The following is a 72,089-nucleotide window of genomic DNA, read 5'->3' as shown; positions in this document are numbered from 1 at the left end:
CTCTGATGGAAGCTCCCTGGTGGTGGCAGACACCTCTTTTCCCACCACAGCTACAGGTACAGCAGCCATCCCTGTACCAGCACCGCCCTCCCAGCAGCTCCTCAGCAAGTTGCCCATGCCCGCTCACCCAGGAGGGTGGGCATCTGTGAGAAAGTAGCCTCTTTCTAGCCTTGTTACCCCCACTTTTGGCCTGTTTGTGAGTGTATGTCAGGGTGTTTTCACTGTCTCACTGGGATCCTGCTAGCCAGGGCCCAGTGCTCATAGTGAAAACCCTATGTTTTCAGTATGTTTGTTATGTGTCACTGGGACCCTGCTAGTCAGGACCCCAGTGCTCATAAGTTTGTGGCCTATATGTATGTGTTCCCTGTGTGGTGCCTAACTGTCTCACTGAGGGTCTGCTAACCAGAACATCAGTGGTTATGCTCTCTCATTTCTTTCAAATTGTCACTAACAGGCTAGTGACCAATTTTACCAATTTACATTGGCTTACTGGAACACCCTTATAATTCCCTAGTATATGGTACTGAGGTACCCAGGGTATTGGGGTTCCAAGAGATCCCTATGGGCTGCAGCATTTCTTTTGCCACCCATAGGGAGCTCTGACAATTCTTACACAGGCCTGCCACTGCAGCCTGAGTGAAATAACGCACACGTTATTTCACAGCCATTTTACACTGCACTTAAGTAACTTATAAGTCACCTATATGTCTAACCTTTACCTGGTAAAGGTTAGGTGCTAAGTTACTTAGTGTGAGGGCACCCTGGCACTAGCCAAGGTGCCCCCACATTGTTCAGGGCCAATTCCCCGGACTTTGTGAGTGCGGGGACACCATTACACGCGTGCACTACATATAGGTCACTACCTATATGTAGCTTCACAATGGTAACTCCGAATATGGCCATGTAACATGTCTATGATCATGGAATTGCCCCCTCTATACCATCCTGGCATAGTTGGCACAATCCCACGATCCCAGTGGTCTGTAGCACAGACCCTGGTACTGCCAAACTGCCTTTCCCGGGGTTTCACTGCAGCTGCTGCTGCTGCCAACCCCTCAGACAGGCATCTGCCCTCCTGGGGTCCAGCCAGGCCTGTCCCAGGATGGCAGAACAAAGGACTTCCTCTGAGAGAGGGTGTTACACCCTCTCCCTTTGGAAAATGGTGTGAAGGCAGGGGAGGAGTAGCCTCCCCAGCCTCTGGAAATGCTTTCATGGGCACATTTGGTGCCCATTTCTGCATAAGCCAGTCTACACCGGTTCAGGGACCCCTTAGCCCTGCTCTGGCGCGAAACTGGACAAAGGAAAGGGGAGTGACCACTCCCCTGACCTGTACCTCCCCTGGGAGGTGCCCAGAGCTCCTCCAGTGTGCTCCAGACCTCTGCCATCTTGGAAACAGAGGTGCTGCTGGCACACTGGACTGCTCTGAGTGGCCAGTGCCATCAGGTGACGTCAGAGACTCCTCCTGATAGGCTCCTTCAGGTGTTGCTAGCCTATCCTCTCTCCTAGGTAGCCAAACCCTCTTTTCTGGCTATTTAGGGTCTCTGTCTCTTGGGATTCCTTAGATAACGAATGCAAGAGCTCATCCGAGTTCCTCTGCATCTCTCTCTTCACCTTCTGCCAAGGAATCGACTGCTGACCGCGCTGGAAGCCTGCAAAACTGCAACATAGTAGCAAAGACGACTACTGCAACTCTGTAACGCTGATCCTGCCGCCTTCTCGACTGTTTTCCTGGTGGTGCATGCTGTGGGGGTAGTCTGCCTCCTCTCTGCACTAGAAGCTCCGAAGAAATCTCCCGTGGGTCGACGGAATCTTCCCCCTGCAACCGCAGGCACCAAAGAACTGCATCACCGGTCCCCTGGGTCTCCTCTCAGCACGACGAGCGAGGTCCCTTGAATCCAGCAACTCTGTCCAAGTGACTCCCACAGTCCAGTGACTCTTCAGTCCAAGTTTGGTGGAGGTAAGTCCTTGCCTCCCCACGCCAGACTGCATTGCTGGGAACCGCGACTTTTGCAGCTACTCCGGCCTCCGTGCACTTCCTGCAGAAATCCTTTGTGCACAGTCCAGCCTGGGTTCACGGCACTCTAACCTGCATTGCACGACCTCCTAAGTTGTTCTCCGGCGACGTGGGACTCCTTTCTGCGACTTCGGGTGAGCACCGTTTCACACATCCTTGTAGTGCCTGTTTCTGGCACTTCTCCAGGTGCTACCTGCTGCTGAGAGGGCTTCTTGTCTTGCTCGATGTCCCCTCTGTCTCCTGACGCGATTTGCGACATCCTGGTCTCTCCTGGGCCACAGCAGCATCCAAAAACTCTTACTGCACGATTTGCAGCTAGCAAGTCTTGTTGGTGGTCTTTCGGCGGGAAAACACTTCTGCACAACTCTCCACGGTGTGAGGGATCCGTCCTCCAAAGGGGAAGTCTCTAGACCTTGTCGTTCCTGCAGAAACCTAAGCTTCTTCTGTCCAGTAGAAGCTTCTTTGCACCCACAGCTGGCATTTCCTGGGCATCTGCCCATCTTCAACTTGCTTGTGACTTTTGGACTTGGTCCCCTTGTTCCACATGTACCCTCGACTGGAAATCCATCGTTGTTGCATTGCTGGTTTGTGTCTTTCCAGCAGAATTCCCCTATCACGACTTCTATGTCCTTTGGGGAACTTTAGTGCACTTTGCACTCACTTTTTAGGGTCTTGGGGTGGGCTATTTTTCTAACCCTTACTATTTTCTAATAGTCCCAGCGACCTTCTACAAGGTCACATAGGTTTGGGGTCCATTCGTGGTTCGCATTCCACTTTTGGAGTATATGGTTTGTGTTGCCCCTATCCCTATGTGTTCCCATTGCATCCTATTGTAACTATACATTGTTTGCACTGTTTTCTAAGACTATACTGCATATTTTTGGTATTGTGTACATATATCTTGTGTATATTTCCTATCCTCTCACTGAGGGTACACTCTAAGATACTTTGGCATATTGTCATAAAAATAAAGTACCTTTATTTTTAGTATAACTGTGTATTGTGTTTTCTTATGATATTGTGCATATGACACTAAGTGGTACTGTAGGAGCTTCACTCGTCTCCTAGTTCAGCCTAAGCTGCTCTGCTAAGCTACCATTATCTATCAGCCTATGCTGCTAGACACCCTATACACTAATAAGGGATAACTGGGCCTGGTGCAAGGTGCAAGTACCCCTTGGTACTCACTACAAGCCAGTCCAGCCTCCTACAGCATCTCCTTCGCCCCAGGCACCTCAGGCCCTGCCCCAGTTAGCCCTGCTTCCCTGGGTGAGGAGGCTATTGACCTCCTGAGATCCATCTCTGTATGGCAGTCAACCATTGTGAATCCTCTCCCACTGTGTCTGTCACTCCCCCTCCCAGGGTACACAAATGCAAGCACTCAGACACCCAACAGCCATACACCTCACAACAGCATCCAGCCCATGCATCTGAACCCAAACACAGCAGACAGACACCTCCTACAACCACTCCCTCTTCCTCCACTCCCAAACCTTCTCCCTCTCCCCACCCCAATATCCTTATAAAACGTTTCCTCTCCATCATTGACCTCTTCTCTACCCCTTCCATCCTGTCCTTCATGTCTGGCCAGGGTGGCAAATACCCAGGCAAGCACCTCAGCCATCCAGTAGCACGGGCCAGTAGTCTCCACACCCACTTGTGGTAGGAAAGGATCGAGGCCACCAGGCAGCCTGAAGAAAAGGGTGCCTGCCCCAGCTGCAGGACAGAAGACCAAGGAGCCAGTCCCAGCTGCTGCCAGGAAGGCCAAAGAGTCAGCTCCAGCTGCTGCCAGGAAGTACAAGGAGCCAGCCCCAGCTGCTGGCAGGAAGGGCAAGGAGCCTGCCCGAGCTTCAGCCAGGAAGGGCAAGGAGCCTGGCCCAGCTGCTGCCAGGAAGGGCAAGGAGCCAGCATCAGCAGGCATGAAGGACAAGGGGCCCGGTGCAGGAACTTAGATGGAACCCCCACCACTAACCATGGTTGTGCAGCTGTCTGAGGCTGCAGGGGATGGGCAGGAGCTTACCCCCCCCACCACCACCACCAGCAGCTGCAGCAGCACCACCACCACCAACGGGCAGCCATCCAAGGCTGCAGGGGATGGGCTGGAGCTTCCCCCTACCACCACCAGCAGCATCAGCACCACCACCACAAGTGTGCAGCCGTCCGAGGCTGCAGTGGATGGCCTGGAGCCTCCCCCCACCAGCAGCAGCACCACCACCACCAGTGGGCATCCATCCGAGGCTGCAGGGGATTGGCTGGAGTCTCCCCCCACCAGCAGCAGCACCACCACCACCAGTGGACAGCCGTCTAAGGCTGCAGAGGATGGGCTGAAGCCTCCCCCCACCAGCAGCAGCACCACCAGTGGGCAGCCGCCTTAGGCTGTAGGGGATGGGCTGGAGCTTCCTCCCACCAGCGGCTGCAGCAGCACCACCACCACCACTGAGCAGCCGTCATCGCCGGAGGACGGAATGTAGGTCTGCCTCCATGGGCTGCTGTGCGGCTTGCCCCCTGCATATCCAGTGGGTAAGACACCCACAAACCCCAGCCTCTCCAGGATCAAGAGCACAGGGCACGATGACCCCTCCAGAACCAGTGGGTAAGACACCCACCAACCCCGGACCCCCCAGGATCAGGAGCACAGGGCACGATGCCCCCTCCAGAACCAGTGGGGAAGACACCCACCAACCCCTGCCTCCCCAGGATCAGGAGCACAGGGCACGATGCCCCCTCCAGAACCAGTGGGGAAGACACCCACCAACCCCAGCATCTCCAGGATCAGAAGCACAGGGCACGATAACCCCTCCAGAACTAGTGGGGATGAAACCCACCAACCCCAGCCTTCTCAGGATCAAGAGCACAGGGCACGATGCCCCCTCCAGAACCAAAGGGGAAGACACCCACCAACCCCAGCCTCCCCAGGATCAAGAGCACAGGACACAATGCCCCGTCCAGAACCAGTGGGGAAGACACCCACCAACCCCAGCCTCCCCAGGATCAGAAGCACAGGGCACAATGCCCCCTTCAGAACCAGTGGGTAAGACACCCACCAACCCCAGCCTCCCCAGGATCAAGAGCACAGGGCACAATGCCCCCTCCAGAACCAGTGGGTAAGACACCCACCAACCCCAGCCTCCCCAGGATCAGAAGCAGAGTGCATGATGCCCCCTCCAGAACCACTGGGGAAGACACCCACCTGAGAGACTGTGGACTTGCACTCTTTAGGACAGACCACAGGGAATGTTGCCCCCTCCAGAGCATGTGGTGAAGTCACCCACTTGAGAGACTGTGGCCTTGCACTCCCCAGGACCAAGCACAGGGCATGTTGCCCCCTCCAGAGCATGTGGGCAAGTCACCCACTTGTGAGACTGTGGTCTTGCACTCCCCAGGACAAAGCACAGGGCATGTAGTCCCCTCCAGAGCCAGTGGGCAAGTCACCCACTTGAGAGACTGTTGCCTTGCACTCTTTAGGACAGAGCACAGGGCATGTTGCCCCCTCCAGAGCATGTGGGAAAGTCACCCACTTGAGAGGCGGTGGCAATGCACTCCCCAGGACCAAGCACAGGGCATATTTCCCCCTCCAGAAACAGTGGTGTTGTTCCATCTAACCGCTGAGGTGCCCCCCCATTCCCCGTCCCCCTGAGATGCCTGCCTATTTTCCAACTGATGCCCCTGCAGTGTTCTCTCTGTGTTGGTGCAGGTGACAAGTGGGGCTTTGGACTTTGGCCTGTGGTCCTGTGGCCCACACACAATTAGAACTGGGCAGTGTCCCTTGAACTGTACATATGTATATATCAGTACAATGCATTTTCGTATTTCTACTGTGTTGTTATTATTACACTCACTTTTGCACATTCCTGTTGTCCTTGCATTATTCCTCAGGAGTTCGGGGTAAATATGTTTCATTATTGTATCTGTATGTGTGTATGCTGTTGGGGGTGGAGGTGTGTGTCAGCAGTACAGCACTATAGACCATTGAAAGCAATATGGAGGGGTTAGGATCATGCTCAGGGACAACGGAGAGCAGACAGGAAATAGACAAGTGCAGCATGCTGACCATACTGGAGACAGTAGAGACAGTTGCAGCATAATGGACCATGAAGAGCAGGAGGGAGGGGATAGGCACCCAACAATTGACCAGACAAGTCAGGAGGAAGAGGATAGGAGCCTGCACATGGAAGACAGAGGGAAGGGGGCAGGGCAGGAGCATCTAGCTGACCATGGAGGGCAGGCGGGATGAGTACTGGAAACACAGAACATCATGCAGGGCACAGGTGAGACTGTAATGGCACACACACAGACAATGGAGCGAAGCTGGGAGGGGGTCATGGGCAGCAAGCTGAACACATACGGCAGGTGCGAGGGGCTGTGGCAACTCAGAAGACCATGCATGGCAAGTGGTAGGATTAGTGGCAGCACAATCACTATGGTGGGCAAGAGGGAGGGGACAGGGTAATGCACAAAGGACCATGGAGGACAGAAGGGAGAGGTACAGGGTGGACACAGACAAGAGAGGGCAGGGGAAGGGCCTTTACAACAGACCATACAGGGCAGGCAGGAGGAGTAGCTGCATCACAACAGAGCATGGAAGGCAGAAAGGAGTGGCATCAAAATTGACCATGGAGGACAGGAGGGAGGGGATGGTGCATGGCACTCGAACAGGCATGATGGAGGTGGCAGGGACAGGCAGTAGACATCTAACCTTCCTGGGCAGGTGGGAGGGGCAGTGGCAGCTCAGCAGAACACTCAGAGTAGATAGGAGGGGCAGTGGCAGGTCCATGGAAAATGGTGGGCAAAAATGGAGGGAGTAGGGGCATGCCCAAAGGCATCGGAGGGCAGGGGGATTTAGGTAGGGGCAGCAAGCTAAGCACAGAGGCTAAGCAGGATGGCAAGGATTGGGCATGGAATTGGGCAATTGCGGGCAGAAGGATTGAGCAGAAACTTCCAGCTAAATGGAGGGAAGTGACAGCACACCGAACCATTCAGTGCAGGATGGAGTGGGCTGGTGTATGGACTCGGACAAGAGGGGATAGGCGCGGAGGTGGATGGGGCAGCAAGCTAACTGTTCAGGGCATGTGGGAAGGGCAGTGGTAGAGCAACAGCCGGACAGGGCTGTTATGAGGGAGCAGGACAATGGGTGTCAAGGAGGAGGGGTGGTAGGAGCCGCACTCTTGGGTGGGGGGTAGCACAATGATAGGGTTGCCCGTTTGTCCAACCCCCTCCATGATGCATTGCGATGGGCACCTTACTTACCGTTAACAAAACTCAAGAAATTCACTGAATAAAACAAAGGTTACAGGGGCATTATAGTTCCGATTTTACACACACAAAACCACAGAAATTCAGCTGTTAGAGTTATTTCAAGTAACTATATCTCGTACCCTAAGGTAGCTATAACTCGCACCCTCGCCATGCACGGCTAATTGCCTAAGATATTACATCATTCATGACATCATTGATAATATCACAGTAACATCTGCAGTAAAATTATTAAAATGCATTTATATAAGTATATATGTATGTGCAGACATATATATATATATATATATATATATATATATATATATATATATATATATATATATGTGTGTGTGTGTGTATGTGTCTATATGTGTATACATAAATATAATGTTATGTTCAATATTAACATTAAAACTAATTATGAAAATATATTTGAATATTTATGTTAGTTACATTTTTAATTGAATTTTGAATTGCTATGTAGATACATTTATTTTTTATGTAAATATATTTAATATTCATAATTTTTATAATTATCTTTTTATTTAGGTAGCATTTTAACCTTATTAATCATATGTTATTTTTTTTATTAAGATGTTTTTGAATATTATGGAGTGAAGTAATTGTTATACAAAATATTTCGTTTTTTAATGATTTTAAAAAAACGATTTTGATAAATAATATTGTATTTAGCATGTATCAATAACTATTGATGGGGATGTACTTAATTTTGTTATAAAAAGTCATTATTTGCTGGAATGATTTATGTAACCTGATGAAATCCAAAACATTCCCTAGTCTGGCTAAGATTGGAGTGGGAATAATTAATTTAACTCCTGTAATGCCCAACTCCTTCCCAGTGTTACTTTGACTGGACTGGGAATAGTACATCTAATCCTTCCGAAGTCCGACACTTTCTCTACTGCTGCCTAGACTGAAAAGGGAATGTTAAATATAGCTCCTCCTGTGTCAGCCACTTTTCCAACTGTAGTTTAGATTGGAGCCGGAATAATAAATCCAAACCCTCGGATTTCCAACACTATCACTACTGTTGTATACATTGGAGTGGGAACAGAAAACTTTACACTCACCTAGCTCCCCAAAGTCCAACTCTTGTGCCACTGTTGCTTATATTGGGGTGGGAAAAGAAAACTGAATTTGGGGAATGTGCAAGAATTTTCATATTTTAGTTTAAATTGTATTTAAATTAATTATTGTTGTTAATGATTTTATTGTTTTTTTAAATATAGATATCTATTACATGTTTCATAGTATATATTACAGTCATGTATAAAGCACATTTGACATGTTAGTCATAACGAGACATTTCTGTTATATGTAATTTTGTGGTGTCTGCTGCTGCACACCAGTTAGTTTTTTTCTGCTGGAGCCAGTATTTTCTTTACATTTACGCTTTTAATTAAGAACATTAACAAGAACCTCCCTCCTTCCCCACCAGATCAGCCGTTGGTACCACACGTGTCCAAGCACATTATATTTCCTTAACAATCAAAGAAAACAGTATAATGTTAACAACAGAGAGTCGAGTCAGCGGTGGACTGAATATTAAGTGCATCATCAGTAATCAAGTAGAGGCCCCGCCATACATATCCAGACATTAGAGGTGCATCAATCAGTGGAGTCCGTAGCTGACATACAAACATCACCCATTATCCTGTTCAAGGTTTCAGCAGTCAGTGCTACCAAAATTTAATCCCATACAGTCATGGTTATAGCATCTCCCGTCACCCTCTACTACACCTTAAGTGCCAACACCTCTGCTGAACTCCATTTTTCACATCTTTACGACATTTTGTAAAGTTTGGGGCAACCCTAGCCTTCCATCCCATTGCTATGCTCCTTTCAGCTATAAACGTGCCCATGTTTTTAAATAAACAGAGTTGCTTAGTTCCCTTCATTCCACTCATGTGGCCACATAAACACATCTCCAGGTTGGGTTCTAATCTCCTGTCTATCACCTCCTGCAAAACAATGAGCACCTCGCACCAGTAGCATCTAATATCGGCACACTCCCACACCATATGTAAAATGTCTGCAGGTGTGAACCCATATCTATGAGAAGTTAGGTATGTCTGATGTAGGTAATAACACTGAGTAAACGTAAGCCTCTAGTTCCTATATACTGTCCCAGTCTATTCAAGAATCTGTTCCCGGTCTCTATCTGCTCGTTCTTTATTAAGTTTGTATTCCTATCTAGCTATCAGCATGGAGGTGCGCGGCGCCACAGCACTTACATTAAAGGCACTGCCTGTCTACGCATTTCTCTTGTCAGAATTCTTGTTAGTGTCTCAGATCTTGGGGTGCCACATCTTTCTCTCCCCACTTTAGTAGTGCCATCTGCCTCAGCACATTGTATGCCATAAACATCACTGTATCAGTTCTGGTCAAGTTTTTTCAAGTATGTTTGCCAGCAGTATGTAGCAGTTTCAGAGCTGTGGTACAGCACCGATTGGTGTCAAACCCCAAGTAATGTATTTTTAATAGTGTTCTCATACAGGACGTTTCTCGCACCGCTTCCAAAGCAGTGCCTATCAATTTCATATGCCAGGACAACTGCTCTGCCAGTTGAGATGCCTTGAAATGTGGTTCCTCAATCCACCCCTATTCATCAGACTCATTACTTTCTCTATTGAAAACCGTATTGTAGAGGTGCCCCATATCAACCCCGACAACAACCCATGGATGTATTTAGAGAATGTACATCTATTTATTATAAGCAGGGCCATAAAGTGATTCTAAACCTCAACAGTATCAGCATTTTAGAAATTGCCACTCTTCCCACCGCTGATGGGGCAACTTGTTTCAGAAAAGAGACATCTGTTTAATTTACACAGCATTTTTCTCTATGTTGCCTATCATGATTCGCTTTATCACGATAAATGAGCCCCTCAAGGTACTTAAAAAGTATCGAATTGTCATTTAAGTGGGTATGCGTAGTCAGGAGGAACAGGTGATCGGACTCCTGTAGCAAAGGGAGCAAGCATGATTTATTCCAGATAATTTTTAGGCCAGAGTGTTTGCCTAACCAGTCAAGTTCATGCATAATGTTGTGTTAACTCTTTAATGGATCTCTGACAAACAGGGGGTCATCAGCATATAGTGAGATCATATGTAATGTACTCTTAACAAGTATGCCCAATTTTGGTGTCCTGCAGCATATCGCACTTTTGAGAGGAAGAACTCTCTGGCTGCCCAATGGCTCAAGGACTCTGCACAAAGAGTAGAGGCCAACAGGAGAAAAAAACTAAATGGCGGTGCAGGGAGCTAGTGGAACTTGCTCCCTACAAAGTGTGATTTGGAGACATGGGGGCCTACAGAATGTGCTCCAGGTGGCTAGTGCTCACCTCCAGGAGCTAACCAAGCCCAGATAATCAAAATCAGCCCAACAGTTATTCTGGTTTAAACTTTGGTGACATTTGACCTAATTCCAGTGACAAAGCAGGTGGGGCTCCACTGCCATATTTGATTGCTGCCTCTCTGTGGGCCAAGTCCCAGAGGCTGCCCACAAACAAAGAAGAAACTGTAGGTTTGCTGCTTCTCCTGTTGCTGGGCAACGTACTTCGGCCCCCAGCCAGCCACTGGATCAACAAAATGGCGCGCCCCTCGCGGGACGCGCGCGGGATGTGCCTGGGCGAAGACCGGGCCAAGACGGGCCCGTCTACGCCAGACTTCGGCCGGCTAAGGCTGGTCTGGGCCCACTCTCTTATTTGTGATCTATCGTACACGTAAGACCAAGCATTATTTAATTTAATTACTTATTGTGTTGCTACTATCTTTATCGCCTATATGGGGAAGAGGAAAGCTGCAGATTCGATGGACTCTTTGATTGACTGCGAAAAGCAGAAAAAGCGCTCCAAAAAAACAGCTATTAAGATTAAAGGAGGAAGCCATAAATCCTTTGAAGAGATAGACCAGCTATTTGAAGAAGTAGAGGCCATTAACTGCACAGAGGGTAACACTGGAATCCTGCCATCGAAGAAGGCCCCAGCTAATTCTAGAGGGATCCAAGAATTTTTTAATAAAAAGAATTAAAAAAAGATGAAGGATCAAGGGCCAGATCCTGGTTTATCTAATAGAGGTGGGGACTCATCTAACACACATAATATTACCCACCCCCTTCCCCAAGGATCAACGACTGCTGCTACTGATTTCTTACTAAGACGAGGGCTACCTCTAGCAGAAGAGGAAGGAAGCATATTTGCCCCAGCTGTTCCATTAAGTCCTGTGATAAATTTGATCCCAACAATAACTTGTAGTAATCGGTTTGAGGCACTAGCTGAGGAGAGTAATCCAGCCAGGGTTCACGAACATACTGCAGCTGTGCCTATTAAAGAGGTCACTATTTGGCCACCTGTTTCTATCCCTACTATTTCTAGTTCCCATATGGAGCAACCTTCTACTGAGACCAATGTGTCTCTCATACTGCATAGAGTGGACGAAGTCAGGACTTTGGTACTGCAATTAGCCAAAACTCTGCAGGAAAGGTTAGCACATCCGTGCAGCTGTGAATGCCATGCTAAAAGCGAAGGGGCGGAAGGTGGATTTCCAACGATCGACTTCATTACATCCACCTCGACTGCACATGGAGGTCAAGCTATCCACCACCTTAGGAAAAGTCATATAGAGACGGGTTAGATAAGATCTCAGTAAGCCCTGCAGTTAACTCTACATATGAGCAGCAAGACAACAAACACTCTATTACTGAGTGGGTTGCTATGACAAACTACAATGCCCCAATTGGTTGCCCCCCTGATCGTTTAAACTGGTTGCCAAATAGGAGACGCAAAGTGATTGACAATCCCTCATGTAAGAGGGATTGTTTACTGTTAGAAATGGAGTTTTTGGTTGGCAGTCAGGTTACCCTCTGTCCAAGCAAAAGCCCTCACTCTAGTCAGGGTAAGTCACACACTATCCAAGATTATCCTGTGCCCACCCTCTGGTAGCTTGGCACGAGCAGTCAGGCTTAACTTAGAAGGCGATGTGTAAAGTATTTGTGCAATAAATCATACAATACCACCATATAGCACCACAAAAATACACCACACAGTGCTTAGAAAAATATATAATATTTATCAGGATAATTGTAGGTCAAAAAGAATAAAGTTGCAATGGAAAATTGTAGAAATATCACAGGAAAGTGATATAAAGTGTCTTAAGTCTTTAGAATGTAACAAAAGTCTCTTTCAAGCACAAGTACCTGGTTAGGAGTGGAAAATCTCCTCAGAGGGCCACAGGAGAAGAGATGCGTGGAAAAAGGGTGTGTGCGTCGATTTCTCCTCAGCACACAAAGACTTGCGTCGTTCTTTTCCACGCGGGGAAGTCGGCGGTCGTTTTCCGGCGCGCAGACAGTCTCTTTTCGTGGATCGCGGGGATTACCAGATGTCCCGGGTATGTGCGTGGATTCTCCGACTTGTTTTCCGGCTGCGTGTCGTTCTGCGGGGCTGCGCGTCGAAGTTTCGATCTCACGGTAGGCGTCGCGTCGATTTCTTCTTGGAAGTCGGGCGGCGTTGTCCTTGCGAGGCCGTGCGTCGAAATTTTGGTCTCACGGCAGGCGTTGCGTCGATTTCTCCTCGGAAGTCGGGCGGCGTTGTCCTTGCGAGCCCGTGCGTCAAAGTTTCGCACTCACGGTAGGCGTCGCGTCGATTTCTCCTGGAAAGTCGGGCGGCGTTGTCCTTGCGAGGTTGTGCGTCGAAGTCTCGATCGTCCCGAGGGCGTCGCGTTGATCAGCGTCGGTGTGCGGCGTTTTTCTCACCGCGAAACAAGCTGTGCGTCGAAATTTTCGGCGCACGGAGCGTCCAAGTGAAAGGAAGAAGTCTTTTTGGTCCTGAGACTTCAAGGAACAGGAGGCAAGCTCTATCCAAGCCCTTGGAGAGCACTTTCACAGCCAGACAAGAGTTCAGCAAGGCAGCAGGGCAACAGCAAGGCAGCAGTCCTCTGTAGAAAGCAGACAGGTGAGTCATTTGAGCAACCAGGCAGTTCTTCTTGGCAGGATGTAGTTTCTGGTTCAGGTTTCTTCTCCAGCAAGTGTCTGATGAGGTAGGGCAGAGGCCCTGTTTTATACCCAAATGTGCCTTTGAAGTGGGGGAGACTTCAAAGAGTGGCTAAGAAGTGCACCAGGTCCCCTTTCAGTTTACTCCTGTCTGCCAGGGTCCCAGTAGGGGGTGTGGCAGTCCTTTGTGTGAGAGCAGGCCCTCCACCCTCCCAGCCCAGGAAGACCCATTCAAAATGCAGATGTATGCAAGTGAGGCTGAGTACCCTGTGTTTGGGGTGTGTCTGAGTGAATGCACAAGGAGCTGTCAACCAAGCCCAGCCAGACGTGGATTGTGAGGCACAGAAGGATTTAAGTGCAAAGAAATGCTCACTTTCTAAAAGTGGCATTTCTAGAATAGTAATATTAAATCCGACTTCACCAGTCAGTAGGACTTTGTATTACCATTCTGGCCATACTAAATATGACCTCCCTGCTCCTTTCAGATCAGCAGCTGCCACTTCAACAGTGTATGAGGGCAGCCCTAATGTTAGCCTATGAAGGGAGCAGGCCTCTCAGTAGTGTGAAAACGAATTTAGGAGTTTTACACTACCAGGACATATAACTACACAGGTACATGTCCTGCCTTTTACCTACACAGCACCCTGCCCTAGGGGTTACCTAGGGCACACCTTAAGGGTGACTTATATGTAGAAAAAGGGGAGTTCTAGGCTTGGCAAGTACTTTTCAATGCCAAGTCGAGGTGGCAGTGAAACTGCACACACAGGCCTTGCAATGGCAGGCCTGAGACAAGGAAAAAGGGGCTACTTAAGTGGGTGGCACAACCAGTGCTGCAGGCCCACTAGTAGCATTTAATTTACCAGCCCTATGCACATAAAGTGCACCTTACTAGGGACTTATAAGTAAATTAATAGTCCAATCAGGTATGATTCCAGGTTACCAGTTTTAAGGGAGAGAGCATATGCACTTTAGCACTGGTTAGCAGTGGTAAAGTGCGCAGAGTCTATAAACCAGCAAAAACAGTGTCCAAAAAAATGGAGGGAGGCAGGCAAAAAGTTAGGGGTGACTACCCTAAGGCTGTCAGGTCTAACATGTGTCCCCCCCAGCTGAAAGTGGGGAGAGCTACCCGACCTCCTGGGAGCTCTCATCGCTAAGGCGGAAGTACCTGGAGAGACCATCAGCATTGGCGTGGTCAACCCCTGGGCGATGTTCCACCGTAAAGTCCATCCCCTGTAGGGAAATGGACCACCTCAAGAGTTTTGGATTCTCACCCCTCATCTGCATGAGCCATCTGAGGGGCCTGTGGTCTGTCTGAACCCGGAAGTGAGTCCCAAACAGGTAGGGTCTTAGCTTCTTCAGTGCCCAGACCACAGCAAAAGCTTCTCGTTCAATAGCACTCCACCTCTGTTCCCGTGGTAATAGCCTTCTGCTAATAAAGACTACAGGTTGATCTCTGCCCTCCTCATTCAGCTGTGCTAGGACTGCCCCTATGCCATGCTCTGAAGCGTCTGTCTGCACGATAAATTCCTGGGAGTAGTCAGGGGCCATGAGTACGGGGGCCGTGCACATGGCTTCCTTCAGGGCGTCAAAGGTTTTCTGACAAGCCTCTGTCCAATTCACCAACCTAGGTTGCTTCTTGGAAGTGAGTTCTGTCAAGGGTGTTACAATGGTACCATAGCCCTTGACAAATCGGCGGTAGTATCCTGTGAGGCCTAGAAAGGCTCTCACCTCCGTCTGTGTTCGGGGTGGTTGCCAGGCCTTGATAGTTTCAATCTTGGCCTGGAGTGGCTGCACCTTGCCACCACCCACTAGGTGTCCTAAGTACACCACGGAACCCTGCCCAATCTGGCACTTACTGGCCTTGATGGTCAGGCCTGCCTGTTGCAGGGCCGGAAGCACCTCCTTGAGGTGAGGCAGGTGTTCCTCCCAGCTGGAACTGTAGACAGCTATGTCATCCAGGTAGGCTGCACAGAAGGCATCCTTGCCAGCTAGGACCCCGTTAACCAACCGTTGGAAGGTAGCGGGGGCATTTTTCAACCCAAACGGCATCACCCGGAACTGGTAATGGCCATCCGGGGTTGAAAATGCGGATCTTTCCTTGGCCCCCTCAGTTAGGCCGATCTGCCAGTACCCTGAAGTAAGATCAAATGTACTCAGGAACTGGGCAGCGCCTAGCCTGTCCACGAGCTCATCAGCTCGGGGGATGGGGTGAGCATCCGTCCGTGTGACTGAGTTGAGACCCCGGTAGTCCACACAGAAGCGGAGTTCTGGCTTCGCACCGGGGGCAGTAGCCTTAGGGACCAATACCACTGGGCTGGCCCAGGGACTACTGGATTTCTCAATGACCCCTAGAGTCAACATCTTGGAGACCTCCTCCTTGATGCTGGCCTTCACCTTATCCAACAACCTGTAAATTTTGTTTTTCACAGGGAGACTGTCACCGGTGTCAATATCATGAACACAGAGGTGGGTCAGCCCAGGAGTAAGGGAGAACAGGGGGGAGAACTGCTCCAACAGCTCATAACAGTCTCCTTTCTGATTTAGAGTCAGGGAGTCAGACAGAATGACCCCGCTTACTGACCCATCACCTTCTTGGGCAGAGAGGAGGTCGGGGAGAGGTTCACTCTCCTCTTCCGTTCCTTCATCTGTGACCAGAAGCATGTTGATCTCCGACCTCTCAAAATGAGCTTTTAGTCGGTTCACATGGAGCACCCTTAGGGGATTCCTAGGGGTTTTGAGGTCCACTAGGTAAGTGGCCTCCCCTTTCCGCTCCTTTATTTCAAATGGGCCAGACCAGCGGTCCTGTAGAGCTCTGGGCTCTACTGGCTCCATTACCCACACTTTGTCTCCAGGTTGAAACTCTACCAGGGTGGCCTTCTGGTCATACCATTGTTTCATCACCTCTTGACTGGCCTCAAGGTTATCTTGGGCTTCTTTCCAGAAGCGGGTCATCTGGTTGCGGAGGGCCAACATATAGCTGACCACATCCTGAGGGGGTGTCTTTGGAGCTTTCTCCAATCCCTCCTGGACAATGCTTAAGGGTCCCCTGACAGGGTACCCATAAAGAAGTTCAAAGGGACTGAACCCTACCCCACTCTGGGGGACCTCTCTGTAAGCAAAGAGAAGGCATGGTAAGAGGACGTCCCACTTACGCCTCATGGCCTCAGGGAGGCCACCAATCATGCCTTTCAGGGTCTTGTTGAATCTCTCCACAAGACCATTCGACTGGGGGTGATAGGGTGTGGTGAACTTGTAAGTTACACCACACGCATCCCACAGAGACTTCATGTATGCAGACATGAAGTTAGTGCCTCTGTCAGACACTATTTCCTTGGGGAATCCCACACGGGTAAATATCCCCATCAGGGTTCTGGCCACCACCGGTGCAGTTACTGTCCTCAGAGGGATTGCCTCTGGGTAACGGGTGGCATGGTCCACCAAAACCAGGATGAACCTGTTGCCTAAGGCAGTTTTGGGGTCCAAGGGACCAACAATGTCGATGCCCACCCTTTCAAAGGGGGTGCCAACGACAGGAAGTGGAATCAGGGGGGTTTTAACCCTTTTTCCTGCTTTACCACTGGCCTGGCAGGTAGGACAGGATCTGCAGAACTTGTCTGAGTGTGTCCTCATTTTGGGCCAATAAAAGTGGGTGACAAGCCTGTTAAAGGACTTGCCCTGCCCCAAATGTCCTGCCAGGGGAATGTCGTGAGCCAGACCCAGTAGGAAGGTTCGGTAACATTGGGGGACCACCAGCACACGTACTGCCCCAAAGCCCGGAACCTTAGGCTCACTGTAGAGGAGATCATTCTCCCAATATAGGTGGTGATCGCCAGAGGCGTCGCCGGCTGCCTGGTTTGAGGCTTGTTTCCTCAAACCTTCTAGAGTGGGACATTCTTTCTGCGCCTTGCAGAATTCCTCCCTGGTGGGTCCACCCTCAACTTGCCAGCCAGCAAGCTCAGGTAAGTCACCTAGGGCGGCAATGTCTTCCCCAGTTGGCTCGGAAGCCTCCTCCTCAGGAGCCCCGTCAGCCACTGTGGGAACAGCTGGGGCCGGTTTCCCGCACCCCTGGTCCCTCCTCCTGGCAGCTCTCTGGGCCATCGTTCCAGGCTCCAGATGCCCTTGACTTCCCTCTCGGTCAGCCATGGACCGTGTGGTCATGCAGACCCACTCAGGTAACCCTAACATCTCCAGGTGAGACCTGAGCTCCACTTCTTTCCAAGCAGTGTGCTCAAGGTCATTGCCTAACAGACAATCTACAGGCATGGCAGGACTCACAGCTACTTTCAGAGTACCAGAGACCCCCCCCCACTCAAAGGGAACCAGAGCCACCGGTAGGTGACTCTTGCGATTGTCAGCGACTCTGACCTGGTGGAATGTATTAGGTACTATCTGCTCTGCTGACACCAGCTGACTCTTGATAGTAGTCATACTGGCTCCTGTGTCACGCAGAGCCTCCACACTCTGCCCATCAATGGTGACCCACTGCCGGTATTTGGAAGTATTTCTGGGCATGTGGGCCTTGGGCACCATTTCTCCTTCTCCCAGGGACACTAGGGAAATCTCTACCTGCTCCCCAAAGCTAGTTGGGTCCATCTCCCCCCCGAGTGCTACACTAGTCAACCCAGGTGCCTGTCCGGTAGTGGACGGTGCCCTCTTGGGGCACTGTGGATCGCCTTTGTAGTGACCATATTGGTAACACTCCATGCATTTGGGGCTAGATTTTCCTGACTTGTCAAATGTCCCTGGCTTTTTCCCAAATTTGGAAAAGGAAGGGTTGCCACCCCCTCCCTGGGAATTCTTTTGGGGGCCTTTAGAGAGTTCCTTATCTGTAAGTTTATCTCCCCCCTCTTTCTTCTGGTGGGAACCCTGACCACCTTTGTGGGAGTCCCCCCCAGGTACCTTTTTGGACACTCTGGTGCTAACCCAGAGGTCCGCCTCCTCAGCAAGCTTCCTGGGATCAGTCAGCTTACTATCCACTAGGTGCTGGCGCAAATCTGTATAAGTAACATTAAGCATATGCTCTCTCAGGATCAAGTCATATAAACCTTTATAATCTGCTACTTTGTTGCCCCGCACCCATCCATTCAGTGCCTTACTAGAGAAATCAAAGAAATCTACCCATGTTTGTGTGGTTTGTTTGGTGCTGTCCCTGAACCTCTGACGGTATCCCTCAGGGGTCAGCCCAAACTTGGCAAGTAAAGTGGCTTTCTGGAGTGGGTATGTGTTTTGATCCGGTGGATCCAATGTGAGAAGTGTGTCCCTCCCCAATGGCGGCACATAACCCCACATAGCTACCCCCCATTGCCCTTCAGGAACCTCATGAGCCCTTAGTGCAACTTCATAAGCAGCTAACCATTTATCTATGTCATCTCCCACCACAAAACTGGGCACCACATTTTTGGGTATTCGAACCTTCTTTTCTCCAGCAGGTCCTGTCTGTATGCTGCCACCATTATTGCTGGATTCAGACTGTCTTGCCTTGATCTCCAGCTCCTTGAGACTCAGTTCATGAGCCAACTATAGTTTCTTTTCAGCCAAAGCTCTTTCAGCTTCCACTTGTTTGGCTGCTCTTTCAGCTTCTGCTTGTTTGGCTGCCCTTTCAGCTTCTGCTTGAATCTGTTTGGCTGTTCTTTCAGCTTCAATCTGTGTGGCTGCTCTTTCAGCCTCAGCTTGTTTGGCTTCTCTTTCTGCCCTCCTCTCCTCCTGTTGCGCCTCAATTTTCAGTTTTGCCATTTGCAATTGGAACTCCCTTTCCTCTCTCCTTTCCTCTGCGGTCAGTCTTTGCATGGAGACACTGCTCCCTGGTCTGGAAGGGTGCACAATTGCAGTGGTAACACCATCCATAGATAGTGAAAATCCTTCTGAGGGGCCATTTTCTGGCTCCCCTTCCTCATCATCCTCTAAATGGGCTTCTGCCCAGGCCCTCAGCGCCACTTGAAAGTCCTCCTTTCTGGAGGCCCCTTGGGTGGGTATCCTTAATGCCCTGCAGAATCCTCTTAGTTGTTTGACCGTGTATGTATCCAACTGGACTAGGTCAAAGTCCCCTGTCTGAGACCCAGTCAGAGACATGTTGAGTGAGGATTTAGTTTTTGAAAATTGTCAGGAAAAAAACGGATTTTCAAAAAGAGATAAAAACCAAGTTGACCTTCAACTGTGGGTAGGTAGTGAAATACTTAGCTACTGTATGTCACTGCACAAATACAAGTCCTATCCCACCGCTGATCACCAATGTTAGAAATTGAGTTTTTGGTTGGCAGTCAGGTTACCCTCTGTCCAAGCAAAAGCCCTCACTCTAGTCAGGGTAAGTCACACACTATCCAAGATTATCCTGTGCCCACCCTCTGGTAGCTTGGCACCAGCAGTCAGGCTTAACTTAGAAGGCGATGTGTAAAGTATTTGTGCAATAAATCATACAATACCACCATATAGCACCACAAAAATACACCACACAGTGCTTAGAAAAATATATAATATTTATCAGGATAATTGTAGGTCAAAAAGAATAAAGTTGCAATGGAAAATTGTAGAAATATCACAGGAAAGTGATATAAAGTGTCTTAAGTCTTTAGAATGTAACAAAAGTCTCTTTCAAGCACAAGTACCTGGTTAGGAGTGGAAAATCTCCTCAGAGGGCCACAGGAGAAGAGATGCGTGGAAAAAGGGTGTGTGTGTCGATTTCTCCTCAGCACACAAAGACTTGCGTCGTTCTTTTCCACGCGGGGAAGTCGGGCGTCGTTTTCCGGCGCGCAGACAGTCTCTTTTCGTGGATCGCGGGGATTACCAGATGTCCCGGGTCTGTGCGTGGATTCTCCGACTTGTTTTCCGGCTGCGCGTCGTTCTGCGGGGCTGCGCGTCGAAGTTTCGATCTCACGGTAGGCGTCGCGTCGATTTCTCCTTGGAAGTCGGGTGGCGTTGTCCTTGCGAGGCCGTGCGTCGAAATTTTGGTCGCACGGCAGGCGTCGCGTCGATTTCTCCTCGGAAGTCGGGCGCCGTTGTCCTTGCGAGGCCGTGCATCAAAGTTTTGCACTCGCAGTAGGCGTCGCGTCGATTTCTCCTGGAAAGTCGGGCGGCGTTGTCCTTGCGAGGTTGTGCGTCGAAGTCTCGATCGTCCCGAGGGTGTCGCGTTGATCAGCGTCGGTGTGCGGCGTTTTTCTCGCCACGAAACAAGCTGTGCGTCGAAATTTTCGGCGAACGGAGCGTCCAAGTGAAAGGAAGAAGTCTTTTTGGTCCTGAGACTTCAAGGAACAGGAGGCAACCTCTATCCAAGCCCTTGGAGAGCACTTTGACAGCCAGACAAGAGTTCAGCAAGGCAGCAGGGCAACAGCAAGGCAGCAGTCCTCTGTAGAAAGCAGACAGGTGAGTCCTTTGAGCAACCAGGCAGTTCTTCTTGGCAGGATGTAGTTTCTGGTTCAGTTTTCTTCTCCAGCAAGTGTCTGATGAGGTAGGGCAGAGGCCCTGTTTTATACCCAAATGTGCCTTTGAAGTGGGGGAGACTTCAAAGAGTGGCTAAGAAGTGCACCAGGTCCCCTTTCAGTTTACTCCTGTCTGCCAGGGTCCCAGTAGGGGGTGTGGCAGTCCTTTGTGTGAGAGCAGGCCCTCCACCCTCCCAGCCCAGGAAGACCCATTCAAAATGCAGATGTATGCAAGTGAGGCTGAGTACCCTGTGTTTGGGGTGTGTCTGAGTGAATGCACAAGGAGCTGTCAACCAAGCCCAGCCAGACGTGGATTGTAAGGCACAGAAGGATTTAAGTGCAAAGAAATGCTCACTTTCTAAAAGTGGCATTTCTAGAATAGTAATATTAAATCCGACTTCACCAGTCAGTAGGACTTTGTATTACCATTCTGGCCATACTAAATATGACCTCCCTGCTCCTTTCAGATCAGCAGCTGCCACTTCAACAGTGTATGAGGGCAGCCCTAATGTTAGCCTATGAAGGGAGCAGGCCTCTCAGTAGTGTGAAAACGAATTTAGGAGTTTTACACTACCAGGACATATAACTACACAGGTACATGTCCTGCCTTTTACCTACACAGCACCCTGCCCTAGGGGTTACCTAGGGCACACCTTAAGGGTGACTTATATGTAGAAAAAGGGGAGTTCTAGGCTTGTCAAGTACTTTTCAATGCCAAGTCGAGGTGGCAGTGAAACTGCACACACAGGCCTTGCAATGGCAGGCCTGAGACAAGGAAAAAGGGGCTACTTAAGTGGGTGGCACAACCAGTGCTGCAGGCTCACTAGTAGCATTTAATTTACCAGCCCTATGCACATAAAGTGCACCTTACTAGGGACTTATAAGTAAATTAATAGTCCAATCAGGTATGATTCCAGGTTACCAGTTTTAAGGGAGAGAGCATATGCACTTTAGCACTGGTTAGCAGTGGTAAAGTGCGCAGAGTCTATAAACCAGCAAAAACAGTGTCCAAAAAAATGGAGGAGGCAGGCAAAAAGTTAGGGGTGACTACCCTAAGGCTGTCAGGTCTAACATTTACCTATTAATGCTGGAAGACCATCTGCACCATTTCCTATCTCCGATCCGATTTGTGATTTCCCGTCTCAGAGATCCCTCTGTGGTTCAGTCATACTGACACAAGAACAAAGCATTAAGCCTGGGTCAAACACTCTCTTTTTGAAAAAAGTCCTGAAGCTTATGCCGGGGCTTACTGAGGACCATGAGTCTAGGGTCAACAAGGTCATCCACTGGTTACGACACCAACGGAATTGCTTATCGGTTATACGTGCGGACATTTCCAAAGCCAAACGGTGGAGCCCCTCGGGGTCGAACTTTGATATAATCTCAATCGAGTCTTATGACAAAGCCTTGGTTGAGTCCCTTATTGCATTTGACGAACGCACTCGTTTTCTCAGGGGGCAAAGTAAGGGAGGTATTACCCTACAGATAGAAATAGATAAAGCAGGTTTAGCTCCAGATAATAGTCATTCATGCAGCAACATTGCAAGGGATCGACCAGGGTGCAATGAGCCTAACCAGTCCAATTCTGTATGACTGTCTTCAGTGCAGGAAACTATTTTGGGGGACTGCCTAGAGGAACAATTTCCGAGCAGCCCTGATGATCATACTATTAATGAGCAATTCCCACTGAATATTAGCTTCCAGACACGTGGTGCTGAGTCTGACAAAAATGGTCTATCAATAATGACATGGAATTTAGCTGGTCTTGGAAGAAAATTAGACAATATTGACTGGTGCTCATATATAAGTCCCCAAGATGTATGCCTCTTTCAAGAAACATGGGCGAAGGAGAGGATTGATATAGATGGGTTTCTTTCTTTTAATATATCTGCTCAACCATCTGAAAAGTTGACAGGTCGTGCAAAAGGGGGGCTCCTGATGTTACTAAACAAACGAGTGCAATGTGAATATAAGATCTTAAAATTTGATTGTGCTGATTTGATGGGGCTACAAATTTCATTCCAACAGAGTTTTAATGTAATTTTTATTAATGTTTATGCCCGATCTGTATCACGTGGAGCGGAATCTCAGATTTTAACCCAGCTACTTGATTTTTTAGACACTTTACAACCAACATCATATTTGATAATACCTGGGGATGTAAATTGCACCTTTGAACCTTCTGTGTTACTTAGTGGTTTAACAGAGGAAGAAGACCAAATATGGGGGATTGCACAGCTGAATTGCGATAATTTTTGTCCTCGCTCTCGTGTAGGGGCTCAGTTGGCTTCCCTTTGCTTGAAGCATGGCCTCAGGGCCTGCAACAGTCGTATGCCATCCGACTTAAATTCAGCACCTACATTTAAACGAGGTACAACAGCAAGCGTAATTGATTATTTTCTAGTTGATATAAGACTGTGGCGCCTGCTAGAAAATATGGAGGTGGATATTAGATGTGAAAGCGATCATTATCCCCTGATTCTCTCTATTTCTGGGGATGCTTCAGAAGGACCCTGAATAACCAGCTTACCACGGTTCCCTCCCCCACCTTGAACAACTTTTCTATGAAGGTTAGGTGGCCGAAGGTGGTGTCAAACCCCTTCTTGTTACGCAAGATTTACCTATCCTTCATAGATAACTTGGCCCCATACCAAGATTATGTTCCTAAGGATATTCAATTTCTTCGTATACACAAAAACATGGTGGTTAAGTTGCAAAGTATTTTTTATAAGAAGGTTGGGGTAAGACACCAAGGAGGGACCCCGGTAAATAACCCATGGTTCGACAAACTATGCTACAGAGCCAAGACAGGGTTAAAAAATGCCATTACGAAAGGGATCCACGGGGAAATACAACAAGCTAGACGCACATACAAGGAGTCTATCATACATGCAAAAAGATCTTGGAAAGAATCAATTTGGCAGGAGTTGTTGGATGCTACAGAATCCAACAATAATAAGATGTTCTGGGAACAGTTATACAAGCGAGAGAAAGAAGGTAGGACCACCCTAAGGAACCATATCCAACCTGAAAGATGGGTGGAACACTTCTCATGTCTTTATGCTAAAATTGACATCTCAGAGACTCCTGTCAATCAAGATGTGGGGTTTAACCCCTCTCCCCTCTCAGATGTGGTTTCTGCCCTTGTTTCTATAGGAGGGGGCACACAGGATCCAGAGGGCTACGTCCATTTCTCTATTGAAGAAACTGCTGAGGCAATCAGCTCGTTAAAACCTGGGAAAGCACCAGGTCCAGACTAGATACCAGGGGACCTTTAAAGATCGGAACCAACAATATGGACCTGGTACTTTAATGCACTTTCTAACAGAATCTCCGAAGGGGGGCAGATCCCCACGACATGGAAGGGTTCCGAGATTGTCCCTATCTATAAAAAGGGTAATCCAAATCTCCCAGTAAACTATAGGCCGATCAGTCTAATAGATAACCTGCAAAAAATGTATGCAAAACAACTCCTAGGCAGATTAACGAGCTGGGCTGTGGACCATCAAATCCTTTCTCCCCTCCAGGCAGGATTTCAACCTAGCATTAGTACAGGGACCAGGTTTTTAGGCTAGCCGTGCTGTTTTGGAAATACACATTTCTTGCAAAACAACCTTTATACGTTGCTTTCGTTGACCTGAGATCAGCCTTCGACCTGGTTCCAAGAGAGAAGCTATGGGAGGTACTACACAGAATAGGGACACCAGCTAACTTAATTCAACTCTTGAAGCGACTGCATAAAGATACATACGCGCAAGTGAGATGGGGCAACCATGGTGAACTAACAGACAAAATTCCCATAAATAGGGGTGTTTGCCAGGGATGTGTGTTGCAACATTTTTATTTTCAATTTTTATCAATGAGGTGGTACAAGTTTTGATGGCATGCCAAAACGATGCTCCCACCCTGTGCGCTCAGAAAATCCCAATTCTTCTTTGTGCAGACGACTCTCTCCTTATTTCCAAATCCCCAATAGGCTTACAAGCTCTTATAGACAGATTTAAAATATTCTGTCAGGAATATGGTCTGGAGTTGAATCACAAAAAAACTAAGCTAATGGCATTTCGCTCTGGAGTGCGGAAAAAATGCACTATTCGTTTAGATGGCGATCTACTGGACAAGGTCAGCTTTATTGACTATTTGGGTGTTAGGCTAACTGACAATTTGCACTGGGCAGAACAGGTTAACAAGAGTGCTGGTCTCCTGCAGCACAGTGCTGCATCTGTCCTGCGCTTTTATAGGGGTACGACAGCAAAAACTGTCTCCCCAGCAATTAAGATCTATGTTGCTAGGGCACAGGGAGCTGCTGTCTATGGTGCAGAGGTCTGGGGCTTCTCAGATAGTAACAGGCTAACAATTGGAGAGAACAACTTTGCGAGGTCTCTATGTGCTTGCCCTTCTAGCACTCCGATGATTCCATTGTTTTTAGATTTGGGCCTGAGAAGGATAGCCGACCTAATTACTTTAAGACCACTTTTATATTGGGTAAGGCTATGGACTGTCCCAGAACTGGATGTTTATAAGACCTCACTTTTGGATCTGCTAAAGTGTTCCAATTCAGCCTCTATCCCCTGGGTCAAACATGTATCCAGTTGGTTCAGTTACTTGGGCCTAGGAGACTTTTGGGAGAAACCCCACAATCTTGAGAAAGTCCACACCAAAGTGATGAAGCGTTCATAATGGGCCTACGTATGGAACAACTATATCAGCTGTAGATCTCATGGTAGCCTAACAAATCTTTTTATTGACATCAAATGGTACCTGCAGTTTGAATTATATCTAGACATCATACCTGATATTCTAGGTAAAAGCTTATATGCTAGATTTCGCTTTGGGACCTTGCCGCTGAAGACTTTAATGTGTAGATGGGGTGTAAAAACAATAACTGATATCTGCCCTGTTTGTGGTACAACTTCTGAAACAGTTGAACATTTTATGTTTTTCTGTTCAGCATACTCTTGTCCTAGGTCCAAGTGGATTCGTAACATCTGCCGGGAAATGGGAATAAGGAAATGTGCCTTTGCTCTGAGAATCTTAAAAAGTCGTTGTTCTAAAGTTTTAAGTTTTGCTGGCGGCATGACGTATACGGAATTCTTTTATCAGTAATGTGTCTTAATCATGATTGGACGAGATGAGTAGCGGGGGGTTGTTCTCCTTCTTTTATTGTTAATACGGGTTTAAATTGGAACTGTATTTATACTCTGATTTTATTATGTATTGTGTTTTGCTTTGATGATCTATTGATCGAATAAAGCTTGTGTTATTGGAAACTGTAGGTGGAAGCGCCGTCACGCTTCCCCATAATATCAGGAGGGGGCCCAGGACCCCATCCCTGGGCCCCGGGAATGCTGCAGGGATGCGGGAGAGCCATCACACTCCTCCGCAAAGGTTGGAAGGGGCCCAGGACCCCATCCCTGGACCCTGAGGCTTGAGAAGGTGCCAACACACTCCCCCGCAGTGCGGCACAAGCAGTAGGCAGGAGTGGGCAGGCCAGGACGAGCTGCCTACTCCCACTGCTGCACGTGGGAGTGCATGCCGTATCAGGAGCCATCTCGGAGCAGTTTGGGGAGGGCTCCAGAGACTGCCCCACTAGGAGGGATTGACACGGGGTGCCCAGGTGGGACCGGGCACCACCAACAAAAGAGACACAGCACGAGGCTGCTTGAAATTTTAAAAAGGAAACAAAACAGGAATGGAAGCAGCTCTTTCTTGCGCAGCGGAAGAGCCGCTGCTCAAGTATTAACAAAGTTCACCGAGGAGTACCCCATAAGTGCCCTGCAGGGCATGGCCCATGTTTTCAAAGTAAAATAGCTTGTTTTCATCTTGTGGTGGCTCCAGGAGGATGGGGCCACCACCACTATGATACTAAAGTGTGGGGGGAGCTGCAGGAGCAGCACAGCCTCCCCCCAAAAGAAATACCAGAGTCCCCTCCCTAAGTTGGGTGGGACTCTAAAGCGATAACTCCTCAAGTATTTGTTTAAGTTTTCAAGCATTCCCTAAGCTGCAGATTTTGCTCTACAGCTGGGAGTGTTGCGCCCCCTAAGGGCAGAGATTATGGTTACTAACTTTGTGGCCCGAAGATGTTCAATGTAAGGTGTCATGTTGGACGAACTTCCTCTAGGGGTGGAAGGAATAAATGCACCTTTATGTTCTTACAAGAGTGATGTCTTTTAGGGACTATGTTAAAAGTGCGGTATTTTGGGTTGAAATTGATTAAAAGTATATGCTGCAAACATACCCCACTGGTGGAAGTCTATAATTGCATATTGTTGTACTTACAAGTGTGATGCCGATCAGTGGCTGTAGTGGAATCGCATTATTTCTGTTGAATACACACATCAGTCAAACATGTCTATAAGATATTCTTGCGAATGCCTTATTTGAATAATGAGGCAGACAACCACTAGTGATCAAAGTAAATATGCTTTAATGCCAATATAAAGTGCTGTCATCCTAAATTCTAACCAGATATTGCATTGGAACACAAGTATCTGTTTTTGACTTGTGAGTTGCTGTTTTAAATCTCCCTTTGAGAGAAGCAATTATTAAGAAGCAATGTCACCCAGAAGTATTTCCATCAGCCTGTGTATATTTTTAAACTGTTGCATTGTATTGAGTATTGTGTGAGTAATACATGTACTTTTTCCTTTTTCAAAAGAAAAATCACAGACTGGACAATCATTTATTGAGTGTTATAACTGTGTACTGGGGAATAGTGTATATTAGACCACACTACCTCCCTGGAGTAGGCCTTGGACTGCTCTGCTTCACTACCCTGTGAGAGTCAAGCGCTACAATGGGGTGTTTGGTTTCCAGTGGAGGACAAATATGTACCCATTACTTGTACAGGTCTCACAACAACTGACCCATTTTCTAACACATACCAGTGTGAGATCCCTGCCATCTCACCTTCCCTCCATAAGGGTATATCTACCCTCCTAATCAAGTAATGTGTTATTTATGGTGCATAGGACCTCTGGGGCAATCCAAATTAGGGTGCCTCTGGAGAACGTCAAGTAAGCAATTCCAATCAATTGTCCTCACCAATCTGGGTGTATTAAATGAGTATTCTGCAGGAGGAAAAAATGTATTCTATGGTGTTTCAATAGTGTATACATTTTGTATTTTTTAGATTGGGTGCCAACCCCGCCTTTTCTATGTTTCACACTTATATACACTTAGCCTGACCATACCATTGAGTTTTGTTTAGAGGTTCCATGGCCCCTTACCCACTTGTGACATGAGGCTACCCTTCCTATCAGGTATCATCCTATGTATGTGTACCTCCATTTTGAGTCAACATGTGATTCGTCTGATTGTCACTTCTGCTTACTCAGGATCTAAGTAGTGGCTGATCCATGATTTGCTGGCTAAGGTTTAGGGAACTACCCCACCAAAATATAAGAAAATCAAAGCTCCCAGAGTGATCATCAATTTCCAAGTTGGATATGGTGCGTTTATCACTGAACAAGACATGAAAGTGTTAAACATCTCCTGTGGTGCCCAGCATATGTATATATTAGAAGTTGTCCCATTCTTACAATTGTTGGCTCACATCAAAACAAGATAGTGTATAGTCAACAAGGAGCCTTAGGAAAAAGATCCTCAGTCTTAGATCAAAAAGTCTTCAGGCATTGGTGTGACTTCCAGTGAGTCACTGGACTCCTCATGTTCTCTTCCTGCTCTGGAGTCATTGTAGTCTCCCGATGATTCCCTCATGGTGTCAGCTGTCTCTCTGATAATCCAATATTAGGAAATACTCTCCACTACCTTGGTACTCTCCATCACCACTTGACCATCAGCAGGCTTGCTCAGTCCATATCGACAATTTCTCAGACGTTTGTGCCAGTGTCTCAGGTTCCATTTGGTATTATCTTTGTTATTATCTTTAGATACCTGTTGTCCAGCTGACTCCATCCAGTTCAGTGTCTCCTTGGGTGAGGTAAAAAATTGTGATTGCCCGTCTACCATCACCTGTAGTTTGGTTGGGAATAGCAGAGGGTACGTGATTTAATTTTGATGGAGCAATCATTTAACTTCTTTGAAAGGGTGTCTTTGAGCAATGTGGCTATGGAATAATCTGAGAACAAATGCACATCGTTATTTTGTATTGTCTGTAGTCCTTGTTCCTTTGCCACTCACAGGACATAATCTCTGTCTTGATAAGGCAATAGGTGTGCCACAATCAAACAAAGTAGAGCCCACAGAGCAGGAAAGCACCCTCGCACTCTGGAGCCATGTTCTTTTGCAAAAAATCTGGTTAGTATTTCTTTAAAGGCTACTTGTGTCAGTCAATGCTTCTAGACCTTTTCTGTGCTATGTCTCCTATCATGCTCTGGGACACCTGTTAGGCACAATCTGGTGCAGCCTTCTGCTTCCTCTGCCTCGAACTGCAAATGTGGAGAGAAGACCTTTGAGTTGAATTTGCAATTCAATCATGGGTAGTTTCATGGATCTCAACTTAAAATTCCATCTCAGTGACCCTTTCTGCAAAGTTTTTATGGTCCGCGCTAAGTAGATTCACCTAATTCCCTAGGTATCAATCTTTACTTTCTGCGTACTTTTCATGTCCAATATTGCCTGTTGGATGTGGTTGAATTTCTTGTCATGTCTGACCAGTGTGGTTTCCACACTGCATAGACGGTGTGTCACATCTGTATCTGTGGTGTATTGCATAGTAACAGTGTCTTTAGTGGACTGGCCTTTAGGCACTTTGGGTTTGATATTCATATTTATTTGTGCTATGCAGGTTTGATTCTTAGGTGTCTATAGGAGGGGGAGTCTCAGTCCACACACAGCAACTGTTCATATAAATAATCTCCCCAAGATCGAAATGTGGAGCAGCAGCTGCCCCATAGCAGTCACAACACATTAAACATTCATTGCATCAGCAGTTGCAACCTAGTATATTGTCTTTTTTATTGAGTGTTCATCTACATTTATTTGCATCATCTCAAAAGTCACTGGGGTAATTTTTCAGCTAGGCCTCCCAGGTAAAATATATTGGCCCCCTGTCCCCGAAGAAAGATTCACATTTCACCTCTACTTGCAAGCCAATCACTAATGAGCCCAGAAGGCAGGGCCTTCACCAGTACGCTGTCTTGGTAAGTGACATTATGAATTAGAGAAGCGTGGTTGCAGAACTAACTTCAGAGCCCTTATCCAGGTCAGGTCAATTGCATAGTCAATAATGAAAATTACTTTTCAAATTAATCTACATTTAAGAACATTTTACATAATACTTGTGTAACAATATATAGGTTTTCCTGAAATGCATAAATAACAGAAAAAACAAAAACATCTGATTTATGATGAAACAATCAACACATTCACAATGTTGTCGTAATTATCCTTCAGACAATATAACTAAAATAGTACTGCCAAATAGATTTAAACAAACGTATCGGAATCTAAAAATGCAATGCACATACCCCAGTGATTCCATCACTCATCCTTGCAGAATACTCCCTCCAATTCATTAGAGAGTATGATAAACTGTAAATCAGTGAATAAAAATATATAACTGATAGAAAGCCACATACTCATAAGACTCATTCTCAATGTAATAACTTCACCGCTTAAGACCTGTGATTCACTAATAAATAACCTTTCAGAATATATTGTTATGCACTAATACACAACATTGATGGATGAAATAGGAAGGAACGTTCTGTGTGACAGTAAACGTTTTGCAACTGGCTGGAAGTGTCCTGACTTTTTCTTCTATTTTGCAAGGAAATGCTATTTTATTACTTATGGAATTCCAGAATCCATGGTCAGACCGCCACGTGAAGAGCCTCGTATTTCGGGAATAGTTGGAAGAAATATATATATAGAGTATAGATATATAATAGACTTTGAGACGTTGGAACCTATCGGGCTGAATTCAAGTGAGGAGTTGAGTATCCATTTAGGGTAGTTATTTGGCATAGAATTTTTGATACAAGGTGAGGAAGTGAGGCGGCATTTTTTAGAATAACACTTTGATTAATGGTGACATGTATGGGAAGATAAAAATAATATTTTTTTTGAAAAATATTCAGTGGTTTTTTCTTATCAATTGCCACAGTAAAAGAACATGTATATCTGACTATGTAATTTGAAAAGGTCCACTATATGAGTTAGATCTGCTGATATAACATCTAGGGCAGCAAGATATCGTCCAAAGAAATCTTTTTAAAGTATATATGTCCATCAAGATGGTATGTCAATCAATGGTATTCATTCTAATATTGGTACAAATATTTAATATATTTAAATTACCGAAGACCTATAAGGAATACAGTAATACTTAAATGTATTTATACCCACTTGGGCGCTGTAGGATTAAATGGTAATAAGGGTATTAATTCCGATTTGGGTGCCAATAGAGGATATAGTTACAATATCTGAGAATATTTATAGTTTTTTAAGAGGATGATTAACTTTATGGAATATTTATATCTTGTATACTTTAATGTTGGATTAACGAATTTTAGAATCTATTAACATCATTTAATATTGTATTCTTCCTTTTAGATTTTATATGTTGAGCAATAACATCATGATACATTTTACGAAAGGATGGCAATGGATATTAGAACAAACTGGAGCAATTTTGTAAAAAAATGGGGTACAAATTAATGTGTGAATCAATTCTTTGGACACTTTAAGATGGCCGCCACACTTTGTGTTTTATGGTTGATGTATTTAAGAATTGTCCGTCATCTATGTTTGTGATTAATTTGGTTTTTAAGGTGAGCCCTTTAGCAAAAATGTATCCATGAGTAAGGCGGATGCCGAAACGCGTTGGATGTTTCATGCTGGAATAAATTAATTCAAGGAATACTGTATTTTGGAGGTGTCCTGGTTCTCCTGTTATTTCAAGGGAGTGTTTGAAGATATATATATATATATATGTACATATATATATATATATATATTAAAAAACCAACCAAAGGTTGCAGGGACGTTATAGTTAGGCTCACCTTTTAAACGTACAAAACCATGGAAATTCACCTGTTATAGTTAAAGTTATCTCAAGTAGCTATATAACTCATAGCCTATGGTAACTATAACTCGCACCCCTGCCTGTAAGTGCTTCCGTTGAGACTTAATTTCTGTGAGATGAGCATTGTATTAGAATAAATCCTGCCCTCGGTATTTATACAAGAGGAGGCCACCATTTTGTGCAAAATGTCTACCCAGCTGGAGTACTTTTCACAGGCTAAATAGGAAGTGCTACCTCATTGGGTAAATGTACAATCCGTATCCTACACTACAGCTACAAAAGGATTGTAAAGAAAATGTCTCCAGTGACCTTGTGTGTCTGTAACTTGGTCACTTTGATTGTTCCTTGAGCCTCTTTCTCAGATAATTTTCAAGGTAGAACTGCAGCTCTGCAGTTCCACCCTATATATCATTTTTTTCAAATTTTATGGGACCATGGGTGGACTTTTAAAGTCTGTGCTGTCCCAGCCAGCTCCCTTCTCCTGTGGGAGCTGGTATTGCTCCCACAAGCAGGGAGCTGCTTTTAAAAACAGCTCCCTGCTTGGGGGAGCAAGTTTTTATCTCTTTCCCTGCATGCATATTTGTGTGCAGGTAAAGAGATGAAAACTCTGCATTCAGCTAGCGTGAGCTGTTTGACAGCTCCTGCTTGCTGAAATCTGAGTTACATTTGCTTTCACTTGATGGGAACTGACAGCTTCCACCAAGCAAAAGCAAACAGCTAGCGCCCCAGGGTAGGCACCAATGGAGGTAGCTGTAGTTGACCCTGTGGATGGTGTTCCATCAAGGGAGGTGGTGCGAGCTCCCTCGAGTGTTTCATTTTCGCCCCAGGGGTCCCTGGGTCTCGAGGACTGCGATGGATCCCCTTCATTAACTTACTTGATCCCCAGGGAGGTGATGGTCCCCCGGGTACTTTGGGGCCATGCAGCCCCTCCATTTAATCTACTGATTGCACCAGGGTGGTGGCCTGGGGGCTTTATGGACCCCACATATTTTTACACGTTTGTCCCAGGGAGGTGGTGGTTCCCAGGTTGCTGGGGTCCCACCTACCTTATATGCAAAGCCCCGTGAAGGTGACAGTCCCTGGGGCTGCATTAAGCCCTAGGAGGGGGCCTCCATTTTTTACACTTTTTAAATCACCATCGGTGTGTGCCAAACCAAACAGTGAAAACAGACTATACAACACACGTTTTCAGAAAATCGCTATTTTCATGTCGGCCATTGTTAAACAAGTAGATTCCTAGTTCATCACAGGTATTTATCCATAAAGGGCTGCATTCACGCTGCCCTAAATATTCCTAAATCATACCTCTGTGGGGCCTACTTAAAGGCATACATAACAGGTCAAATTAAGCATATTCATACAGGCATGGGTTTAATGCTCACCCAACATAACAGACGTACACTTCATCTATAACAAAAAATGCAATACACCAATAATCACATTGGGCCCAAATATATATATATATATATGTATATATATATATATATATATATATATATATATATCCTTCACCAAAGAATACCACGCTGCACTCAAGGGATTTTTTGTCATCTTAAATTATGATAATTAATTCCATAGGAACAGCATAGCACATTATTTTCTATGGGAGGGTGTTGCAGTACCAACTGTTGGTCATGCAGAGTGCTGGGTTTACTACTTTCTTTTAGCAGCAGTGAATAATTCTCAGATTTTTTTAAAAGTAAACTTACAGATTTTGAGTTGTAAACTTACTCAGAAGTGTAAATCAGTCAATGGTGTAAATTACCTTTGTAAATCAGGCTCCTAGTTTTAGTGGTAAATGTGAGAAGGACACAGTGCAATGGCTGGAAAAACAGACACACTTACTGCAAAAGGGGGGGGGGATTATGCAACAGTAAGGAAGGGTTCAAGGATGGATGTTTTCCTCCCACAAATAACTAAGGGCCTCATTACGAGTTTCCCACAGGGCTAGCAGGGGGAGGCAGGGGGCAGTATAATGTAGCTACTGCCGGCCATGCTACCCACCCTGCCAGCATGATGGGCAGACTGTGCCTATGCACCACATCATGTATGGGACACAGTCCACCTACAAACCACACAGATTTGGGGGGGCCAACATGGGCCAATGCCTCACCCTCCATGGGGCCTTTCCCCCTGGGGCCCTTCATATTGCGCCCCTTACCTGCCTGACTGCAAAGCTTTCCATGGCAGTGGGACTGCCATGGAAAGCTTGGCCGTCCAGCAGGTCGTAATGTTCATGGAGGTCCCAATGCCAGTATCTGCAACATTGGCCCCGACGATCATGACCCCCATGGTCACTGCCGCGCTGATGATGGCGGTGCCAGCAGTGCATTGGCAGTGTTCTCAAACTGCACTTCAAAAGATAATAGTGCTGAGGAAACAGTATTTAGTCCAGCACCACACATGGCGAGCCATTGGCCCTCTAACATCATTCCAAGAAAATGATAGAGGTAGGGACTTTAAATAAAACCCTGTAAGGAATAATGTTACATTAAATCAAAATATTAAAAATATTAAAACTATAAATGTAGTATAATGTGAAAAAATATAATACATTAATGCATATTTATTACTTCATTTTAAAATATGTTTGCAACCAGTTGCAATATAAAATAACGTATTTAATTATATTACGTATATTTATTATATAATCTCTCTTATTAGTCAGAAAAGAATATTATTTTTTTCTAAATTAAGAAAGTATTATTTAATTTAAAGTTCAGAAAAACAAAAAAAAGGGGCCTCACCATGCACAGTTTTTTCAGCAAAACTTTTACTGCAATTATTACATTCATATTAAAAATGATGCTATGAAAGATGGCATGATTGCCGTAATTTGTGGTGTAATTTGCAGTGCATGGCGAGGGCTCGAGTTATAGTTACTTTAGGACATGGATTATAGGTACTTGAGGTAAATCTAACTGTAACTGGTGAATTTCCATGGTCTTGTACATTTAAAATGTGAGCCTAACTATAACTTCCCTGTAACCATTGTTTTTCTAAAAGTTAATTTCTCTGTTTTTCTTTAATTCTATTTCGTAACTATGACAGCCCTGCAACTGGTGTTTTTTTTCAGTAATTTCTATGGTTTTTTACCATCTAGTAACTTTACCTGCTATGCTTTAAACCAACCACTGCCGCGCACAGCCTTTGGCCGTGCGTGGTGGCAGTTGGCCACAGGCCTCTGTCCAAGGCCTGAGGACTAACCCGTAAAAGAACCCAACTGTGCAGGTCCTTCACCTATGCACAGGGGAGGTTGCCCGCAAGACCCGACCTGTAGCCAGACTCTGCGGCCAACACCCATCCAACCACCCAAACCCACGCTGTGCCCAGCCCTTTCACCATGCGCAGCGGGAGTTAGCCAAAGTTAGCCTTGTGATAATAAGTGTGAGAGGGTGTATCTGGGGGTGAGAGTGGCTGTCAGATTGTCTGTCTGGGTGTGAGAGTGCGTACAGGTGTTTTAATGGGTGTGTCAGTCTGTGTGCAGGTCTGTGAGTGGCTGCATGAGGGTGTCAGTGAGACTATGAGTGGGTGCATGAGTGTCTGAGTGGGTTTGTGAGTGAGTGCGTGAGTGTGTTTGTGAGTGAGTGCGTGAGTGTCTGAGTGGGTTTGTGAGTGGGTGCGTAAGTATCTAAGTGGGTGTGTAAGTGGGAGAAATTAATTGAAAGAGACAGAGAGAAAGTGAGAAAGAGAGAGTTTATTTAGGCTTTAATATCTCATATACTTAGAATGAGATATTTTTGTTGGATTTACCAAAAAATCTGATTGGTATATATATATTTTATTTTTAAAAAAAGAAAAGAAAGGAAAGGAGTCCAGTCCAGTTGCACCCCCATAGCTGACACTGAGCTAGGGGAATTTTGTTTTTTATAACCCTTTGTGGACTATGTAGGACTGCGAGGGAGCCGTCAAGGGCTCCCCCGCAGTCCCTACTTTATTTAATTTATTTTTTATTTTAATTTTTATTACAAAGCCCTTTATGGATTATGTGGGATGGCGAGAGAGCCCTCAAGGGCTACCCCAGTGGTCGCTACTTTTTTTTTTTAAATACAAAGCCTTTATGGGCTACCTGGGCTACAAGCCATAAGGCTTTCCCTGCAGTGCCAATGCTCTGGCAAGCACAAAGAGGCTGTGAGAGCAGCTCCCTGCTTGCTGAAGCATTTCATCTCTGTCCCCTGCATGCAGACAGGGGACAGAGATTAAATTTCGGATTTTGACAGTGGGACCTGCTTTAAGGGTCCCGCTGTCAAAATCTGAACTGTTTGCTATGGCTTGGCTGTAGCGCTGCAGTCAAGCCACAGTAAACAGCTATGTCCTGGAGGTTGGCACCCCGGGACAATGGCAGGAGCCGGCCCTAGGGGTGGCCGTCCCTAGGGCCATTGGTACCTCTATGAGGGGTGCCACGAGGCCCTCCCTCCAACAAGAACCTAGCCCCGATGGGGTGGTGATCCCTGGAGCAGATCCCCTTTCTTTTTGTAAACATTTGCCCTGGGAGTTGGGGCGGGGCTCACATCCCCATCGCTCCAAATAACATGCTGCCCTGGGGGGGTCTCTGGGGCAGCGGGGGCCTCAGGGCCACCGCACATTAATCAAAATATTTTCCCAGGAGGTAGTGGTCCCTGGGGCAGTGGGAGGGGGCCAAAAGCCCCCGCCCCACTTTTTTCTAAAAAAGCCCCTGGGACTTGGCCCACCTGGGGGCATTAAGCTAATGAATCGGGGGAGCCTGCACTTTGTTTTTATTTAATTGTATGAGTGGATTTGTGGATGCACCGCTTCACTGATTTTAATATTTAAAAAATGCTTTTTAGCCCTGGGGGGTCCCTTTGGGACCCTACCACCTGAGCTAAGGCATCAGGGTGCTCCTACCATGGACCCTTTTGTTTGTTTTTTAACTTTTATTTTGGGTCTGGGCTGAAGCCGAGTCCCAAGATGGCTGACAACGCTTTAAGAGCTTCCGCTGTTGAAGTGTGAACAGCCAAACAGATCTCAGCACAAGATCATTAGGGGTCTTGAATTCTTCATGTCCCTAGATATACAAATTTGTTTTCCCCTTAATTTCTCAAAAACTACTGAACAGAGTTACACCAAAATAAAAGAAAAGACTCCTTCTGGACAAGCACCTATCTGCCTGCCAAATGTGGTGTAATTCCATCCAGTAGTTTTTGCGCTATAGCTGTTCAAAATCCCTATAGAAAAATGAATGGGGAAAACGTGTTTTAGGACCCCCCCTTCTTTCTCCGCCCCCTTTGGATGGATCACTCCGAAACTTTCTGGGCAGGAGCTGACGGAACTGGCAAGTTTTTGTGAAGATTCGTCTAGCGGCACCAAAGATATAGGGAAGTAAAAAAACACTTTTATATAGAAACTAGATTGTAACTATAAGTACCTAGTGGCGACTGCCACTAGGTAATATATATATGTGTGTGTGTGTGTGTGTGTGTGTGTGTGTATATATATATATATATATATATATATATATACATATATATATATATAGTTGCCACTGGTTGCCTCACAGCGTGCTTCTTTGCCGGTGCCAGGGTCGGAGGTCAACAATACCTCTGTAACATGTACACATCACCAGAATAATACTGCACTCCAGGGATTTCTTTCGTCACCAATTTGATTCATTCTCAAACCAACACACATACTCCATCTGATGCGTTTCAAACCTAACTTTTAGGCAGCAATAAAAATGTCAAGATAACTCTTGTGATTATGTTCCTGCTAGAGAAAGAGATTGGACTTTTGTGAAGTGGCAGTTTTGATGCCATAAGGTAGTGCAGAAGGTTTATATGCCTGCTGCAAAGAAAATATTTGTATTTTATGTCAATAGCTGAGTGGATTAGTAAAGCCAGCTATTACCTGCACTTTAAAACAAATTAAATGAATATGCGGGGGCTATGGAGAGATGAAGGGCACTTTTGCTGGGTGTTAGTGAGGGAATCCGAGGAGGAGATAATGGGAGTTGGAGCACCAGAAATGATTGTGGAACTGAGCACCATCAGCGCTAATGGCTGTAATGATGGGTATGTGGCAAGGTGAAGTAATTTTGTGTCTTTTTTGGGGGGGTTTCAGTGTTTTCAGAGAATCCGCTGATTGGCGGAAGAAGCGAAGGTAAGGTGACTGACATTTACTGTGGCAAATACCACACAACCACACACACAAGAACTTTTGTGACCATATTTGCCTTTTACGTAGGCAACTGTTTTAGAGGGACAGTTTAGCCAGTAGCAGAGATGGCATTTTGTTGGATGACTGCTGCTCAAGCCCTAGCTCTGGTAGTGGAGTACAGCTCTGAGGCAGGGTCAGAGACTGAGACAGCATCTGAGGGAGAGAACAATGGAGCAGACTCTGGAAGGGATTTTTCAGTCAGATTAGTCCCATCTAACCACTCCTCAAGAGTGATTCTGAGGGAGATGATGGGGACAGCTGTGCTGTCCCATTGCAAGCACGATCTGTGCAGTGGGAAATCAGGGGGTTAGATCAACCCAGAGAGCGTGTGTTTGCAGTGGCAAGCACAGACAGAGTGCTCTCTTGGCAGCCGTCCATTTTAGTTCAGCCCCAAATTCCACCTTTTACTGGTGACTCTGGATGTAAAGTAGATATGGGCAACTTTGTGCCAATTGACTATGTCCATGTCTTTTTGGATGTTGACTTCCTCGTGTCCAACAATTTATGAGGGAGCATGAAGGCACTCTAGGGCCCCGTTCTAGGGCAACCCAGTGGACTCCCACTCGCTGGCGGAGTTGAAGATATTTTTGCACCATAGGCTAAAAATGGGGTTAGTGCAGAATCCGACCTTGCAGTCCTACTGGACAACTCTCAAGGTTTGGGTAACCCCCATCTTCGCACACGGCAGAGACAGGGAAGGGTCCAATTCGTATTGTGGAGACATCAAAATTATCTACCACAAAACAACCTGGTTTTGTAAGGCGGGCACCTGCATTTTGGGTCCTGGGCTCAGCAGCCATACAGAGAAACCAAACTTAGACATTTCTGAAAACTAGTCACCCGGGGGAGTCTACAGAGGGGTGGGTTGTCTGGGTTTCCCCAAGTTTTCTTACCCAGAATACTCTGCAAATGTGCAATGTTGAATAAAAACTTTGTTTTGGCTTGCATTTCTGTCACGCAAACTATAGAAATATGGAGGGATCCACAAAATTCCTACCACCCAGCGTTTCACCACTTGTTCTGATAAAAACGCTACCCCACATGTATGCCTGTGGCTAGTGCCTGCATCAGGAATAAATCACCCCATGGTCATCAGGTGCCCTCGTGTACCTACTACCATTGACCGTTGTGTGATCCATTCCTGTTATGGGCACTAAGCCCAGGCACACCAGTGGGGTAGCGTTTTTACCAAGACTAGTTGGGAACGCTGGGTGGTAAGAAGTTTGTGGATCCCTGCATATTCCTGTAGTTTACGGCACAGAAATGCAAGGGAAATTGTGTTTTTATTCAAAGTTTTACCTTTGCAGGGAATTCTGGGTGAAAAAAGCTTATGGGAATCCGAATTAGCAATACCTCCCTGGACTCCTCTTGATGTCTACTTTTCAGAAATGATAGGCTTCCCTAAATGGTTCCCGATCCTAGGACTAATTAGTACATTCACTTTAGTTATCATTATTGCCACAATACGTTTGTGTCCACTAACACAAAGTTTCAGCAGTGACCATGTGCTATGTCATGGTTGATCCTTGGGTTACAGTAACGACCATTCACAATGCTCTCCCTCCTCCTTGTGACTTCCTCCACAGCCAACTGGAGTCTTTGCCCTGGACATTAAGAAGGTACATTTTTCTGTGGGAGTAACCTGGTCCCAGTATCCGGCCCATGAATACGTCCAGATGGCCCCTAGTGGTGCTTTGTGCATTTAGACATTATACTTATCTAAAACTTCGGAATGTGTTATCTCTGGTTCTACTAATTGGAATGTTGCCATTTTAGTCTACTTTTATTGAATAAAACTTACTCTATTTTCTAACTTAGCTTGAGCTTTTTTTTTATGTGTGTTTTCACTTTACTACTGTTTGTGTGCTGCATAAATATATTACACACTGCATTTAAGTTAGACCTGACCATTTTTCTGACAAGTTACCAGAGGGTTAAGCACAGATTGATTTAGTGACTTTTGTGGTTCACCTTGACAAAGATTGAGGTTGTTTCTTGAGTAGGTTTTTCACCCCACTCAATCAAAACCTGAATACTCGTTTGTCTTAGTGTTTCAGCTTGGTAATCACACAGGTTTTGCAGTTTCACAATTACACTTGACAGATGTGTGGTGGATGCACTCTGATGTTTCTTTGTACAGATTTAGAAGCATGCTAGTTGTGTACATTTTCAGGTTAGAGATTTTGCTTAGTATGACATGCCTAATGAAAAGTGTGTCTCTAGCATGAAAAGGACTTGTTTTAATTTGTGTGTACTGTCCTTCTCATTTCACCATTCTGGTCAACCCAGAATGTTTCCTATGCAGGAGACTGTGCCAAGTTCTCTATAACAGTTGCTCTATGAGTTTTAGATGTTGTTCATAGGCAGAGCTTTAGACCCTCTTAGGTTAGTAGGTACACTTAAAATGGTACTCTTTTAGCATTGAAGAGTACTGTCTCTGTGTCCATGCCATGACATGACTATGCCTGGTTATAACTGAGGTGTAATCAAAGGTTACATGTCTTTTAAACTGCATCCCATTGGGAGACATTACCTATTGACTCTCTCTGTGGAAATATGGGTGGTTTTTCATGACTGATCTGCACATTCCCCTATGTGTAAGAAAAATATAACACACGTCTTGGTGTCTCACTGTAGGAATATAGAATCAAAAGAAGCCAGGTGCTTCCTAGTTGTATTGACAGACAGTAGTGCTGCATCAATAGAAATAATATAACAAAAAAATAAAAATTACATTATATTTTATTATGATTAGTTTACCATTGTTAGGTTCATGTAAGACCTTTCTGGTAAAAAGATTAACTGTATTGAATTAATTGTAATATCCTGGTATGGCCTAAGATGAACAAGGCACAATTATGAGCATGCTGACAGCACTTCACAAAACCCCGCAGTAGTCCTTGCTCACTGACAATAGAAAAACCACACCTGTGTAAAGTAAACTACAAAAAAAAACATGTCACACTACAACAAGTATCGCACACCCTGCTGTTTCCTGCTAGGCATCTAAAATATACTCTAGGTATCAGCCTGCTGTGAAAGAAAGCAAACAGTTTTCTTGGTTAGAGGCATACTTCATCATCGGGTCTCATCCTGATCCCTAAAATTAGGATGTGCTCAACCATAATCCAGGGAAAACTTTGAATATTACTTCAGTTGGGATCTTCAGAGTATAACAAAAATGCTGTAAACAACAAAGATATCCATTTAATCATGTTTGTTCAGGTATGGTTAAAAACATATGCAGAGTAAGAATATCAAGATCCTGTTACCCTATTAACTGGTTGACATGTTTGTGCTCTAAAATCAATGGCCTCTTGGGTCTGAGGATTTCATAAGGACACACAAACTGGGTCACTGTATAGGTCAATCATACTATTTAGAAAAGCCAACCAACATACAACACACTCATGAATGCATGAACAGGGTTTACTCACCCTGATTGCTGCATAAAATATCTTGATTCTTATTTTGGAGACAAAACAGCCATCTTAATACAGCAGGGGTCATATTTTCAACATACAACACATAAACTGTAGCACTCCTGTAGCACTCATTGCATCACACTCTGTTAAACAAATGCGCAACTCAAGTCAGATATTATATGCTTCATGCAGTGGGATCTCACACTTGATATATTTATGAGACCTGGTGTCATGTGACTGAGCAATGCAATGCCCAGCAAATCTGGGTTCCTGTGAGAAAGTGTCAGAATACATTTTTGGGTGAGTTACCATATTTCAGGACTTGCCCAATAAGGGAACCATAACCATAAATTACCACATGGGAGGAATGGGAATGCCCCTGTAGCTACACATTGGGCATATGTGATGAAATTAACAAAGAGGGAATGCTGAGTTCCAAATTGATATAGAAAATTAAAAATGTAAAAAGGGAGATGGAGTAATGAGGACAAATTTAGCAGTTCGAGTTCGGGTATCAGCTTGAAAGTAACCCCAGGTTAGATCACTTAATTCATCAAAGATAACACTTCATCCAAGGACCTATTTTAAGTCCTGCTCTCCTTCCGGCTCCTCATCAAACTGTCAGTGATTTCCCAGTATATGTGTGGATCGACTGTCTAGTGCTGCTGCGCTGCGCATGCTTGTGGTGACATACTGATGCCATCGCTGCATGTGCATGCTCACGAGCTATTAGGCAATGTAGAGTTGCAGTTTGCTGTTCCCAAAACAACTAATAGAGTGGGTGAGGGTCGAACAAAGAAAACTACTGGTTTTCTTTCACAGCAGAGTGATATCCAGAGGATATATTAGATCTGTAGCATGAAATAGCTGAATGTGGGATAGTATACATAGGGAGAGTTTATCCCCTTTTCTGTACACTGAAATAATCTCTTCTTTCCCTGAAGAAGGGTCCTGTGACACCCTTCTCGGGTCCGAGTCCTACACATGGTTCTGGAAATTCATAATGTTAGAACAATTAGGCCTATCATTTATGAATGAAATGGTATCCCTGATTCTAGCTGCACTACCTCTAATAAGTAAAACTTAAATAACTCATGTTCTAGCACAAATAGAAAGTTGGGATTAGTTGACAGAATTAAAAATAAAGGTCAAGAACATTTTCAATGGAGCCATAATGACAGAGTACTTGCGGGCCACTGCTGCAGCCACAGATCTCCTAACTAAGAACAAACCCCGGATTTTCTTGGGAGACTGACAATTTAAGAAGGACTGGTCTTTGATCGCATGGCGCTGCACCCATCATTAATTGATTTTAATAATCAACACAGCGAAACATCTTTCTGCCACATTACCAAAGTTCAAGACCAGCGAGGACTTTCTTAATACATATGTGAAGTTTTTTAGAAAAAAGCTAGATGAAATTAGAAAAGATATTGAAAAATTTAAGAATTTCTTAATGCAGAGTGAGGTGGATAAAGTTCAGAAATAAATCAAGACGTTCTCACATGAAAAGATATACCCTTATAGCAAAGATGAACAGAATACACACACAGTAAATAGGCCAAAGGGATAGCATCTGGTCTTCTGGTTCAGACTCAGATGAATGGTTGAGCAATGGCTACCGCAATAGGAGCAGATGAAGATGAAATAGTCACTGAGGAAGAAGTTATGGAAACCAATTCTTCCAAACACCAGCAACCCAGCAGTTTTGTTATTGACAATGACCCTCCTGCACCCCCCCCACTAATAGGTTCCCCCCCAGAATCCTTCTTCTGAAATAACCATCCTTTCTTTAGGAAGAGGAGGATGGAGGGGAACATGAGGTACCAGAAAAGACAAATGAGTACACTGGGAAGAACCAAAATAGAAGGTGGTGAAGTCCTGGGACAAGATCAGAGAACTACAACCAGGGACACATGGTCAGTGAATCTAGTAGTAACCTTGACAACTGACACACTAACAGAGGACATAAATCATGTCCTGAACAAGGGCTTTGGATTTGTTCTGACCAGATTTGTTGACAAATTAAAATGTAAATGAAAGTGGCAAGCTTCTTCTGCGAAATTAGGGTAAAATACTTTTTTATGAATGAGCCAAAGCCAAAACCTGTACTACATTTCACAAATTTAGGAGGAAAACAACTTTTTTAACCCACCTCCATCTTTAATTCCTCTGGAGGTACTGGCCTCTGAAGATGCCATAGTAAAGGACATACACAACTTGGATGCCAAGAACAGTGGGTACCAGAATCTAACCAAAAACGAGAGAGTCATCCTTGAGTCTCTACACAAGAAAAAAACACCTTGTCATCAAACAGGTCAGTAAGGGCTGCAGAAGTGTTATCCAATCTAAAGAAGACTACAAGGAAGTCTACCTGGTTCTATTTAGAAACAAAAGAAACAACAACGTTTTCCAGGTGAACCCAACAGAGGGACTAGAAAGAGAGATTGAGACATTAGTGATCAATGCCAAACCAGAAGGATGAAGCTCACAAAAAAGGCAAGATTCTTTGATTACAGTGAAACTATGAATTCCTACTTTTACACAGGCCCTTAAATACAGAATACAGAATCCCCCCAAACCCCTACCTTAGCCGGCCTACAACCTCTAGAATCAGCTCAGTGTTGGACTGGTCCTTTAGACCACTAGAGACAGAAATTAGGTCCTATGTAAAGGATACAAAACACATGCTTAACATCATTTTGAATTTGGGCTGTGTAGTAATGTATAGCTTTCAGAGGTAATGTGTTTACTGTGAAACAATTGTGCACTTTTAATATTTTAGAACTTTCATATGTTATGTTTCTGCTGGAACCCTTGTATTGTAGTGGGATTCCTCTTGAGTCAGTTGACCTGTGACTGGCGATAGCAGGCTCATGTTTTTATAGGCTGCTAGTAAAAGATATTCAAAGGCTTACCAGTGACTGGCAAAGGCAGGGTCATGTTTTTACAGGCTGCTGGTAAAAAAAGGTTTAAGGGCTTCCCAGTGTGCTGTGATCGTTTTATCACCAGAAACTACAACCCCATCACTGAACTAATGTTGTGATTGGATGTTGAGGAATTATATACTAGCCTCCCCCAAGAGGAAACTCCAAGAGTTACAGAGAATCTCGTGATGGAAAAAGAATAGCCTTGCAATACCTGAATCAACTGGACTAATCAACTGGTGAGATTAGCCCTGATGAAGAACTATTTTGCTCTTAAGGACAGGATCTATTTACAACAGCAAGGTATATCAATGGGGAGCACATTTGCTCCCATTGTAGCCTGCTTATACGCTCACTGGTTTAAACAACTAGATATCTTGACAAGCAACCCCTTTGTGCAGGCATTGCAATTATGGAGTTGGTACATAGACAACATGTTCATCAACTGTCATGATAATGAAGATGAGGCTACACAATTTTTTTAATGTCTGAACAACAAAAATAGGTTTCTGATATTCACCATGACCTTGAGCAACATGGAGGTGTCATCCTTAGATGTAGCCATCAGAGCAGACAGGGGAAGATTATCAATACAAATTGACACGAAACCTAGGATACAAATAGCCTTCTACACTTGGAAAGTGTGCATCCCAGTTCCCTAAGAAAGGACTTTCAAGTAGCACAATTTCTCAGGATCAGGGTCATCCTTTTTGCCCTGATCACTCCGGTTTTTAGACTGCTACTGTTGGTTTCTGACTATGGCTGTGCCTTGGGCTCTGCTAACCAGGCCTAAGACCAGTGCTCTGTTTAAAAGGTATAGCAAAGTAGGCATAATTATAATAGACATGAAAAGCTACCTGTAAGTCTCTAGTATATGGCAGGGCATGTAGGATTAGAGGCCAGGCAGATTTAATGCACTTATGTGTGCACTGCTGTAGAATCTGCTATTACTTTAAAGGCCAGCCCTGCTGTGCAGGCGGCTTTTAAATTAAATGTATATGCAAATTCGACTATGGACTTAAAGGTACTTCCAAAGTCTTAAACTATCCTACGTTTACAAATAAGTCATCCCTAATGTCTTCCCTAGGTGCCCTGGGGGGGGGTACCTTGTAACTATAAAAGGGACAGTATAAAACATGTTTCATATGCCCTGATCAGGGAAAAAGTAACAATATAATTTCCCCCATGGTAGTGCATGAGCATGATAGGCTAACATGGCATTAATTTATTAAAGCCTAACTATTGCTAGGAAAGAGCAACAAAATTTAATTCTTGGACTTAAAGTGATAGAATAAATCCAACACCTTGCTACTTTTAGATTTATTATAACTGTCACCGAAAATAAGTTACAGGACTTGCTTTTCTGATAAGCCAAAATCCAGCCTTCCAACAGCTCTTCTCGGATTGAGCAGCCTCTGCCAGGCTGAGCCAAGCTACCTTAATGAGGTGTGAAGTGGCCTGCATGGAGAAAATTGAACATCTGGCGGTGGAGATCTGCAAGCTACAGAGCAAAATGCAGGAAGGGGGCTGGGTAGCCAAATTGATCTTCAAAGAGGGAATGTGAGTTGGGATGGGACACAAGCTCACCCCCACATCCTGTCACCCCACGCAGTTGGGAGCCCCAGTAGTTAGATTAGCAGAGGGACTGGAGGGGGAGCAGTAGGGAAATGTAGCCACACCAGTGGGATGGCTTAGCCAGATCTTAACATCCAGGAGAGATTTTCTCCATTTTGGATTCTAAAATAATAGTGCTCTCTGGGATTGATTTTTGCTATACTTCACAGTAAGTGGTCACCCCAGAGGGTGGGCACCCTGTACTCCATTGGTCATGGGTGCCACCTGGCTTGCCAGCCTAGGAACACTAAGACAATATGTATGAGTTGCCTAGCAACTCAGATCCCTGTCTGAAACTACAAGGAGAAAAAGCACTGCCCTGCTTGAACCCTGGTCTACACCCCAAAGGACTGCTCTCTGGATGACTGCACCTGCTGCACACTGAAGAACTACAGCTCTAAGGACTTTGCCTGGCCTGAAGAGAGTGAAGGAGTGGACTGCCTGATAGTAACAGGTTAAAAGAGATTCACCTGCATCCTCTCTACCAGAAGGAACCCAGCTGGACGTTTAAGGACTTGACAGGTACATTCTGGAAAACATAGTCCCAAAATCTCAAGGACAATCTCAGAAACTCTATACCCTTGGGTTGGTGTTGTGGACCACTGGGGATCCAAAGGAGGACACCTGGAAAAAGATCCAGAACTTTGGGGAAGTTTGGAGCACCTTTGGAAAAAGGTCTCGAAGGTGATTGACCCATAGACGAGAGTTAAGCTGCTGATGTTAAACAACAACCCTGCCTCAATTTCAGGTTCATCCCGCTGAAGATCTGGAGCTTTTGATCATTGACGAGACTTCCAGGAGTTCACTCGCTTATCTCAAAAGAAGAAAAAAAGAGCGAATGAAAAAATTATGGAGAAGCCTTACTGGCAGATAATAAGAACAGACAGAAACAAATACCTCATTTGTGCGAGCACATACAGCAAGTTCTCCAACCAAGTCAAGAAAATCATCACAAAACATTGGTGTATACTAACATGCACCCATTTATTCTGTGAGAACCTCCTTCTTTTATTAAAAGAAACAGAAATGTTATGCACTTCCTGGTTGACACCAAACTAAGCAAAACCATTCCTTAGAGTTAGAATAACCTGTGGGACCTATCTAGAGTTACAAGCCATTACCCTTGCAGACAGCGTTCAGTAAGCCTAATGATGGACTGCATGAAAATCCTAGACCTAGGCCTGCTCACCCCATGGAGACAATAAACCCAAACAAATTGCAATTCTAGTAATAAGATCCACTTGATTGAGTGTCCATTCAAGCTTCGCTACATAGGCATGCCCTCAAGGAAAATCAAAATAAGGATTGGCAAGCATTATAGCAACATTCAATGCCAGAGATCCACAACTAAATTGGGCAGTACATAGAGAAAGATCCTGTAGACGTCAGCATCTATTGGACTGTTATAGAGAAAATAGTTTTCACCAACAATGTATCATGGATCCTGGTAGAGCATGAACAACGATGAGTATACAAACTGGGGACCCACAAAAGTTGCCTGAACGATGGAATGCCCTGGTTCTTTTAAATTTCCTGTCACAGTGCTAGTGACACAAGACCTCTCCACTGTGGTTATATGCTCAGACCAGCACAAGCAGAATTCATTACCTTGACACTTCTGAAGACAGGAAACTGAGTCCTAGGAATAGGACAGAAGAAGATGGAACCATAGCCAACAAAAGATTTTTAGCCTACATTATATAGAGAAACCTTATGTAAATTCATTGCATATGGCGACAACTGGCTAAGATGCATGACATTTGAATTGAGAAACTGGTCCGCATCTTATGCCCAAGGAGGGAGGCTGTGATGTATGATATCATGGATCATGCCTAATGTTTAGCACATTTTCTCTGTGGCCACCACTCGAAGCCTAAGACTACAGTTGTGCTTCATTATTGGAGATTATAAGCAAGAGTGGTTAATCCGTCTTTTTCCCATACGACAATTATATATTATGTTAATGCTGGCATACCTTCTCTTTAGGTGATAACTGACAGTACAACCCTTGATATTTAAATTTTTTCCGTTTATGAGTTATCAACTCTCTGGGTATCTCTCATCACATAATAGTCCCTGCGGGGCATACCAGGCCCTTTTACCTGTTTTTCCATGTTCCTGGTTGTGAAGAATTACAGCAATGTAACGCATCATACCTTTGAATAGGCCAAAATACTTTTTGACTGATGCCCAATTATGTCCTCAAGACTACAATTCCCATAAGCCCTCAGCCATGAATGTGTCACAATGCTGATACAGCATCACCACAAACATGCACCTGCAGCCTATGAGGCCTGAGACTACATTGTCCTTAGCGCAGGACAGCAGCGCCTGACCATCGTTTCACACATATACTGGGACCTCACAAACAGTTTGGTGATGAGCCGAAGAAGAGACAGATTTAAAATAGGTCCTTGCATGTCATGTTATCCTTGATGAAGTAAGTGATATAACCTAGGACTACTTTCAAGCTGATAACCAAACTCAAACTGCAAAATTTGCTCTGAATATATATTATTTTTACTTTTATTTTCCTGTACTGTTAGCCTATACTGTTAAACCTGGCATCCTTGGCGTCATTTCCCGTACATTTTTTGCCTTCTTAACTCCTGTTTGTCTGACCGCATTGTTGCTGGCTTTAGGACTTTGGCACTTCACCACTGCTAGACAGTGCTAAAGTGCATATGTTCTCTGCTTTAAATATGGTGACATTGGCTTATCCACAACTGGCATATATAATTTACTTATAATTCTCTAGTAAAGTCCACTACCTGTGCCCAGGACCTGCAAATTAAATGCTACTGGTGGGCCTGCAGCTATGATCAGGTCACCCACTTCAGTAGCTCTTTAATAATGACTCAGGCCTGCCACTGCAGAACCTATGCATGTAGTTTTAAACTGCCATGCCGACCAAGTTAACCCTCTTGCCAGGTCCTTTTTATTGCATCTACATCACTGGTAAGGAAGGCCCTGGACAGCCCCAATGTGTTGGACATGTACTTTTAAGTTTTACATGTCCAGGTAGTGAAAAACTCTTACATTCGTTTTTCACTACTGCAAGGCCTATCTCTCCCATAGGTTGACACTGGGATCGCCTTATTGCATTTTTAAGTATAATTTCCAATTGGGAAGTGGTAGGACCAACAGGTTTGGTGTCTCTGGAATAACAATTTAAAATCAAAACTAATGGTGAAGTTGGATTTTAAACTATAATTCTGAAAATTCCACTCTTAGGAATTTTCTCCCCTTAAATCGTCAAGTGTCTTCTGCCTGTCTCTGAATACACGTCTGGGTAGGTAACAGCTAAGCTCTTGTGCATTCCCACCAAACAGCCACACTGAAAGGGAGCTTAGGTGTGACTGATAGACCATCAACTTCTTGATGGCCCATCCTGGGCAGGATGGTAGGGAGGAGCTGACACATACCTGAATGGGCTGTGTCCTGATCCCACACAAAGGGCTGCATCATTTTCTGTAGTGTCTCTCCCACTTCAAAGGATCACTGGGTATCAGAACTGAACTTCTGACCCCACCAAATCAGTTCCCTTCTGAACCTGAGGGCATTCTGCCAGGAAAAAAGACTGCTGTGTCGCTGAATGGACTATCACTCTCCTAGACTCTGATGAACTTTGTTGGACTCCTGCTTTCCTGTGCCTGCTGTCCTTGACCTGGAGTGAGAAGGACTGGACCTGCAGCTCTACATCCCCAGAACCAAAGTTACTCTAAGGGCTTGCTGGCTTGCCTCCTGTTCTGATGTCCCAGGGACATCAAAGACTTCTCTTCATCCTGCAACAGCACCCGGCCTTTGCTGCTGCAAGTCTCGCCCTACCAAGCGATGCCAATGTAGTCCTGGGCCCCTGGAATTTGATATAAATTGTGGCAACTGCAAAATCCACACCTCATCATCAATGCATCAGTCAGAACCAACGCATCTCCCCTTGATGCAAAGTATCACCGTTGCTACTAAGGAAAAAGACATCACATGGATGACTGTGTGGCTTAACAACTACACTTTGCCTACATCGCTAAGAAAAGATTGATGACACATCTCGGATGCACGGCTTACATCGCCTACATCCAGCCGGATCAACACCAACGCATCGTCTCCTTTGCTCCACGCATCTGGCCTGTCGACAGCGCTACAAGGTACTTTTTCAGAAGGACAAGGTTGGTCCCTGTATCTGACTTTAGTTCTATCGCATTCGGCCTGACTTTTCAGATTGTACCCGGTCTAGCGCACACAGATAGCCCTGGTCACACTTTAAGCTTTTAAGCACTGTATTGCATTTTAATCTTTAAAAATTCATATCTCGACTTCTACCTATTCAATGTTTGTTGATTTGGCCTTGTTTTGTTCATTAAATTACACTCTATTTTTCTAACCAGGTGTGGTATCTTTTTGTGTGGTATTTTAACTGTTTTACTGTTTGAAGTGTTGCACAAATATTTGCCTCCTAAGTTAAGCCTGCCTGGGCCAAGCTACCAGAGGGTAAGCAAAGGTTAATTTATGTTATGTAACTGACTTACACTGTCTAGGATTGTAGTCCCTACTTGAACAAGGTACATAACTCTGCCAGCTAGAGACCTAATATCTAATATATACCAATAATGGAAATTGGCATTCTCTTGAATGACTGCGACTGCAGGGGCATGCTGTCCTCCCTCCTATGTGGTAATATATGGTCCCCTAGTTGAGTAAGTACTTAAAATACCAATACATTGTTGTGACACAGGAACCCATGTTTGCTGTGCACTCCTAGATCACACTTGTCAGTCACAGTGCACCTGGTCTCTAGACTGTGTTTTCTATAGCTATATCCGTGTGACATCCTACAGCATGAAGCATGCAATATCTGACGTGTTGTGCATTTGTTCTGCACAGAATGAGACAGTAAGAGTGCTATTAGAGTGCCACACGTTTATGGGTTGTATGTTGAAAATATTACCCCTGTTACCAGTATTAAGATGCATGTTTTGTCTCTAATATAGGAATCAAGATCTTTTTTGTAGCAGGCTGTGCAAGTAAGCCCTAAAAAATGCATGCATGAGTCTGCTGCATATTGTCTGTCCCTTCTAAATAGTGGAACTGACATACAATAATCCAAGTGCTGTTTGTGTGTCCTAATGAAAACCCTGGATTCAAAAGGTCTGTTGACATTAGAGCTGAAACAGTTCGACCAGCTAACAGGGTAAGAGTATCATTATATACTTTACCCTGTGTTTGTTTTTAGCCGTACCTAAAGAATTTAAATTAGAGGGATACCTTGGTTGTTTGATCTATTTTTCTTCTACTCTGGAGACTCCTGCTAAAGTAATATTAAAAGTGCTCCCAGGCATTTGGTTGAGCCCGTCCTGGTATTTAGGGATGAGGATTTGACCTGATGATGAAGTATGCCACTATAGAGTGGATACGAGTTTAGCAAAGAAAACTACTGATTTTCCTTCATAGCCGGGTGATAACAAGAGGATATATTAGATCCCTAGCATAAAATAGCCAGGTTTTGGATTCTTGTTGTAGTGAGATTGTATACATAGGTTGAGTGTATTCCCCTCCCATACACTAAAGGTCCCTCTTCCCTCCCTGAAGAAGGGTCCTTTGATATCCTTCATGGGTCTTTGGTTAATGGAAAAATAAACTTGCCCTTCTGACTTAAAATGAACTGCTTTCCTTTCTTTGCAATGCATCAGCAAGGATAGCTCTATAGCCTATAGCAAAGGTTCCCACTTTGTAGCTGAACCACTTCCCCTTTGTTGAAAATAAGACTTCCCTTTGCAGTAAAGACTCCTTCACTTTAAACAAAACCCTAGCTATAATCCTCTTTCATAAACCACCATTTCAGATAGATATATGGGAACCCCACATCCTTCCTAGGCGCAACATGTCACATCATTTGCAAACCAGTTTTGGAAGAAGGACACTCTGCATCTTAAATTAAAAAATAATTTGTGTGCTGTAATGATCAATCAACCTCATACATCCTGGATTATCTCTTCTTTCTCAACTCTTTAGGATTACAACCTGTCTAAGCTTTTACTGCAAAAAAAGAGGTGTTCCCGTTAGTGATACATTGAAAAAATATACTTTAGTCAACAATACTACTAATGTATTTGACATGTTGTATCATTCACCTAGAGATATTATTTCAAAAGATAGCACACACAATCCTTCCCAACCATCCGCCAGATCATCAAAACATACATAGTATACATATGGCATGTGGTTTTTGATTCCGGAAAATTTTATTAATTAAACCAAAAAATTAATGCTCTTCATAAAAGACCTAAGAATACTTTATCCTTGTTGTTCAATTGTATTAAATTTAAGGTGTCCCCTTATTCTGTTTTTTCTGTGAGGTCCAATCTATAGGTCACATGGCAACTAAATTTGAAGGCATATGAACACCCATATAAATGGTCCTGAGATCCTCCAGTTGTATATTATTTGTGTACCTATGAGTATGTTATTGTTTTCCTGTGAGTGTGTTGTTGTGCTCCCATAATCAGGTACCAACACATTTTGGCCTATGGGTAAAGGCCTTCTCAGGACATAAACAAGGTCAAGGGCCAATCCATGCAGGTATGTCTTTCTGCTGCAAGAACTACTTTCAGGCATAGTATTCTAGATTCAGTCTCATAGTGTTTGTGAAGAGATGTCAAAGGAAATGCATCTGTGGCATGACACAATACACTGCTAGAATATCTGCATTAAGAAATCTTTTGAAACACATCTTCATTTCTGCAGAAAGTTTTGTATATGAAAACCCACATACAAAGAATGCTACAGTTAAGTAAAAGTTTAAGCTCAAAATTAAATGGATACATCATAGCAAAAGCATGGCCACCAGTGCATACAACTCCAAAATGTACGATTGACACATTTGCACACATGGTACATCTTTTTTAAATGATCAGGTAAGTTCTTTGAGTGGCAACTTTCAACACTATGAAGGCAAGCCTTGCAACTTAAAAAAGCCACTGTTAAATGCACCTGAAAAAGTGTGTTGCTTTACATAAACTTTAAAATGGCATTAACACCTATAAATAAGAAGAGGTAAAAAACTGTTTACAATCAAACATGCACCTTACTTGTGGACTGTATTTCTGCTTGTCCTATAAAACTACTGCCATGAGGAAGATTCAACATATTCCTCACTGCCTAGCTACAGAATTGTACACATTTCGTCCTCTTTTTAACCAAGACATCAATCCACGCAGTTAGAACAGTAAGCACACAATCCAAACAACGCTTATCTGCAAGATAATGAAAAGCAGTCATAGTACAATCACAAGAGTAAGATCAATATGGGCAACCTTCAGAGTGATCATTAGTTTGAATTCTGTCCACAATGTATCACTAACACAGCTGTCATGAAAGCTATGGATGATGCCACATAACGGATGACAAGGATGAATCTTGCCTCCTCATCCTATTTGACCTCTGATAATTTTTTACCATAAAGCCCTAATCAAAATCAAACGAAAAATCACTGGATTTCCATAAACTGCACTCCACTCCTTCACCTCCTAATTATCAAACTGAGACCTGCTTTTCAAAAAGTGTACCTCCACATTCAAGGGGCTGCCAGTTACACAAGGAATCATGCAAGGATCCATACCCTACCCCAGCTCTTTAAACCACGCATGTTATCCTGAGCCCCCCTTAGCTGACCATAGTGTTAAAGATTCACAAATACACAGGATACACCCAATTTTATCTGATAATCTCAACTATGAAAGACCACTTCAAAGACCATCAGTCCATCATCTAAGAATGCTTTTCAGTGTTGCCAATAGGCTAATGCTCAGCAACATGAGAACTAAAACATACCATATCCAGAACTGCCTCTCCCAAGCTTAAAACAGGGTGGATTCACAATGCAACAATAAATAGTTACAACAATCAGTCACATTCATCATTGACTCTGGCCTCTCACTCAAAATATATGTTTCCAACAGAACTCAGCAATATGTTATTCACCATCACTAATTCAAGTCCTTATTTTCTTTAAGTGGGCCTCAAACCATCATCCAATACATTGTCTTATTACCCATGTCCTGCTCACCTGTATTACAGACACCAGCCTCACATCACTGACTAATGTTTGCAGTGCTACAGGATTTCCAATGGATGTATTGAATCAATACAATAACTTCTCACTCCAATCATAATGGATCTTTTCTGGGTATTCCTTCAACTTTGGATCCCATAGACCCTCTGTTTCCCCCACTTTTCTGCATGTATAGTGGGACAATACAACAATCTGAATAGAGTTCTCATCTTTTCTCTCTAATGGTTCTTTCTTTCTCCCTTGTGGCTGCATGCATTTCAACCCACATCTTAACTACCTATTGTCCCCCAAGGCTTTATTGTGGGTCTTCTAGGCTCCTCCAGATTCTCCACATCTCTCATTAACATCTGCTCATTTGGCTTCTACTGTCACTTCCAACCAGATGACATGAAAATTAAAGTAATTTCCAAACATTCTACCCTCTATTCCAGACCTGAATCTTGACCTATCTGACAGCCATATAACACTAGTGAGTCCTCTACATGTTGAGCTAGCCAAGCGTAGAAAGCAAATTTTTGCCTGCCTCCTCTTTACTGGCCATCCTGTCCATTGACATATTGTGCTTCCCCTCAAAACTATAACATTTTCCATCTGCATTGAACCTTGATGAGACTCAATCATACAAATGGAATGTATCATCTGCACCACAGCCATCAAACCCAGGTTCCAGGTACTGAGTTTAAATCTGATGTATCTTTATCTCTGATTCTGAAAACAAACCATTCATTCAATAAAAGAATATATGCAGAGAAAAATCTTCGTAGACAGCTCTCACAGCTCTTACTTCTCACCTCCTGCCCAACTACTTATTTCATCGTGGTTGGCTGACTGCAGTGCCTAATTTGTAATAAATAGTGTCAGTCCCAAACTTCTGTTTGGCAGCCCTTTCCGCTGGTGCTATGGCATGTCAGAGTGCTGAATACCAATACTGCATAGTCTGGGTTCTACCTAATGCCTTTTTTGTATGCCTCTATACACTTTCTGGGCCTTTTGTTTAGTCTTGCATGTAGTGGTGACTGGTGCATATGGGTCTCTAGAGCTGCACCCAACCAGCACCTACAGAAAAAGAAACTGCTCACTACAGCTTCAGGTAGCATACATGTAAATATATGAATTGAAAGCTTTCTAAGTTTGTCTGTTTATTTTTCATGACAAATTTAATAGAGTTTTACCCTAACAATCAGGCCATGCTGGCCGTCAGTTATCCAAAAAGGAGAAAGACTCAAATGTATTACTACAAAACACAAAAAATGCACAGAAATACCTCCCCACCCCACCCCACTCCACCGCCTAACAATAGGCAATGATATGCTTTTCTGACAATATTGTGCATCCAGGCTTTATTTCTCCCACCCACTTGTCCATACTCTCTATTCTCATCATATAGTAAAGAGCTGTTCGAGCAGGCAGGCTGCAGGATTATCCCTCATAATCTGCCCAACTCTGTTAGACCTTAGTATGCTTCGGAGGACAACCCCTAGCTTGATAACTTGATACACCGTGACTTCTAGGTCCATACAGTGGTCGAGACCACTCTTTCACACCACCAAGAACAGAGGGGCCTCGGCTTTCCGTTATCTGGCTATAGCTCTTTTTTCTAAGGTCAGAACTAAGACCAGGAGCTCCCTTTTGTACCCTTTTGCCCTCAAGGCCATCTGTAACGTCCATAAGGACCAGCTTTCGGTTTGCGGGTATTGCCTAGGAGAGTACCCTGCCTAGCCAGAAAATTACTCCATCCCAGATTTGGCGTAAAACAGGGCAACCCCACACCGTGTGAAGGAAGGAACCATCCTCTGCATGACATCATAGGCATAATGAAGAGTCCAACACCCCCATGCACCATAAGTGATATCTGGTGTAATAGATCCTGTGGAGGTATTTAAATTGTATGAGTCATAGGATTGCTGAAATAGATGCCTCACAAGCTGATCTTAGAGTGTCAGCCCAGTTGCCATCTTCAAGAGCTCTAAGGTCAGTCTCACGAATTGCAGATTATTTTGGAAGACCCTGCCTTTTGTATCTTCAACCCTCAGGGCCAGCTCCCTCACAGTCGCTTCAAGTTTATTTACTTTCTTCTGGAGAGTAATCAATGAGTCTTTGAATTCAGAGACTTGTGTGTCCACCTCTGTTATCCTTTCCACCATACTTCTGAAGCCTGGCGGAGAAGCACCACGTCAGAGGTCACTGCTCCTATTTTTGTATCGAGGGCATCCCCTGTCTGCACAATGGCCTCTAACAGGGCTACATTGTCTGGTATCTCAGGTGCTGGAAATGCGACCCCAGTCCAGCGAGCAGCACCACCGGGGTGCGTGAATTAATCTATAGTACTTTGCTTTATGGCAGAGGGTGGTTTGTTCTTGGTCATGGATGTGTCAATATAGTGGCTCTGACTTAAGAATGGTACGATGTACCCTGCTGCAATCCTCCAAACCCCGGGAGGGATCCACGGGGATGGCACGAGCAGTCGGCTGACAGGACACTGGTGAATCACCGTGGATCAACAGAATGAGCAGCACAAAGGCAATTGAATCCTCTTGTGCAACCCCATCAGGGCCCAGCCGGCGTCACACAGCACAATCATCCCAGAACTTTGAGGCACTGCCAGCAATCAACTTAGTAGGCTGGAATCTTCAGGTGTCTATTTCCTGTGGAGGTGGGACCAGGGGACCGCCAGGTGCGGGGTAGGTTATGCAACCCCACAGAAAGTTCTCCCTGTGTCCACCACCTCACGCACCCACCTCAATCATCTGTTGGCAAGATGGTACTTAGCTCCACCACAGCATGACACACATGCTGCATGCCGGCCGGGCACCACGTTAAGGGAGAAAACCCGTCCACTCCAGGGGGGTAGCGTCAAGTGACAACAGTGGGTAAGGAAGTAATCCAAGCCCCTCCAGCAATGATCCAGGTGGTGAGATACCAGAGAGGGCGCTGTGAATTTCCTGTGTCTGGAGCAGAGATGCGCACCAGCCAGAGGGAGGCCCATGCATTGAAGGTGACGGTTGCCCCAAGGCAGGTAGTATATGTCTTGCAACCAGATCCATTCAACTATTGGCCCGGCTGATTCCCCCCCCCCTTAGCTCTGGCGTCTCCCAAACTGTGATCTGCGGTCTCAAGAAGGCGGTCCGCTGCTGCATCAAGTTCAGGAAGTGGGCCAATTAACTTCAACCAGGCTTGCAACACAGCTCCAAACCGGCCCATGCCCAGTGCAGCCTCCAGCATGTCTCTCTGATTCTGGGCATGGCAGTTACTCCCCGACCGGGGCCCCAAGAGAGAAAAGGGGATAGCAGGCAGCACCCCAGCAGAAGCTGGGAACTGAAATTGAGGGATGCACCGCTCTCCTCCTGACCCCAGCAAGCTCCTGAATGCTTGTCACCAGAAGTTATGTAGGAATAAGTGTGATTTCTCAGGTTCGCACCACCTCGCCATGCAGCAGGCTGCAACACAGCCAACTCAGCCACACAGGAGACTGCAGCCAAAAGGATGTGCGCAGTCATTTTCAGGATGGCTGCTGTGCCCCGACAGGTTGGCGACGTCCAAGCTCGTTTAAGGGAGGCTTTGTGAGGCCAGTGAGGCGAGGATGTTGACGGATAAAATGCAACCGCTGGGAGCTAGATTAAAATGTGGCAGCCATGTTCCACAGCTTGGCCAAACCCCTGTCTATTTTTCAAGACCAGTGCTACAGGCACAGGAAGTGCACATGTCATTGCAAAGTTCCTAAAGGAGCAGGAGTCGAGATGGACTGCGCATGGGAGGGAAGTTGTTTATTTCAGCTCTCTTTTCACATTCACAATCCATAGGCTTGCTGCATATGGCCAGTGCAGTGCATCATGTCTGAAGATAATATGCGTGTGTTTTTGACACAATCACCTCATGCCCTGTCAAAAACCATGAGAGATCCAGGGTGATGAAGGAATAGTAAAGTGTAAAGGGACTTCTAGTTTGGCCGTCAGCACTCATCTAGAGGGCCCATGGAAGCAGAGGAGAGGATCCATAAAGAAGCTTGCATGCCAGTAAATTGACTGGAAAGGAGGGGTTCGGGGTTAGTAATCATGTTTCATTTTACTTAATTTTAAGAGTTTTCCTTATTATTGATTGGGCACATAAAAAGTACTGATAGTCACATTCAAAGTTCTTTTTTTTTTAAATTATGAAAGGAACATGTTGTAACTTGTCCTTTCTGACCCAAATATCACTCATCCTCACAATGTAGGTGTGTTGGGATTGTGCAGTTCATTTCTGTGGGTTCTTACAGTAGGTCTTTTGAGTGAGGTCACTCCAGACACTGTGAGTGCCTTACTAGCTGTGTATATTGTACAACTAACATTGCTATTTGTAGCACACAAAATGACATGCATAAACTACGAGGTTTCCTATTTGTAGGTGTTAGACCTGACAACCTTAGGGTGGTCTTCTGCCCAACTTTTTGCCTGCCTCCCTCCATTTTATGACCTCGTTTTTGCTGGCTATAGGACTCTGCACTTTCCACTGCTAACCAGTGTTAAATTGCTTGTGCTTGCTCCCCTAAATCATGGTAATATAGGCATAACCCCAATTGGCATAATTAATTTACTTATAAGCCCTTAGTAACATGGACTACAGGTGACCAGGGGCTGTATATTAAATGCACTTGCTGTGCCGCTCACCTAAGTGGCCCTTAACCATGGCTCAGGCCTGCCCTTGCACAGCCTGTCTGTGCACTTTACACTGCCATTACGACCTGGAAAGATCTCTTGCAAGGCCTAAACCTTCCCTTTTTATACATATGAGTCACCCCTAAAATAGGCCCTAAATAACCCACAGGGCAGGGTGCAATGTATGTGAAAGGCGGGACATGTATATTTAAGCTGTACATGCCCTGCAGGTGAAACACTCCCAAATTTGTTTTTCACTACTGCAAGATCTATCTCTCCTATAGGATAACATTGGGATTATCTTATTACATCTTCTAAGTGTAATTCACAATTTGGAAGAGATGTTTGTCAAGTTTGGTGTTTCTGGAATTTAAAATCACAACATATGGTGAAGTCGGATTTTAAATTGTAGTTCTGAAAATGCCACTTTTAGAAAGTTGCCATTTTCCTACTTTAGCCACTTGGTGGCAGATGTAGGATGGTAAAAATTTGTGAGTCGGAAATTGCAAGTCGCAAAATGGGATCCAACAAATAAAAGCGACATCAATTTGCGACTCGCAAATTATGTTGCACCGCAGATTGCGAGTCCGCTGTTAGCGAGGTCGCTTTTTGCGACCTCGCTGAAAGCGAACTTGCAATTTGCGAGTCGGGTGTCGCAAATTGCGACTGTGCCGCAAATTGCATGCAGGTGCAGCAAAACAGTTGGAAAAACACTTCCTGGCTCTTGCTGATGACATCAGAGCCAGGAAGACATCAAATACACCTGGGAGGAGGGAGGACCACACCCTTTTCAAACTGCTGAGCAACTACCTGGAGGAACAGCTGCTACCATGGAAGACACAGGCAGTGCAGGAAGGAAGAGGAAATTAAAATTCTCAGAGAAGGAACTTGAGGTGCTGACAGAAGAATGCTGCCAGCACCATGACCAGCTTTTTGGAAAGGCAGTCCTCAGTGTCCCAGACACTGATAAGAGGAGGATCTGGCAGGAAATCCAGGAGAGGATCAATGCCATTGGGGTGAGCCACAGAAGCATTGAAGAAATTAATAAACGGTGGTACGACCTGCGCTCCAGGACAAAGGAAAGGGTGGCAGAGCGCCTCAGGGAGATGAGGGGCACAGGAGGAGGCCCATCCACCATCCCACCACCCACAGCCATGGAGGAATTAGTGGAGCAGACACTGGAGCCTGAGGCAGTGTCAGGAATTGGAGCACTGGGCACGTCAGCGCAAGGGACATCCAAAAGTGAGTACCATGTAACATGCATGTACACCTATAAATGCTATACCCACACTCACCCAGTACACAGCAGCATCCACTGCCAGACTAGCTCCATTCCAGACTAGCAACCACCAGAATGGTGAATTATGGGCAATGTAGTACAGTAGGCAGCATATAGGCAAATGTTTATTATGAGGCATACAACAGATTTTAGAGACTGACAGTGTGTTCCCTATGTCCCACAGGTCTCCCACAAGACGCCCCCACCAGCCACACCATCCAGGGTGAAGGCAGCAGGCCACAGGCAGAGCAGGAGGCTGCAGCAGCCAATACAGGGCCCAGCACAACACCACCACAGTCCCCTCCAGATGAAGAACTGGACATGGAGGAAGGAGACACAACACCTGGTCCCAGCCACACTGTGAGACAGCAAGAGCCAGAAGCACCACTGCGTCGCAGACGCAGAGTCCAGGTCCAGGCAGTGGCCCAGGAGGATATAGGGGAGGCATCCATGTCTGCAGTTGAGGCATCCCTCCTATCTGGTCAGCGCCTGCAAACAAGGCAATTGAGGATTATCTCAGGGGCAATGCAGAGGATGGAACACAATTTCACACATGGCCTGGCAGAAGTGACACACAGTTCACAAGACTGAATGACAATGTCAGTGACCTTACACAATCAATCCGTCAACTGGTGACGGAACTGGTGGCTGAGAGACAAAGTGCAAGGTGCCATGAGCATCAACTAGTGCAGAGATTTGACCGCATGGCAGCGTCCGTTGTCCGTCTTGCATTGAACACCACAGGCCTTTCACGACGGACCGTGAGCCTGCAGGTGGAACTGAGCCACTTTGCAGGGGATGTGGCGCGGGGACTGGGCTGCATTAGCCACGCTGTGGACATGTTGGAGGCCAGGCAGGTGGCAAGGGGCACGGGTGAGACCCCTCAGGACAGTGAGGAGGGGTCCACTATCAGCAGTGCATCTGCCACAGACACACGTGTACTGCGGAGTGGCAGTGCACGTCAGGGGTCTGCTGACCCACCTGGCACGAGCCATGCTGGGCGAGCCAGGAGGAGGTGTTAGGCACAAACACTGCAGGACTCATGAGGCACATGCAGTTAATGTGTCCTCATTAAGGGTGGACATGTGCAGCCCCTTACCGACAGTTCTGTTCTTTAGTTATTAGGTTCACTTATTAAAATGTTTTGTTTGATCCACTACACAACTGGGCTCTTTGTGTGTGACATTGGTGAGTGTGGTGTCTGTTGCCACGTACCTTCCAAAGTATTGGTTTGCAATGTGGTCCCGTCTCTGTCTGCCTTGATTTGCAATGCTTCTATCCCCAGGCTGGCGATGTGGTAGCTCTTGCTCGTCATCCTCCGAATCAGGGTCTGCAGGGGTGAGATGTAGCCCACATCTGGTGGCAATGTTGTGTAGGAATGCACGTGCACCAACGATCTTGAATGCTGTTATTGGGGCATACTGGAGCGCACCTTCACATCTGTGGAGGCATCGGAATCTTGCCTTTGAACAGTCCAAAGGTCCTCTCTATGACATTTCTGGTCTGCCTATGTGCACTGTTATATCGCCTCTCATTCTCATTGGTGGGTGTTAGGTACGGGGTAAGTATCCATGGTCGTAGCGCATATGCACTGTCACCTGTTTGGCAAAAATTAACAATGTTAGCAGGGCATGGATGGTTTCTACAGTGACCTGTGTGTATGGCTTCAGGGTGTCTTCAGCAATACCTAATAGATATCCGTCTCCAAACTCCCCACGTTCTAGGCGTTGGTGTGTCCCACTGTGCCTGAATATGTAAGAGTCACGTGTACTCCCTGGAAATTTGGCTACCAAGTCAGTGATGACATAATGGGCGTCACATACCACCTGGATGTTCAGTGAGTCGGTACACTTCCGATTGCGGAACAGATATTCCAGATTTTCAAGAGGGCATATTTGTATATGTGTCCCGTCTACACACCCTATTACATGTGGGAAGTTGGCAATTCTGTAGAATTCCAACTTGGTGCTGTTAATTTCTGCCTCATTCCTGGGTAGGTATATGTATCTAGACATGTGTGTGAGTATGGCATCTAGGAAACATCTGAAGAAACGTGACAGTGCACTTTGGGATACCCCACCTGCCACAGCAATGACCCCCTGATAGCTACACAAGGCCAAGAGGTGCAGTGAGCATAGCACTTGCACATGTGTGGGGATGGCGCTGCCGCGCACAGTCTGTCATTGAAGCTGCGGATTGAGTAGATCGATTAATTCTAAAATTGCTGCACTGCTGAGTCTGTATTTGTCATAAATCTCCTCCTCAGTTTGTTGGAAAAGTGTCTGCCTGGTTCTGTTATCCTCTCCTGTCTCTGGCTCCTCCTCTGCTGTGCGGCGTGGACTCTCCTCCTCCTTGCTATCACATATATTTCAGCCATTTTGAGTAACCCAGATGCCTTCTGGGTCTCCTTTTATACTTTGGTTCTGGTTACCACCTGCTCTGACTTAGTGGTAATTTGGGTGTGCAAAATGGGCTTTTTGCGACTAGTCGCTATTTGCGAGTGGCTTTTTCATATGGTTTGCGATTCGCAAATTGCGTCTTCCTATTTGCGGGTCGCAAAATCAGGTAGCAATTTTTGCGAGTCAGTAATGACCCGCATAGCAATTTGCACTACGGAAATGGGATTTTTTGCATCCCATTTCTGATTTTGCAGGGTCGCAAATTGCGATTCAGGCCATTTGCGACCTGCACATTTTTGCTGCATCTGGCCCTTGGTGCCTGCTGTCTGTCTCCAATACACTTCTGGGGTGGGGTGACAACTTGGCTTGTGCATTCCACCTACACAGCCACCCACAAAGGGAGCTTAGGTATGACTGATGGGCCATCCAGGGTAGGGTGGGAAGGTTGGGCTGACACTGACACCTGAATGGGCAGAGTCCTGTCACACACAAAGGGCTGCATACCCAACTTTAGTGAGTCTGGAGCCAGAACAGAAAGGGAGGATCTCTGCGCACTTCAAATGGTCCTCCTGGAAGTCTCTCCACTTCAAAGGTACAGCTTGGTATAAGTGCTGGGCCTCTGACACCACCAGTTCAGTATGGCTCTGGACCTGTGGATACTCTGCCAGGAAGGAGGACTGCTACAAGGACTGCCACTCTGCTGAGCTGCTACTCTGCATGACTCCTGCTTTGCTGAGCTGACCTGCTGCCCTTTTGCCTGGGAGTGAGCAGGACTGCATCTCTATTTCCTAGAACCAAATGACTCCAAGGGCTTGCTGGCTTGCCTCCTGTTTTCTGAAGTCTCATGGACACAAAGACTCCCAACCTGCCTGCTACAGCTCCTGGACCCATCTTCAACCAGCTTCTGGTCCCCAGGAGGCACCTCTCCAGTCCTGGGCCCTTGGAAGCAGATTTTGGCTCCTGAAATCAAGCTTTTGAGCTCTTCGTGGCCACAAATGACCCTGCTTGCATCAGAACTGCAGCGCTCACCTGAAGAACTAGCGTGAGCTGCCACAAGTTCATCTCTTTGCACAGCAAGTATCACTGTTCAGGACCACGAGGTTCCAGCCCACCCATCCGCGATGACAAGCAGATTCTTCATGCCCATGGACCACCGCTAGCGACTCTCTCCTTGCTCCGATTGAACTTTTTCCCCGCAAACGGGACTCTTGACCGAATTCTAGAGAAGGTAAGATCTTTACTTCTATTTATTGGATTTTTGGGTTCTGTTTTGTTCATACAATAATGCTATATTTCTCTAACCAAGTGTGGTGTTTTCACTGTTTTACTATTTGAATTGTTGCACAAATGCTTTACACATTGCCTGTTTAGCCAACTGCTCTGTGCCAAGCTACCATAGGGTGAATAGAGGTTAATTTATGGTGTACATCTGACTTATCCTGACTAGGATTGTGGTTCCTTCTCGGATAGGGTGCATACCTCTGCCAACCAGAAACCCAATTTCTAACAGTTGGCATCTGCAGAGACCCACTTAATCTTCATAGTCAGCTAAGCCCATTTAACTTATTTTTCCCAATTTTGATGCACCAAGGTATAGTTTTCACTTAGCAGCAATTCTAGGCTAAAATTCTCTGCCAGGTGATGTCTTCTGGCTCATATAAAACAGCCCTTGTTAAATCTCCAGACAGCTGAAGGGCTGAGTCAGTCCTGCTATAAATCGAAGCAGTGAATGTTTCAAAGACAAAACGGTAGCAGTAGGCATCTAGGCCCAGATTTATGAAAAATTATGCAAAACTGCGCTAGCACAGTTGTGCGTCCAAAAGGTTAACACGCGCTACCATCATTCCCTAGCACCATCAGTGTGCCATATTTAAAAAATGATGCACAATTGCACTAGGGAATGGTTAGTGCTCAAAAAAATGACGCTAACCATTCCGACATGCGTATGAAAAAATTACGCAAATGCTGCAGAAGTGGAGGTAGACTGTTTTGCTGCACGTTTTTTGATGCAAAACGGGTTAGCACCATATTTAACCGCATTAGCTTAAAAAAAATGTACAAGCAAGAAAAAACATTTGGGAAAACAAGATGGAGAATGCAGACCATAAGAGACTCCATGGAGATCCCAATCAGCCAAGTACCAGCCAGGAGGGTCCAGAAAAGTCCCAGGAGAAGAAGAAGCGAAGTGTCGCTTTAGTGAGGACGAGCATGACATCTTGGTCAGAGAGGTGACAGAGCACCAAAACCAGCTCTTCGTCACCTCCATATTGCCAATAGGTAGGAGAGAGGCCATACGGCAGGCAATAGTAGACAAAGTCAACAGCGTGGCAGAGGTGTGGAGGTCTCTCACCGATTGCGAGAAGCGCTGGCACGATTACAAGCTCAGATCTAAGGAGAAACTGGCCAGGAACCAAATGACTGCTCTGCAGACTAGAGGTGGATGTCCCGCACCACAGGAGGACCTGGATGAGCTGGAGGAGATGGTTGCAGCGGTCATCCCATAGGAACTGGTCACTGGAATCGCAGGACAGTACTGTGTAGACTACCAATGCAGGGTAAGTTGCAAGGTTGACTATCTGGAATCTCACAAATGGCAGAAGGGGGAGGCACATAGTACACACTCAATGCAAGCTAAAGGGTTGTATTGGGACACATAGGCCCTGAATCAAAATGCCCCATTGCTACCCAAGCCACACTTGTATTGACGCTCTGGCTGCACAATGGACTCCGACACATACACAACCTGGACATGCGCCACTTCCTATGCCTTTACACCACCATGTATATATATATGCAGCACATTTTCTGAAAGGAATGTGCAATTAGTGTAACTGTGGCTGTGCCACAACAACACCCATTGCATATTGGCATTGCTCCAGATCCAACACAATATGCTCATCTGAGACTGGGACTGAAGTCAATACTACCCGAGGGGTGGTGTCAGGATGGCACAACAAGGTAAAATGCTTTCCTTCCTCCTTGTGTCATTGCCCTTCTCATGCACCCTGCAACACACATTGAAATACCACCTTGTCATAATTGCTTGTACATGTGCAGAAAGGGACACCTCCCTACATTTAAACAATCTATCCCCTCAATGCAGGCACTCCTTCATCATGGTGCAACAATGCCCGCGTTGCTGCAGGGAGAACAAATCTGCGCAGGCAAAGGGGGAATCGCAGTGGTGTGCGGTATTCCAGTTAACATGGCCCATCCTTGCGTTTCAAAACTGCCACAGTGCCGTGCAACACATATTGCTGATGCACAGAGCTGTGCTACTTGAGAAACAATCAGACCCTAAGTGGCAAACCTGTGGAATGCAAACACTTCCATACACAATTTGGGAATGGACCCTAAAGGGAACTCATACAACACGTGGGGCATGTCTGTGACCATCATTTGTGCAGCTGTACAAGTAGCTGCTATCTCACTATCTAACAAAATTGAGTGTGTTGTGTGAATGGTTGGTCTACTGCTTAATGGGACATTTAACATGCGTAAGAACTCGCACAAGTGGCATCAAAGTTGCACTACATGCACAATGTCACTAGCCTATAATGCAACTGTACCATTATACAAATAGTTGGCCATGTGGATCCAAGCTGCATATTCCCCTTGTGCCACATCAACAAAGTCTCAAAAAGCATGCATTGATCCACTTTATACATCCATGCACCAACATATGCCTGTGGCAGATATGCTGTATGCATGGAAATGTCCCAAATGCAGGGAGGGACAAACTAATGGGGCAGACAATACATAATGGTTGCACTGTTCCTTCCAATTAGGACAACACAACACAGTAACACAAGCATTGTACACAATGGACCTACCTGTGCTATGCTGCACTATTGCCATAATTCATGGTGCCAATGCATTAGAGCACCAAAAGAGTGACAACGCACATTACTCTACTGTGGGAATGTTCACCATGGTGAATAGGAAGGCAAATTACATGCCACCATGGTATCAGTGGCAGGGGTATTGAGCCTGCAAGGAAGTAGGCTGTGTGGGATCAAAGCACAAAATACCGTGTAAGATTGCCCCATGTGTGATGTACAATGCTACACCTAATATACAACTACAACGTGGGATCTGTGACATGTCCCTGAACCTCCATTAGCAAGTAAATAATGTGCCATGTCAACAGGCACCACAGTCAGAGATTGACATATCACTATCTCATTGCAGAGGATGATGCCTTACCTCCTGTCAACCTTCCTGTCCTGGATTATACAGATGACATGGATGACCAGCTGCCAACCATCAATGAAAATACTCTTTTTGATGACCTAGGTTCCCTCCAGACACCACCTCTAGTCACAGGGAAGACACACCGTGTTGCAGGGTCTCCACATGAACCACCCAGCCACCAACACATAACACCAGCCAGTCCTCACACAGCCCTGGACTCCGAGGTCCCAGACATCACCTTTCAGAGGACAGTGGTAGGAGTCCAGTGGGAGCTAAGCAAGCAGATACAGGTGAGGATGGAGACCATCACAGGCAGCCTAGAGGGAGTGCAGAGGTACCTCAGTCCTATTAAGGACAACTCAGCTGCCATCAGAAGCACCCACTACCCCCTATGTGAACTCCAGCAGTCCCTGGCCGACATAGATGCTATCATGAGACAGAGGCTTCACAAATTGCCCTCCCAAAGTGGCAGCAGCATGATAGACAACTGACTGGAGGCTATACAGAATTCCATAGAGTCCATTCAGAGGGAAGTGGCCTTCCTCAGGAAAAACATGGCTGCCTACCACGTGATGTTGCTGCAGGGTTGAGAAATCAGCAGTTCTTCCTTGATGCAGTGATGCCTTAAATGTTCCCACAAAATGTCAGCTGCTGGGTACTTTGACTCCACATCTCTATCCCCTGATGTGTGTGTGGTCCCCCAACCTCAACAACAGCACCACCCATGGCACAGGAGGCACCACACACATTGGTGGATGAAGATCTGGAAGGAACAACATTCACAAAGAAAACCACCCAGTAGCACCAGTCTGTACCACATGCACAGTATCTCCTTAGTCCTGTGCTTAAGATCATGCCAGTGTTGTAACAGCTGGCAATGTGCCCTCTTCACTCAACCACTGTTGTCTTGTCTGCTATGTACTGTCATTGTCTTAAATCTAACCTATTGGCAATTTGGACACCTCCCCACAAATGCACACTTCGCCTAACCATGTCTCATGACATGTCCCTCATCCCTGTACCCTCATTGTATAACAAATGGCTCAGGATCCCTCCTGGGGTCTGTGAACCGGACATTGTATAGCAGTGGAAAATACACTTTCACCTGTAAATAAATCACCTTGTTCACATGTAACATTTCAATGTTTACTTTGATCCACCAACTCAGCTAAATGTATGCATTGTGAGAAGCTATGTCAATGAGAACAGAACATAATGACATGTGTGCATTACTGTCAGACACAAAGCTACACACTAGGATCCTAACATGAAAAAGGTGAATAATGGTGTTGTGGGCTACAACCTACTCACAGAGCCTTAAATACATGTATTGAACACATACCCATGGAAGTTGACATATGGCATCTATTTGTCTGAACCAAGTGTATGGTGATATACCCAGATGAGAGCACCAGTACAACTAATATATGTGGTTCCAAAGAAGTGAATCTCATCAGTGATGGGCAGCTGCCAGTGTGGCAGGATACAGACCCTAAAATGGCTGATGTCATATGTGCCACTCTTTCCACCAATAATACTGCCAGACCCCAGCAATTACAGTCAAAGTTCCATACTTACCTCTCCAAGATTCCGTTACATACACAAAGTGAAAGGCTGGAACTGGGGATGACAAATGTTTTGAGTGGCTGATGTCATTTAGCAGTCAATCTGACAGCTCTTTTGTCATAGGGGATGAAAATGGTCATCCATGGAAATAAAGACAGAAAGCATACCCTAAGCCATTCTTCCTACTTGGCTAGTGCACACATGAGAACACCCAGACACTCAATCGACAAGGAGATATAATTGTCTAATTCTTATAGGATTTATTAAAACATGTTAAAAACATCATATGAAAACCTAACCTATACACTACCCTACACTAAACTCACCTACACTAACTTACACCTACACCTATATCCTATTCTAAACTTATCCTACACATGTAATTCCACACTGTAAACATTGTTCCCCAATACCCCTTAAGAGACAAGACACGAGTAGGACAACATAAACTAAGGCCACACACGTATTAACCTACCCTATTTCCTAAACAAATCTATATTTTTTGTACATTTTTTTTAGATTTGTTTTATTATCATAGAAACCCCAACATCACCCACCCACCCAGCCCACCCAAAATAAAACAATTACTAAAAGCCATCCACCAACTATACTTACACTAACCTACACCTAAACTACACAGTTTTACTATCCTAACACTACCCACCTAAAACCCATTACAAAATTCAATATTAGTAAAAGGGAGATGGAAAGAACTGGAAGGCTATGGCAAAAATAGTTTACAACTTCTTCAGTTTCTTCTTGCAGTGCTTAAGTAATTTGTAATTTCAGGCATTGTCTCTTTCCAACTTATCTGATCTTGCCATCATGGCTGTCATGTCCTGTTTCATGTCGGATTCGAAGGTTGAGCTTGTGGCTGGAGCAGGTGGCTGTTGGGGTGCCTGACTGTGGATTGGTGCAGGTAGACATGGAGGGGATAGGACCAGCAGAATCCCCCAAACCCCAGATTTCTTCTTTATGTGCCTGTACCTGTCAGCCCTCTTCTCAAAGGCGTGTTTCTCGGCTGGGGTCATATTGACTGCTGAAATATGAGGAGAACATGGCATTAAATACAGCATTAGGTGGAGGTAGAACAGACATGCAATGTACACAGTATCCTCAAATGGCACATGCTGTCCACCACACATTTCACAACTCAGACAAACTCCAAATCTATACTAACTTCCTACCAGCCATCTACTCTATCATGTACATGGCACTGGGGTAAAGGCTATCTATTGTTGACCATCAGGGCCCAGAGGTGTGTGGACTACTGTGTCCTTGCTCAACATTTGTGTCATCAGATTAGTGAGGGTCAAGAAGCCCTGCAATTCCAGACTCCCTGTGCCATAGTCAATACACAGCACAAAGTGTGCAATCTACCACTTTGACACCCCTGGTGCTACATCAAGCCTTTGCCCGGCATCATAGATGCAAGGTGGGGTTCATCTGTAAGGGGGGCGGGAAACATCCCACTGGCAATTCTAAGGTTGGGCAAAGCATCATTCATTTGCTCTTGAGTTAACACCTGCTCAGAGCATGCGTTACAAGGGGGCATACCATTGCTCACAATGGGCCCACATGTACAGTTCAGGCTTAGTGCCCATATAGTGTGGCCAAAGCATGAACAGTACATCTATGTTGTCTACAGATTTGGTACTTATTGCCCCCTACCCTGTGCTATGTTGTGCAAATTGGGTAATGCAGCACACACATGGTGGCTGTATGAGTGCCCTAAGGGGCACAGTAATATTGGCACTGCACCGGGTGCAGCAACAGTATTCCTATTTATTGAACAACATGTGCACATGCATGTCAGACATCTCCTAAGTACCAGGTACACACTGAGCATTCACATTCTATGCACACGTGATGTGACCAAGATCACTCACAAATATCATGATGAGCAGACCATGTTGGTAAATCTGCACATATCTAGCTTGCTACATACCATAGATATGTCCCACAACCTACTTGAGCAGAGTTGTATTTTCATTTTGACCTCAACTGACTGTTGGCCAGCACAATAAGGATCCTTGCACAACTGCTGCCACACTCAAAATCTGAAGAGTAGTGAGGCACCAGTGGTGAAATTGACTCCTACATAAGCCCTTTAGTGACCTCAAAACATGTACATCATCTGTACCATTCCCTGAGTAACTGAAATCTTCTTCTGGCACACCATGCTGTCAAAAGTGTTGTGACATATATTTTGGCAACACGCATGCTAATCAGATGAACAGCAGCTCAGACACATATCATGACTGACATCAATGTATATGTGGGCATGCTTTCTTTACCTAACACTCACTATTCCTTAGCAGCACATGTTGCCACTTGTGCAAAAATCAACCCATACTCCATCCTCAATATAGCATCAGACATGATATCCATATCCTAACTCAGATGACGTCATCTCATTGGTCACACATTACATTTCATCATTGCATTGCACACATCAGACCCTCTCACACAAAACCCTGGAATCACACATGTGACTCACAGGGTGACGCTTACTGGCTCCATTGGGATCTTCAAATCTGGACACTTCTCCAGTGGTGTATGGTGGAGGCCCACCTGCAATACGTGATAGGAAAACATAGCTTAGTGATTTATGGACATTTCTGTGCATGGACTACAGTGTCACATTCAACTTGTTAAGATAAGTATGCAAGTCAACTTAGTGGGAGGTCAGAACAACTGACAAACATTTATAATCTGTCTGTCAGATGAAGGGCCAGATAATGGAGACCCCGGCACCACCAAAGGATCACTTTCCCTGATGCTCCTGTAGTGCATTTCACTGCAGCATATGTACGTGGATTTGTCATGCAGCTGTTTTTTTGTGTTACACCTCCATGTCCATATGGGGCACCATGACACAGTATTCTGCATCAGAGGGGCATGCAATGGTTGTTGCAGTGGCCATCCCATTTTAACACCCAATGCCTTTTTACCCTGTCCCAGATGTTGAAAACATCTTACTCAATATCAGCTCTAAAAGACTAACAATTGCCCAGGGGTGGTGTGATCATAGCAAAATGGTCAGGATTGCATTGATACATCCTTGTTTCTTGTCACTAATATGTGTGTGCCATTTCAAGGCACACACACGAGCTAAAATGCCAAGGCAGTTTCCTCATTTTCACATAGTTGGCCCTTCGTGAACATTAACTGCATAACATTATGGATGTCTTGCCAATACTGAGTGGGCAGCCATTGTCACCATAGTAAACCATTTATGTCCAGTATGGGATACCAACCTGCGCATATACATTCCCATCAACACAGACACACTTGTACTGTTGTCCAAGTAAGCCTGCGTTGGTGCAGGCTTCTAAGTAATATGCTAGTGCTGCCACAGATGCAGGCCTGCCCCATACTGTCTGTAAAACGGGGCAGGCGTGTGGTACAAATTCAGCACATGTGTGTCAGATAATAGAAACATTATGAGGTGGGTGTGATACACAATGTACACAAAGAGGAATGTGCAAGTAGTCTGGACCTGGTGCCTACCTCAGCTCCCTTAAATGCTGTTGGCCAAAGACACAAAGGGGAAGATTTAGGGAAAGTGATGTTGCACCTAGTGGCTCGCAACTGTCCTTGCGTCCCTTAGTGCCTCCCTTTTCCCTCACCAAGTGTGTGCGGTATGAAATATACGGCACACCATGCCACAGGATGGGGGCAATTGTGTCTTTTCATATAGACACAAATTATGTACTCAGCAGGAGTGGCACCAAAAATCTTGCACTACTCCTGTAGAGTACATTGGGGACCATCATATATAAAGGGATGCACCTTTTAATGCCTGCTCTGAGAAAGCATTCAAAGCGTGGGAAAAATGGCCCTAGGATATATAAAGTTTTTACCTGCCTCATTTATTTTGTCCCCCTGACACGGATAGGCCCCCCTCCCAAATATGATGCCTGGTGCAGCCATCATGTTGTGCAAGGCTTAACAAAGTGCGCTATGCATGCATCACACCACTTTGTTCTTATGGCGCTGGGGAAAATGGCAGTTCAGCCCTGCCTTAGCATAATTTCTGAATTTGACAATGGCAGTGCTAAGGTATCATCTGGTCCACAACAACCTGTCCTAACCCTTGACAAATCAAGCTGCACTCAACCTTATGTCCACCTGTCATGCATATG

Source organism: Pleurodeles waltl, chromosome 1_1 (genome assembly GCF_031143425.1).
Source record: "Pleurodeles waltl isolate 20211129_DDA chromosome 1_1, aPleWal1.hap1.20221129, whole genome shotgun sequence".
Lineage (NCBI taxonomy): Eukaryota > Metazoa > Chordata > Amphibia > Caudata > Salamandridae > Pleurodeles > Pleurodeles waltl.
The sequence above is the reverse complement of the archived record's forward strand: the minus strand, read 5'-3'. Positions refer to the sequence as shown.